Source organism: Ixodes scapularis, unplaced genomic scaffold (genome assembly GCF_016920785.2).
Source record: "Ixodes scapularis isolate PalLabHiFi unplaced genomic scaffold, ASM1692078v2 PGA_scaffold12__126_contigs__length_90152505, whole genome shotgun sequence".
Classification (NCBI taxonomy): Eukaryota; Metazoa; Arthropoda; class Arachnida; order Ixodida; family Ixodidae; genus Ixodes; species Ixodes scapularis.
This window is the reverse complement of record NW_024609838.1, coordinates 38,301,047-38,373,135: the sequence shown is the minus strand read 5'-3', so window position 1 is coordinate 38,373,135 and position 72,089 is coordinate 38,301,047. Positions and strand designations below refer to the sequence as shown.

The 72,089-nt window shown below is 44.7% G+C and overlaps 3 protein-coding genes across 3 annotated transcripts; all 3 read right to left on the bottom strand.

Annotated features, from left to right (window-relative positions):
- Positions 1-17,292: 17,292 nt before the first annotated feature.
- On the bottom strand, positions 17,293-27,055 carry LOC8032283 (beta-galactosidase-like). Its single transcript, XM_040210985.1, has 2 exons — positions 25,589-27,055; positions 17,293-17,709 (listed from the first exon to the last, which is right to left on the bottom strand). Exons 1-2 carry the CDS (start codon positions 27,053-27,055, stop codon positions 17,293-17,295), a joined length of 1,884 nt encoding a protein of 627 aa, XP_040066919.1.
- A 432-nt stretch (positions 27,056-27,487) lies between these two features.
- Positions 27,488-64,029, bottom strand: LOC8032282 (beta-galactosidase 8-like). The gene is made up of 2 exons (XM_040210982.1): positions 63,955-64,029; positions 27,488-28,886 (listed from the first exon to the last, which is right to left on the bottom strand). Exon 2 carries the CDS (start codon positions 28,836-28,838, stop codon positions 28,476-28,478), a length of 363 nt encoding a protein of 120 aa, XP_040066916.1. The 5' UTR covers positions 28,839-28,886; positions 63,955-64,029; the 3' UTR covers positions 27,488-28,475.
- On the bottom strand, positions 63,795-68,459 carry LOC8032281 (beta-galactosidase-like). The gene is made up of 2 exons (XM_040210983.2): positions 66,949-68,459; positions 63,795-64,247 (listed from the first exon to the last, which is right to left on the bottom strand). Exons 1-2 carry the CDS (start codon positions 68,407-68,409, stop codon positions 63,807-63,809), a joined length of 1,902 nt encoding a protein of 633 aa, XP_040066917.1. The 5' UTR covers positions 68,410-68,459; the 3' UTR covers positions 63,795-63,806.
- Between the last annotated feature and the right edge of the window lie 3,630 nt (positions 68,460-72,089).

The following is a 72,089-nucleotide window of genomic DNA, read 5'->3' as shown; positions in this document are numbered from 1 at the left end:
AGCTATGGGGAAGCACAATCTTTGTCACTGCAGCTCAATAAAACCAACAAAATATAGAGTTTTTTCTTTTTTTTTCTTTTTTTGCCGAGAGAATGGTTGTGCTCGTAGGAAAACGGGTTCGCTCATTTTTAATACTGAGACCTCCTCAACCTGCCATTTCTGTAAATGGTTCATTGTGATCTTACCGAGCATTCGAGTCGCTGTTCTCTGCTGACAGAACCACTCTAGATCCAGGCACAAGCTGGCGTCTGAGTATAAAGTGACTATGACGTCACCAGCACTTTGCTAGCTCTAAGCTTTGTTACGAAGGTTAGGTTTGTTACGAACCTCTCCTCCAGGCAACTAACCCCGTGCGAGATCAGTGTGTTGGCGAAGGGTCACGGTTTCAACATGACCACGACAAAACCCCCTTTGCCAAAAATGGTTGCAAATATCGAGGACGGCATCTTGCACCTAGATCCAAGTGCCCGAGACCGAGTCCGGCAGAAGGTGATCGGCATCCTATCGAAACTTCCACGTCGTCAACAGCCTAACCTGCCACGGGAAGAGATAGCAGCTCTCCGGGAGCTTCGAGGAGACACAAACATCGTGATTCTACCCGCGGACAAAGGAAACTCGACTGTGGTCCTTGACCGGGATGCCTACGAGAACAAGATTCAGGACCTTCTTGACAGCTCTGCCTATGAAAAGCTCAGGAAAGACCCGACATCACAAGTTCAGACAAAACTGAACAATATCCTTTCTGAAATTTTTAAGAAGTACCCTGACGCGCGGAGCCTTCATCTGCGGCTTCTGTGCAGGAATGGGTTTGCGCCCGGTTTCTACGGTCTTCCTAAGGTTCATAAGCCTAACGTCCCTCTCCGGCCGATCGTGGATTTCACAACCTCACCACTTCGGGGATTGTCGAACTACCTCCACAGCACTCTCTCTCCTCTCGTTGGAAACACAGCGACCTATGTGCGGAACACCGGGCACTTTGTGGAACAGGTTGCACAACTAAAGGTAAACGATGACGAAAGCCTGGTGTCGTTCGACGTCGTCTCGCTCTTCACCAGCGTGCCGGTTCCCCTGGCAGTCGCCACAACCAGAGCTGCCCTCGAGGGAGACAAGAAGCTGTGCGAACGGACCAGCCTTACGGTGGACGAACTGTGCCGCCTGCTAGAGTTCTGCCTGGGGAGCACCTACTTCAGCTTTAAAGGAGAATTCTTCAAGCAGACCAGCGGAACCGCAATGGGCGCATCCATCTCCGTCACCACGGCCAACCTGACAATGGAAGCCATTGAACATCGCGCGCTGGAGTCTTTCACTGCACGTCCTAAAGTGTTTTTACGGTATGTCGACGATTGCTTCTGCATTATGAAGAAATCAGAAGTGAACAACTTTTTGGCACACCTCAACTCCATCGAGCCGGCCATCCAGTTCACCGTTGAAACTGAAAAGAATGACGCCCTGCCGTTTCTTGACGTGCTGGTCAAAAGACAAAAAGATCAATTGGAATTCACGGTGTACAGGAAACCGACACACACTGGGCGCTATCTCCGATTTGACTCAAACCACCCTGCGAGCCACAAGGTGTCGGTCGTCCAGACACTCCTGTCCCGAGCGAAGACTGTTTGCTCGTCGGAGGACTACAGAAAAAAGGAAGAAGAAACCATCATCTCCGACCTGCTAAATAACGGCTACACACGCAGTTTTATTCAGCGAATCGCTCGTCGTCAACGTAAATCTGATCGACGCCTAAGACCAATCGGCGAAACACAAGAAATCGCACATCCCCGCTCAACCACGCGCATCTGCGTCCCTTACATAAAGGAAACCAGCGAAGCGCTCGCGCGTGTGCTGGAAAAAGAAGGCATCCAGATGTCCCACAAACCAGTGTCAACGCTTGGACACCTGATGCCCCGGCCAAAAGATCGTCCCCCAAAGGAAAGAGCGCAAGGAGTTATTTACCAGATTCCTTGTGCGGATTGCCCTGCCACATACATCGGCGAAACCAAAAACTTTAAAGAAAGACTTCGCCAGTACAAAACCGACGTGCGAAAATTCGATCATGAGCGCAGCGCGGTTGCGGAACACAGTGACTCGAATGACCACCGCATTGACTTCGACGACACACGCATCCTCGACATTGAGACCAATTCCCGGCAAAGGCTCTTCGTCGAGTCATGGCACATTCAAACCACACCGCAAAACATCAATCGGTCGCTTGGCGCTTTACCGTCGGCTTACGTCAGCGGGCTCAGCCACATTACGATCGCGAAAACATCACGTCCACCGCCGTAAAAGAAGACCACTTGCTCCTCGCGCACACAGTCGCCCCTGAAGAAGAAACCAAGCAGGTTTCGAAACGTTGGGCTCCTTTTTATTTTTGGTTGGCGTTCCTTCCTCCTCTTCTAATTGTTCTTACCCAACCAGGCAGATTTCTGCCAAATGTTTACTTTCTAGCTCTAAGCTTGACGTGCCATTCGAAACCAGCTTTAAAAATTGGACAAGAGGACACATAGGGGTGGACGTACTTGCAGCTCTGCATTTGTTAATTTGTTGGCATTTGGAAGCTACGTTTTACTCAAGGCTTGTTTCCTGTTCTGTGTTCGGTCGCTTGGCTCCGAATTTGCCATCGGTTTACCTCTGCCCTGAACTCTGACGATCCAGTTCTGTAGACTTTTTCGGTCAAACTATTTTTCTGAGGTTGCAAAATATTTTTTTGAAATACTGAGTACCAGTAGTGAGAAATGTAATTACGATAAAATAGCATATCCTCTAGACTAAATTTCTTTGCAAGATACCGAAAAACTACCAAGAGTATTTGAAATGCAGTATCTTCATTTGGGTTTTAACATAGGATCAAGTCTGGTGTCAATCCCTACCCCGCTAACGTAAATTCGCGGCGACAGTTTGCGGATGCTTGGGAAACCGTGCACGCCACCTGGCGGCGCCCCGCCGGCGGCTCAAGAATGTCCTGGCCCCGGCTGCCCCCCGCTGCACCTCGGTTGCTGAGTGTTACGCCACGCAGTCGCTCTCCATAACCAGCCAATCCTGTGCGGCCGCCGTTCTTCATGCACACGCTAAGTCACCGGGTCTGCTTGCAACTGGGTGAAGAGGAAAAAGTGCCGAGAGAACGCATTCACCGCACTCTGTTTTATATAACCGCGCCGCGCGAAATGTAGACGCATTTCTTCCAGAATCAGCGTGGCGGCACCAGTGATTTCGGCCAATTTTTTTTTTCTTTGTACCTTATTTGATGAGTGTATATAGACGGATGTATAGGTAACAAAAATTTTCTCCAATGCCCAGTTACGAGGTTTTCAAACTGCAACGCATGAGTAGGATAATTATTGGTAATACGAACCGATTGAGAAGAACACGAGACATTGTTTTCAAGCCTCAAAATGAAAAAATAAAATTTCTCCGTTTTTTTTGTTTTGTTTTTGTAAAAAAGTTTTCTGCAACCTTTTTAATGGTAATTTTGACACGTTTGCATGTAATCGCTACTCCTATCTAACATAAAATTGAACCCATGGGCAAATGTGCCTTTATGCCATCCGGTACACTCACCTTTTGATCCGCTCTCCCTTTGTGAAGTGTAGAATGAAAACATATTCATCGTTTTATTCATTTGCCCTTCCTGCCAAATGATTTCTGTTTCCTAGTAGCAGTCACTATTTTGACGTCTTGGCGGCATGAGGAGATATGAATCATATTTTATTTTGTCGGTGACACGTGTTTTTTTTTTTTTTTTTTTTTATTCCAATTTGGTTTTTTTACTCCATCTTTTTATTTTGACGTTATTTCTCGCATACTAAAACAAGTTGTAGTAAGCCAAAGAAATTAACAAATATAAACGCTTCATCATTTGAAGATGGAGACAAAAAACAAAACTAGACAAAATGTATCTCCCGAAGGTAAATGTCGTCTTGTACTTTGTGTCCCCTCTTCAGATTGAAATATGCACCAAAGTAAAATGTGTGGATCCTTGCGCGAGCACAGTGGAGCGCAAATAGCTGTCCTGTCCGCCTTTTAGAATTTCCCTTGTCTGTAGCACTGTTTGTGTTTTGTTTTCAGGAGTGCATAGCCCTACTCGAAAGGGCAACTCCCTAGTAAAAGACACTACGTCACTTGCTTCGCCAAAAATAGGATATATATTTTTAAATCTAATTTAATACATTAACAGAAATCAAAACCGAAATTACGGCTCCGTCCGGCAACATTGACCTCGGGCCGCCAAGAACGTAGCCATCACGTGGTACAATATGTCACGTGATCCTCTACGCAATGACGGGAGAGATTTTGGCGGCCGTGGGTCAGGCGTAAATGTCGCTTGCACCGCACTCTCCACCACGTTTTGGTGTCTACGACATTCCACAACGTCTGCCCAACTACGGCATAAGTCTGCGGGACCACGGCGGGGCGGCCGGGTTTAAGTCCCTCAATACTTTTTTTTACAAGTAACGACAACCAATACATATGACAAAGCACATTCCGCTGAAACAAAATGGCGGCATTCAGTTCAAACCTCTGCTGTGCAGCGCCATTCGCTTTTTAAAACCTCCACCGTCACGCAGGCGGCGCTTCAAAGAAGGTCGCTACTTGAAGGAATCATGTCGTATTACACCTGAGACTGCGGTGGAAGAAATCGGAAGAACTTTCAGTAGAAGGAACAGACACAGAGAACGTCTCAAACTCAGCTGGGTGTAGGCCCGTTTGTCATGTGCGCATTTGTCATAGGCCAACTTGTAATAGGCCCGTTCGTCACAGCGGAACATTCGTCATAGGGGAATTTGTCCCTAAAAACGTTTGTCACTGTGCGAACCGGATATTTGAATTTGCCCAACATATATTCACCTGGCTGTGCAAGCAATAAAGATTAGTACGGTATATTTAATGTTACTAAAGAGAGGGAACATCCAAACAAGTCATCGTTGTACTTAGAAAACAACAGATTTATTGAACGAAATAAAAAAAAATTAAAAAGTGATATTCCGAGCTGCCACCCTCAGGGTTTCTAGACGATTGCGACCATTGTAGCGGCTCACAATGATTTGAAGACGCCGTTTGCTGTCGTCGTGTTGCTTGGACACCGTCGAAGATGTCATGCCGCCCTCTGCTTGAGCCAGCTTCATCTCTGTCAAGGATAAAAAGAAAAAAGAACACACACACTCGTGGAGAAAGCTTTTTGAGTGGGCACCGTACTGAAATTTTGAGCCACAAATGCAAAAATGTACTACAGAAAGCGTCCAAGTTCTCAGAGGATTGGGTCAGTTCTTACGTGCAGTCCCCGGAGCCACGCTTCGATGCTGTTGTTCGTCCTTGTTGGCCTTTCTGCTAGTGTTGATTATATGACTGACCAAACCAGAGGAGGGGAGGTGGCCGACGACAAGCCGTTTCGACGGGGTCTCCCGATATACACGTCCTCGAAGTAGTCCGCCACGAGTAAGGCATCGGTGCGGAAAATCTCGAGAAGTTCCTTGAAGGCCTCGGGAATGTCGGCGATTGGCAAGAAGGCCAATGCTGGATGCGTTCCGATTCGAAAATCAACAAGAAATAAAGTAACCAATTGGCTTACATGAAGACAACAATAAGACGTATAGATAGAATGCCGGATACCAGAACAGCAAACTCGTCATCTGAATTGTCCAAACTGAAAAAAACATCCCTGTATCGTTGATGGCCGCTATCTTGAAGTCCGTGTAAGCCACCTCAAGGCAGTTGGCACCCCATGTGACTCAGAACGACGTCGAAAAACCTTAAAACGAGCGAACATATTTTGAACTGTTTAAACACATATCCAATAATAGGACCACCGAGCGTTTCGTTTTATACGTTTATCAGAGCTCTTGAATGCTCACCTTTTGTAGGTTGCTTCAGATTTGTTGGGCAGCAAGCAGTAAACCATTGGCTTTACCACGCCGTTGACTGTGGCATGCTCAGTGTACAGTTAGTAGAACTGTGCCGGGGTGACTTTCAAGGTCCCGTCCGCGAACCACGTAGTCGCGTGAGCCAGAGAGCTCAAGTTGCGCTCGGTAGCAAAGATCAGGATTCTTTCGCCGTCTCCCTCTCCGCTATCGTGGAGGAGAAAGGAGTCTTTTTTTGGCTGTGGTCTGCATGCAAATAAAAGAGTCATTATTTTCATAATATGTCGCGCACTGTGATATTTCGCTGCAATACACTTTACTTTGAACTCTGTGGGAATTCGATCGTATGTCGGCTCTGCAAGACGATACGCTGTACTCGAAATTCGGCCGCTGCCTTTGCTTGCGGATGGTGCGCCGGAGTGTTGGCGGTGCGGGAATTTGCATAGAAGTGTCGTCACTGACACAGGCAACCGCAGCCAGAAGCATTTGGTGTGGTGATAGACGGCCTACCACTGGAATAAAGGACATTAATGACCTTGTTTTAGCTAGCTCGCGTGGTAGGGATTGTAAATCGCTACCGTTACATATTGCCAACAAATGTGAAACTCTTGATCTATAATTCCTTGTTTTACTCCCACTTAGCCTACTGCTACCTCGTTTGGGGTACATCAACGTTAACTAATATTGAAAAACTGTTCATACTACAAAAGAAAATACTCAGAGGTATAGGTAATGTGCCTTTTGATTTTCACACTGCCGAATTATTTAGAACCTATAGGATAATTGATGTTCATAAATTGTATTCATATCGACTTTGTACCAGTTTTAAGAGTGAAAGATTAAAGGGCACATGTTTCCTAGAAAATCTTGCATTGTTAGAGGAAAATTCACCAGTGTATTCTACTCGTCATGCGGAGAAGTGGAAGATGGTCACCCAGCGAACGAACTATGGCTCTCAGATGCTCCAATTTACTCTTCCAAATTTGTTAAATCCTTTTTGCAGTAGTAATGTTTCTCTTGAAAACTTGACTTTCAAAGACTTGCGTGAATATTTTTGTACATAATGCATTCCTTTCATAAAGCGTTATATGTTTTGTTTTTCTGTTAACAATACCTGCAGCTGCTAGTTGACGTGATTTTCATCTTTGTTTCCTGATGCTTGCCGCTGACCACTGTAAGGGGACCGAGGACCAGTCAAGCTGCATATCGCAGCTTTTTTCCTCGGGCTCCCCCATCAAAATTGATGGAAATAAAGATATTATTATTATTATTATTATTATTGTTTTGAGAATACAAGAGCAGGAACAGATTTTGGTACATACCAGCTTTTTCCTTCATCTCATGACGAACCCAAGCACGTTTATATTGGTGTTGTAAATGCATGCGTATGGTCTCCTGAATAAGAGATTACACGAGTCTTGGCGTGATCGGTGACTATTTTAGTTTTACAAACTGCTCTTCGCCGGCAGGCCCAATACAACGTAGTTTCGCAAACCTTAATGAATGTCCTTCGTGAAGAAGCATATCGCCACCTCTCTTAGTAGTAACTACCTCCATTTAGAAATCGAGACTCGTAATATTTTTGTAATCGGAGGGCAACCGGCACAATAAGCCCTGAAACAGGGCACAAAAAAAAAAAGAATCGCGTTCGGTGTTTTTTTTTTATTGTAAACCTTATGTTCTCGAAGGTCTTTTGTAAGAAAGGTGACCCCGATAAAACAACATGCAGGCTAAAGGCTGCATGCTGCCTTAACTTGGGGTCATTGGGACATGCTTTTGTTTCCCGTAGTCAACCTCACTGGCCTTGTACGGATTTAATTAAGCGGCCCCCTTTCGTAACTTTCCTAAGAAAACAAGATAGAAAAAAAAAAACGTTTAACAATCTTGAAGTCGTTGTGTGACGAACTGCCAGCGTGACGAATCACCCTATGACCAATGTTCCGCTGTGAAGAACGGGCCTGTTACCAGTTGCCCTATGACGAATCGACATGTGACGAATGGGCCGTATCCCAACTCAGCTAACTGGTTTATTTCTCAAACAGCCTTTAAGTAGGGAGCCTTCATGTGCGCTTTGCTAGGGTGATGCCACCCTTTGTAATACCACTCGCCGACAAACCAGCAGCCATTTTGTTCGTCGGCGATAATCCGTGGAGCTTATAACCCTCCCAGAAACAAGCACCTTATCTCAGAAGTTTGGAGCAGCGTTGTGGAACCCACGGAGGGAGGATTAGCATTTTCCCCCTCGGATGGGATTACCGATGGACACAAAGGCCACTTTCCGGTACACGGGGAAACAATGAGAGGAACAAAATGGCGGTGGAAGAGGGTGTGGGAAAGGGAAACGGGCAGTTAGCATCACTCTACGCGAAGCGCACATGAAGGCACTCTACCTTCAAGTACCCACGGAACTTTTTCCCAACCACACTCTGCAGATAAACTCCTTTGTTGCAGACATTTCGAACCGGATGGAACACGCGCAAAAGATACAAAACAACCCACACACGAGACGAGGTCTTAACAATGGGACACTGCGGATCATCGCAGTGACCTTGAGAGAGATATATCCCGAATTATCCTGACAGTCGCGTCAAAGCGCACACACAAAAAAAAACAAAAAAAAACACAGGTGGCCTCTAAACCGTGGCGACGTACCCAGACATGTGTTCCATCCGGTTCGAAATGTCTGCAACAAAGGAGTTTATCTGTAGAGTGTGGTTGGGAAAAAGTTCCGTGGGTACTTAAAGGCTGTTTGAGAAATAAACCAGTTAGCTGAGTTTGAGACGTTCTCTGTGTCTGTTCCTTCTACTGAAAGTTCTTCCGATTTCTTCCACCGCAGTCTCAGGTGTAATACGACATGATTAGCTACCACCAGCTCGCCTGCACTCTCACCGTCTTTTCACTTGAAGGAAGTAAAGTCCCTAGATCAGAGCTTGCGATAAGTCGCGGCATAGCCTCCTCTATACTCACAAAACCTGGCAGTTCGACGACGGAGCCATAGAGTGCCAGGTAGCAAATTTAAAGAGCGAGGATCTGGTAGTGCAGAGCATCAAAGAGCCATTTCTCGGGGAACCAGGACGTCAGCGGCGAGCGTCCGAACCACACTTGTTCGCTCGGGAGAAGTGTGTTTCGGCGTCTCGCCGCAGCGGGGCAGCAGTCACGTTGCTATCCTCTCATCTGTTGTCTGCCGCTCCACCTTTTACATTTCGGTGGCCGCTTCTCACGGCGATCTGCCAGGCTTTGTCAGTATATCGGAGGCTATGGTGGAGACAAAGACAAGTATCGTAGCGTCTACCCACGAATCACTCCAGTCAGAGCTCAACCTCCTGACGTCCCCGCGCGCGTGGCAAGGAGGAAAGGAAGCGGAAAAGCGGAGGAGGCGTCCGCTAACGACGAACGCTTTCGGCAACTCCTGACAGCTCGTATTACAAACCCGGTCTATAAACCACGGGACTCCGATCGAGCCGTTGGAAACTATTCGTAATGCAGGCTCTCTAGAAAAGGTGATAAGCATTTCGTAAAGAACGAAAGGCAAAATCCGCTATTCTTACAAGCTCATCCTTTTTTTTTTTTTCTTTTTATTCGTTTTACTTTATTCGATGGATGGATTGGTAGATGCCATTGATGACGGAAATTTTCCTCAATGTCCAGCTTCGAGGTTTTCAACCACAACGCATGCGCAGGATAAATATTGGCACTACGAACCTACCGGGAAAAGAACATGAAACAATGTATTCAAGCGTTGAGTAGAAAAGGTAAATTTCTTTTCCTGTGTTTTTTTTTTTTTTTTGCAAAAGTATTTCTTTTAACCTTTCCAATAGCTGTAATTTTGACATGTTTGAAAGTACGTAAATGGCTACTGCGATCTAACATAACATGTAACCCGTGAGCAACGCTGCTTTGTGCCCTCCTGGTAACTCACCTTTTGCTCCTGGATGGAAAAATAGTTAAGAATTTCTCGATTTGCCCCTTTTGTCAAAATACTTCCATTTTGTAGTAGTAGTCACTATCTTTTTCGTGAAGGCGAGATGAATCGTAGTTTCTTTGGTCCACAACAGGCTTGCTTGTTGTTTTTTTTTTCGTTTTTTTTTTTTGCAAAAGTATTTCTTTTAACCTTTCCAATAGTTGTAATTTTGACATGTTTGAAAGTACGTAAATGGCTACTGCGATCTAACATAACATGTAACCCGTGGGCAACGTTGCTTTGTGCCCTCCCGGTAACTCACCTTTTGCTCCTGGATGGAAAAATAGTTAAGAATTTCTCGATTTGCCCTTTTTGTCAAAATACTTCCATTTTGTAGTAGTAGACACTATCTTTTTCGTGAAGGCGAGATGAATCGTAGTTTCTTTGGTCCACGACAGGCTTGCTTGTTTTTTTTTTCGTTTTTTTTTTTTTTGCAAATGACTCCTTTTCGCTGCATTGCTTTATTGTTTGTTTTTTTTTGTCGTTTGACTGTAACTTACTTTCTCGCATTTATAAAGAGGATGTATTAAGCCAATAAATATAAATGTATATTTTAAGATTCAAGCATGAAGAAGAAAAAACCAAGGCTATATATATCTCCAGAAGGTAAACGGATTTTGCTTTTACCTTTTCGTCTCGCCTCTTGTATCTGGATGCTCCCGCGAACATCGTGGAACACAAATAGCTGTCGTGTCCACCTTTTCGAGTCGCCCTTTTCTGTAGCACAATTTGTGTTTGTTTGTTTTTTGGAGAAGGTTTTTATTTTGCAAATTTCATATACATGTACAAATGCTGTGAATGGCATCTGGATCCATAGCCACAAGGCTAGTTTTGGATCCATACAAAAAAGTGCTTTTTTTTCAATCCAAGTCAGGGACGATTCGAAAAATACGTTAAAAAATGCAAGAGTGCTAAAATATGATATAAAAGCAAACTTGCGAAAAAAAACAAATGTATAAGACTTTGGACCTGTACAGGGAGTCAAGAAACTACATGAATACACATTATGTTCAACAGAACGAACAAACATTCAGCTAGGTGAACTATAAATGTCAGACATTATATAGGTTTTTATCGATTGTTCATTTTGTGTCAGACATTACATTGAGTATGGCTGACTATTCCATACTTTTGCACCGATAAAGGGAAGGCTTCGACGTCCATATGTGTTAGATATTTTAGGCAAGTTAAGGTTACTATTCTTAGCATGCCTTGTATTTCTATTAGAAAAAATCAGAATAGAAGAGTCGTACGGAGTGTTCATATATTTTACCCTTTTGGCCAGTATTGCAAGTTTGTAATCTCTAGCTTGAATAAAGCGCATGATGTTAAGTTCTTTAAAAATTGGCAAAGTCCTCGGTTCTGATGCTATTATGCGAATGGCCCTTTTCTGTAATACAATAATAGGTGTGCAGTACGATATATAAGTGTATCCCCATGCCTTCACACAGTAGGTTAAATGCGGGTGGAAAATGCTAAAGTAAATTAGGCGCAGTGTTGCTTTGTTATAGTGTTTTCGTGCTTGGATCAGTGTAAAGCATCCAAAAGATAGCTTCTTGCAGACTGCTTCTATATGTGATGTGCTCAATGCATTGATGAGTACAATGTTACATCTAAGTATTTATATTTGTCAACCTGGCAGAGAGTTTTGTAACTCACCTGCCGGTTACACACGTTAGATGATTGCTTTTGACGTGAAGAAAAAATAATGAATTCAGTCTTCTTAATGTTTAGAACTAATTTATTGGCGTTGAACCGCCTAAATGTTCTCGCAAGATCTTCATTCGCAAGAGTTTCGGCTTCCGCCACCGAGTTCCAGCCGATTAATAGTGCTGTGTCATCATCATACAGTATTGTTTTCGCATGTTTAATAGACCGATCTCACGAGGAGTTGCGCGACGCCACCGCTGCCGCGGTGCATCCTGGTACCTGTAGTTCTCCAGTTTTCCGACCGCGTCGGCGCGCATTGTACGCCCGGCGTTTGGAAAATTTCGGGTTAGCACGAGGCTTTTAGCCAGGTGTTGGCTCATGGTTTTCAATCGGTGGCTTCACATGTTGTATGCCACGGAGCTATAATAACAGCACCAGGCAAAAAGGCCTCGGATATTATGTCTTCCCGCAAGAAAGAAGCATGGCAAAAAAAGGTCGACAGAGCCGGACAGAGCGGCAGGAAAAATAGCGTTTTACGATTTGTTTTGCGATTTGCTTCATAATTTATATCCAATTATTCTACGTCAGCTAAAATATGTAAGATTACAGGGCAGGAGACATAGAGCGTGCCGAAGTATTCCGTAAGCTGGAATCTCTTTGACCATTTGCTCCGTAGCGGCCTATTCGTTGGTCTATCTAAATAGGACCTCCGCACTGCTTTGCGGAGGCTGTTTTTAATACACTTCTTACTGGGTGTATTGTGGTGGTTATAACTGTTATTGCGACGACATGTTTCAAGCACAACTGTGCTTCAAAAGATCAGGACAATCACTAAAAAAGAGCAGCGATTCTCGATATGCACCACTTGATAAAAAACAACTTTTTTTCGGAAGCAGCCTTCATTTTTTTTTTTTTTTTTTCATACCAACGCGAAAAGATTACATAATGCAATTTAGAAGTGCAACTCGTACTTACCGCCAAAAATGTAACAAACGAACCTCATCCATTTTGTGGTGGACTATTAGGCTGGTGTTACTGATCCATTCTGCACGAGCACCAGTCGAGACCGCAGAAAAAAGCTTCCCCCGTCGGGCGACTGTTAGCGTTCGGATCTTGCGCAAACAAAATAAAACTGAATAGAAACTGTGCACGAAAAATCATTTCCACCCCAAGCTTTCAGGTATCTGGCATGGTTGCTTCTTTTTGATAGATGCCAATTATTACGGCACGTCAGGCATGTCCTTTCTGTAGATCAGTTCTTTGTGTGCAGGCTTCTCCCGCTGCTCATCTGTACTCTGTCGCACAGGCTGTCAACCAGAATTAAACAACCTTTAGAAAACTATCGCTGACCGAGAAAGTCTATTTAGCTCCTCTTACTTGATGGCTGATTAAACGTTATGCACAAGACTGAGCACCACCAATTTCAGCTTTTCATTTCATTTGATGCTGTTCCGTGGTGCAACACCGAGCCGATGGTCCCTCGAATTTTCTTGTTCTTTGCTATTGCACTAGATGTTCACTTGTTTGCAAGGTAATTGAGACGTCCGAGGAGTCGGAATGCTCGAGTAGTGGCGCCGTTGTTTTTTTGTTTTGTTTTTTCTGCGGCCGCAGTGGGATTAACCCGTAAATGGCAGTGGGCTCAGGCGTTCACGAAGACGAAGAAGCAGACGACGACGAAGCAGACGACAAAGCGATTCTAAAGCGATAAGACGACTGAAACTGCTTTTCTGCACTTGCTGAGGAAAGCAAGGCATCACAAACAACACAATGTTATGAAGTAAAAACATGCAAGAGAATCAAGGTGATACCGGGGCGTGCCAAATGATAATCTATGATGATGTACGAACGCGCAGCCGTATGTAGCCGGGAAGCCGGGAAGGGATGACTACAAGTAGCATGGCGGCGGCACCACTTCCGAAATACGCGCGCCTGCGCAGTTCGCTTGGTGACATCGGTCTATTGAATTAGCATAGTCATTTACATATAAAGAAAAGAAAATAGGACCCAGATCAGAGCCCTGTGGCACTCCAGCCTTCACGTATTTCAGGGTTGACTTTTCGTTAAATATGCCTACAAATTGCTTTCGGTTTGCTAAATAACTACGGAAGAACGAAATTGCGGGACCTCGGAACCCATAACTCTCTAGTTTGTTTAGCAAAATATTGTGGTCTACGCACAAAGGCTTTTTTAATGTCGAGAAATACACCTATGGTAATCTGACCCTTATCGAGAGCTTGGTTTATTATATCGGTTACAGAATGAACTGCGGTGTTAGTAGAATAATTTTTGCGAAAGCCATGCCAGTATTTGGTATGCCAGTACTGTGATGCCAGTATTTGGTATTTTTCAATAAATTCTATTATTCTATTAGCTATCAATTTTTCAAACAAAATATCAATGATGGGTAATAATGTAATTGGAGTTGGGATCATCACCTTTATAGATAGGTACAAGTCTACCAACTTTCAATTCATCTGGGAAAACACCACCGAAAAATAACTGATTAAATATTCTTTTTTTGTAATGGTTCACTCAAGATATTGATATTGGCCTTCAGTATATTAACAGATATCTCATCATGCCCTACGGCTTTGTTCGAGGACATTTCTTTAGTGACAGGAATATTTTTTTTCTCTAGTTATTTCTTTGAAGACAAAGCTGTTATTCAAAGGAGTAGGCAAAAACATCACCATCATTATGAAAAAGACTAGGCCTAATATTGCTGCTTATGTTTATAAAAAATCATTGCAATTTTCTGCAAGACCTTCCTGGCTACAATTTAGAACGCAGAGATCAGGTACTGATATAAAACCACACACTGATATAAAACCAGCTTGCTATATACCCTTGCTTCAAGGCGATATTGCTTATTTTCCCACCAATACAGAAGCAGGATGAAGATCTCTCATTTTTTCTTCGTTTCACCTTGCACCTCTGGCAAAGAACAAGGTGCCGGAATGCCTAATATCATAAACAACACAATGAGTCACTTCCGAGGCACCGCTGAATGGCGCAGCCAGTCGGCCACTCGGCAGCCGGGCTGAGCGATCGGCCGGCTAGCGTCTGCTCGAAAACGGTCGGATTCTGATCGGGACAATCGCTCGGGGCCCAAAACACACTCGCACGATTCGTGTGACTCGTGAACGATTCGTGTGAACTTGACATGATCACATATCCTATTTCTCTATCCTATCTTTATTCTTTTCTTTATATATATATATATATATATATATATATATATATATATATATATATATATATATATATATAAGTATTTGAAAGCGTTAGAAACGCTGAGCGTTGCTCCTTCTTATGGTCATGCATCTTGATTTGTGATTCGTCATTCGGCATGACTATTTGGTTAATGCCACAATCTCGCTTGCTGTGTGGCGATAATACACCGAGCAAGTGTTCTAACATGCGTCTTTTTCGCATCTGAACGCAAAGAGAGACAAGCCAATCAAAGGGCAGCATAGAGAACGCGTAAAGAACGAGCGATGACGAGGCAGCCAAACTCGCGTAATTCTTTGCTGAGGCAACACACACCACCCATAGAGAAAAGACCTCCGCACGCATCATCACAGTCAGATCAGTCGAGGCGTGAGCTTGGTCACGAGTGCTGCGTCAGTGTTCGGCTGGGGCTCGTGTCCAATCAGCGCGTCGAAGGTCGGGCTCGGGCCCAGTAGCCGAGTCAGCGCGATCCGACTCTGATGATCTCTTATAGAGGGAGAGGACACCATGCGGAGGCCTTCTGTCTAGGTGGTGTTGGTTGAGGTCGGGGGAAAACAAAGGCACGTGGGCCCCTTTGGGAGTAAGCAAACGCACGAGGTGTGCAAGGAGCAGACGAAATTGCACGCCGTATAGGATGATCGGGACTCACCACGCCTGGAGTTTCTTGCTGCTGAATCTAGATGACGGGGCCCTAGTGTTGGATTTGCTACGCCATCTACAGGAGGCCAGAGTGCGGGCAAAGATTTGATACGAGCGTTGCGTAAACGGTCGGCTGGAGTTTGTGTCGTCAATGATTGGACACGCTCCCCAGTGGGAGCGGTAACGCAGCACTCGTGTCGGATCAGTGCCCTGCTTTGGCCTCTCACCAGTGACGTCAGAGTTCGACCAGGGCTCGGTCCTCACTGATTGGGCACGACTCCCATCCGAACGGTTGTGTAGCACTCGTGTCCAATGAGCGCTCCAGGCTGGTCTCTGGTAGATGACGTAGCAGGTCTAGCACTCGGGCCTTGTTATTTATAGTCGACAGCTGGAAAAGCGGGTTACGTGGTTTACGAAATCCACGTGTCTTGCTTCGTTATCTGATTTGTTGCGGAGCGATGCAAAGGTTCTAGGGTCTCGCCCCACCTTGCGTTTCTTAAAGGGACATTGACACCCCAAATTGTCGTTATTTGTTTCTAATTTTTGTTTTTTGCAACAATGCAAGTTGTAGTCATAGATACGCAAAATAAGATTACAACGCAAAAAAAAAAAGAAATCTCAATGCGCGCGCGCGTGTCTTTTTATTTTTGGCATCTTTCTCTCCCGCTCTTCACCTCGTCACTTTATTTTATTTGTGACGTCAAATAATATGAAATTTAGAAGCTTTGTAAGCCACATTTTTAAAATATGTGATAACGGAATTCATAAAAAAATGTTTTTTAACGCAATTGCGAACGCACGACTGTCTTCTTTTTTGAAATGCCGAAAATCAGAGTCCGGCGTGATATCACCTCCTGGCTTTTTATTCTCCCTCGGAAATCATGGCGACGCTCGACGCATATAGCAGAGGATGATCGGTGAGTCGGTAAATCGGACGAAATTTTCCTTTTTAGGTGCCTGAGGACCTCTTGGCTTTGAAAAGGAAATCGTCACACCGTCAAAACATCTGGGTTTGGTGTCTGTGTACCGTAGTTTCTGCTGTTACTGCTCCGGCCCAGCTTTTCACGCAGAACCGGCGCGACGTGGTCCCTCACGTCGCTCACTTAAGTCCACCGTGCGTTCTCTTCGACCTCGTACCGTTTCAAAGAGTTTGAGACCGCTGAAAGGGCCCTAAAAGAACTTTAAACTCGAAAGTCAAGCGTCCTCTTCTCGCAGCGATAGGCGGCAGTCACGGAGGAAACCGGTTTTTGTGCGACGCCGGCGATTTTTGTAAGACGTCAAGTCTCCGGACCACCGCGACCCTTTGGGTCGCGGTGGTCCGGAGACGTGAGAGGAACTCGAGTTGCAGGACGGCTCAATATTTGACGTCACTCCACTAGCGCGAATCACGAGGAAACTTCAGATCCAACATTCGGAAATTGTTTTTCTATCTTACAAATACTGAATTTCCAAGTTTCGGACTTTGAGGGTAATGTCTAGGAATCGTTTTCAATCGTTTCGGACAATAAAAAAGTTATATTTTGACGTGTCAGTGCCCTATTAAACTGTTAGTGACTATGAGCGTTTGTAAGTACGTCCTTTGGGCACTGCAGTCTTGCTGCTGTCGTGTGTCGTTTTGCCAACACAAGCAGCAATATGCCGGCCCCCAAAGGCCGTACCTGCAAACGTCTATAAGAGATGTTAAATAAACCACCTCAATCTCGCACTTTCTCCCACTCTTTCCTTGTTTTAAGTTCTAATCAATCTTCTTTTTTTATTCATTCATATGATTATCTATATTTTTTTGTGATTATTATTTAGAATGTAGGAGTCGATCTTGCTACTGGCGCCGTAGTTTTTATTTGCGGCACTGAGTTTCGAAGGACAATATTTGCATTGACATTATAAAAGAGTAAGCACCGTGTTGAAACTGAGAACAAACAAAGAAAATTTTTTTTAAACCGAAACGAATATAGCAGATTACAAAGGCCCGTCCAACTTCGGCTCGCTCACGAGGTTCACGCTGAGGAAGACGCCGGTGGTGCCTTCCATCTCGAGTAACATGATAGTGTTCTCGCGTGGATGAGGATGCAGGTACGACGCGGGCACGAACAAAGTCACCTGAGGTCCCCTGCCGGGCCAGTAACGGCCCAGGTTGATGCCGTTCACGAAAGCCACTCCCTTCACGAAGCCGGTGGGGTCCAAAAAGGTGTCTTTAGGTGTCTCTCCCTCGAAGAGATGGAAGTATGCGACGAAGAAGCGTGGGACCCCGGTGCGAAGGCTGAGCCCCGCCAGACTTGCGATCGTCTTGACGTTGTCCACGCTTTCTATTGGCACGCCCACCATGGTCCAGTTGATCAGGACCGTCCTGTCCAATGTGACGCTGGAGAGTATTCCCTGGACGGGACGTGTGAGCTTTTCTTAAATGACAATACATAATTTTTTTTTTAATATTTTCTAAATTTTTTACAAGTCTGTGTTTAGGGCTATTGGCGGCGAGATATTTTGGTGGCGCCCTTCTTTGTTTCTCTCTCGTGACGTCATTACTTTCCGAAGAACAAGTTCGATGGTGTTTGTCATGAGCATGGTGGAAGCTTGAAACTATAGCGCTCTGAAACCATCACTGCCAACAACGTCAACAACATCAAAATTGAAGTTTTTACAATACCCTTATTTCGGTTGGTGGCAAATTCTTTGCTGACGTCATAATCAGCATTCGGCCAATTGTTCAAGGCCGATCACGGCCGTGTCACAAATTTTACCCAAATGGATCCGAGTTATTCTTGCGGGTTGTGTGACGGGACAACAAAGATTGAAAGACGCTCGACGCGGGTAGGTTTTAGAACGCCAATGTACGAAACCCTTACCCGGGAGTAAGATCGAGTAAATTTTTGAACACGGTCCACATTGACGCTTTCGATCGCTCACGTCGCCAATAGTGAGTGATGAGATGAAAACAGCGGGGAGGAGGTGAGATGGTCCAGAACCGTTTATACTGAGAGAGTTTGGCCTTCTTAAAGAGATTTTGACAGCCTGGCAACCAGAGCAGCGTAGTCTGACAACCGGGGGATAACTACTTCCGTGCGCCACTTTGTGGCTCTGGCTCATAGGAACTCTATGCGATTTCTCAGGAGTAAACCATACAAAGTAACGCCAATTTGTGTTATCGCGAGGTGCACTGGTTCTAGCGGGCAACAAGCTCCGCCTATCAGCCAAACTAAGTATAAACATCTCTGAGGTTATCCCTCCTGCAGCGCGATCTCGAGGCGCGACAACTCAACCACGTTTTGTGCTTTGCGTCCGCTATTTTAGCGTACGCTATCTTTCGGTGATTGCGTGCGTACGCAAGGACTCTTCGCGCTCTTCCAAAGAGGATTCGTGATGAGAAGTTTGCGAAGTCCAAGACGAGAATAGTTAAAAAATGGTGGCTCCCAGAACCGCGGCTGCATGCCGCTTTGAGTGTCGTGAGCGTGGCGTCGGCGCTTTTCAACACGGGACGACATTGCGCTCGGCTTAAGGCCGGTTCAGACACTTGCGTTTGAGTGCGTTTGACTGCGTTGCGTCGAGAACCGAAAGCGAGACACCGGCACATCTGTGCTTCGTATGAGGCGTGGAAACCAATTCAAGGAATCATCTTGGCGCGCGATATAAGCAGCAGGAATGTCCTGGTTTCTCGCTGCCGCAACGCAGTCAAGCGCAGTCAAACGCAACTGTCTGAACCAGGCTTTAAGGCCCTGTCACATTGAGGAAACACGGCGGAAACATGAACAAAACATGTTTCTCAACAGTCGGGAAACATGTCGGCTGTCGGCTCTGTTGTCCGACAACCCTGTCACATTGAGGAAACAGCAACACAACATGGACGACAGCGACAATGTTGTCTCGGTGTGACAGCTTTTGGCAACGGAAACCTCGACAACTTGTGTCGGTCGACACGTGTTGCCCATTTCGGTGGCTGAGCAAATTTTTTTCCAGCAACATGGCAACATCTATATTTTTCTGTACAAATAGTCGCACGAGAATACTTCAATAATTGACTACTAGGCCCTGTCACACTGCGGAAACAGTCGGAGAACTTTGTCCTTCAACACGAGGAAAACATGTTTTCGGGGACCCTGTCACATTGTGGAAACAGCAACAGTCCGGAAACATGTTGCTGTCGTCCTAAAACCATGTTTCCCAACTTGTTCTCCGACACTCGGGGAACATCCTGTCACACCGGGAAAGCGTGTCGGAAGAACACAAATTGCCTCCTCTCCTGCGCGCTGCCTCTCTCTCTCTCTCGCCCTCGTCTGCCAAAGCTACAAGCGCGAGTTCCGGGCTTTCCGCAGCCCTGCCAAGCACGCGCGCTCGTGCAGTGCAAGCACTGTTCTGGGCCACATGCTCGCGCTTGTAGCTTTGGCAGACGAGGGCGAGAGAGAGAGAGAGAGGCAGCGCGCAGGAGAGGAGGCAATTTGTGTTCTTCCGACACGCTTTCCCGGTGTGACAGGATGTTCCCCGAGTGTCGGAGAACAAGTTGGGAAACATGGTTTTAGGACGACAGCAACATGTTTCCGGACTGTCGCTGTTTCCGCGATGTGACAGGGTCCCCGAAAACATGTTTCTCTCGTGTTGAAGGACAAAGTTCTCCGACTGTTTCCGCAGTGTGACAGGGCCTTTAGAAGACCCAGTAAGATGGACAACGATCGCCGGCAATTTCATGCTTGCGAGGCTCGAACATCTCTCGGCGAAGGTAAAGTCTGTTAAGGTCAGTACACGATACCTCTCTTCTCGAGGCGACGCAAGCGAACGCGACCGGTCGACCGCTCCCGTGACATTCTCATTCTTTTTTTTTAAACAAATCTCAGATGTTACTCTGGATCAGAAACTCGTTTTCTTTGTTCTCAAGTTACAGCATCTCTTTCGTGAAATAAAAATGTTACTGTCTCTTGGGGGCGTTAAAAGCGCGAAATGAGTGGGCTTTTGTGCCGCGGCGAGAAAACGCTATTTTAAAACACTTTTGCATAGCGTGTGCTAACACAAGCGCTAAATTTGACGCCAGCGTGCGCTTAAATTGCGCACGTTATTCTAAAACTCTCTAGTGGCGACGTTATAGAAAACAACTGGGTCACTTCTTTCACCGCGATTTATATGTAGTCCTTGATTTGTCTGAAAATTTATGAAACTCGGCAACAGATCTTGCTGAAATAGCTAGCCGAATATTTGTCCAAAATATTTTTTTTATTTATTTTTCGAAGTTGCACAATTCACACTTTTGCACCTCATCGTGTTTTTCAAACCGAAAGTTTTTACTGGCAATAACGAAAAGGTGAAGCCAGCGGCCGGCAGGTAAGCTCTGTTTGGACTGTGTGGAGTATTTGTTTTCACCTGATTACAGGCAGTTTCATGGTGTCAAGTAAATGCCTCGGAAGGTTGCTCCAGCGCCTGTGAAGTTGCACCAAACAAATTCTCGGCTTGTTCCATTTTTTTAGACTGCCCGCTCGATCTGCAAGCATGCCTGTTATAGCCGATTCACACGACGGACCGAATCGCGATTTTCGTCCGCGTATCACGCGACCGGCACGTCACCGATTCTTGCGATCCGCGGCTCGTCCGCGGACGCGCGGACTGATAAAGTCGAGTGCCTTTTTCACTCCCGGACGTTTGGCGGGAGCTTGACTTCGAAAGCGTTTAGTCTGGCAACGGTACATTGTTTTCTTTAGGGTGCCTCAATGTCCTTCTGTTTAGGGTGATGCCACCCTTTGTAGTACCCGATGCCGACAGCACGCGCTCACGGGTAAAATACAAAGAAATCGACGAAAACAAAATGTCGCCGTAGCACAGTCAGCGCCATGAGCGCGTGCAGGGACACGTTCTTTCACGCGCTTCTGAACAAAAAATAAAAATAAAAGTGTGAGACAAAATGGCCAGATGTCTCCACCCTAAGCAAAGCGCACATGAAGGCACCTTAGTTTTCTTGGTTTTTCGCTTCAGGGCGTTCAAAAGAAAAATGGCGCGTCGTTGTGTTTTGTGCGTTGGTTGGTTCATTTTGACGCGCGATTCTTGGTTCCACGAGTGAAAGAAACTCCAGAAACTTGTCTGGCTGACGCGACGCAGGTTTCGGCACTCCTCCGGGTCCGTGTCAAGAAGCTCCCGTCAAAACTCGTCTAGCACGCCGCGGTAATTCTTGTACGTCCGATCAGGATTTCACCGAGCAAGACCTCTCTTGTGATTCTGGTGTGCTTAAGTGTTAAGCACGAGCGCGGAGTGCGTGAAGGCCTCTCCAAACGACCCTCCGCGAGCCCAGAACTTCGTCGTGTCTACGCCGAAGCTTTCTCGAGCAGGACCATGCCTGTGTCACTGTCATGCTTTGGGTTAGTAAAGTTAGTGGCGCTTGGTGCGAAGCCTGCCCCGGTGTTTTGTCTCAATATGTGCGCAACAGCGGCGTACGATTCTTAATCGCGGTAGCGACCGTCGATTTCTCTCTTGGACAACGGTGCCACGGTGCGCTGTTGGAGTTTCGCGGCACTGTGGGGTGGCGAGCAGGATCGGTCCGTCCTCGCTGACGTCTGCTCGACGTCTCCCTCGTGTGGATGCGCTTGGGAGACGGATGAACCGCGGACATGTCATCACGTGATCAATCCGTCCGCGGATCAGTCCGTCGTGTGAATCGGCTATTACCGACGTCACAGCACTGAAACGTGCGAGTATATTTCAATGCTGGTTTTGGTATCATTTTTTTGTGTCGATTTCACAACTATTAAACTCAGCGATGAATATCTAAAAAAGCATTGTTTGCCTCAGTGTTGTCTTCTTTTTTCGCAAGAAATGTGTTATATTTATTATTTTGATGCATATTTAAGGCATGTTGGGACTAACGCATGGTTAACCGAAAACAGGCACCAAACGCGTTACGCCAATAAGGAATCGTATAGAAAGACTTCATTCCCCCGGCAGGATTTGAGCTCACAACCTTGAGATTTTGAGCCGAGTTATTTGCCGATTCAGCTAGCGAGTGGCTTCGTTGTTGATGTTGTTGTTGTGTTTTTTTCTTTTTGTTTTAACATAACAAAAGTTTATCTATATGCAACAGACAGATTCGCGGTAGTCACCGATATACTCTGCTTTATACTTAGTGTGCAACCCTGTCAAGGCTGTTGGTGCCAGCGTAAGGTTTGGAACTCACCGATCATTTGCACTAGTTCTAGCGCAAACGAAACCGTAGATGAATCCGCTCGCTCGCGCCAGTAGCTTTGAAAACGTTGTATACAAAGCGTAAACCGGAGTGTAGTTTTCGCTATCGTACGCCTAATGGAATACAAATTCACAGTGAATGGAACAATAAGCGCGGGTCAGCGCACACGTTCTACATGTTTGCTCTCGACGCGAAGTGGCACCCTTTCAAGCGGCGTTGGGAGACCGCGTGCTCAGGCGCTGTCGCGCGCCTCCAGGCCTAAGCGCTCGTGCGCATAGGGTTCCTGCCATAGCCTCCTATTGGCGACGAGCGCGACCGAAAGCGTCGCTGTGGTCGGCCTTCCACGATTGGCCGAACGCTGACTTATGACGTCGGAAAGGGTATATCATCGACGGAAATAAGTGGAATGAAAGAACTTTAATTTTGACGGTGTTGGAAGTGTTCCTTTGAGAGCGCAATGATTTCAAGCTTCCACCATGCTATTTACAAACACCATCGAACTTGTTGTTTCCAAGGTAATGACGTCACAAGGGGGAAACGTAGGAGGGCGCCACCATAACTTCTCGCCGCTAATAGGAGGTATTCACTGGACGCCATATTTGAGGGGGAAGCTTAGATCGCATGCTCAGAACGAGCTCACATTAATAGCCTGCTAAGACCGGCAACCTTGATGGTGCTAAATGCACGCACCAAAAGGACTGCGGAAGCTCGCCGTCAGCACGCGCTCAGCAGCAGCGCACACGGATATGGCCGCCAGTGAATACTCCCTATATACTGACAAAGCCTGCCAGATCGCCACGAGAAGCGGCCACCGAAATGGAAAAGGTGGAGCGGCAGACAACGGATGAGAGGAGAGCCACGTGACTGGCGTGCCGCTGCGGCGAGACGCCGAAACACACTTCTCCCGAGTGAACAAGTGTGTTTTGGGTTCTCATCGCTGCAAAAGCTATGCGCTGACATCTAGGTTCCCCGAGAAATGACTCTTTGATGCTCTGTGCTACCAGATCCTCGCGCTCCAAATCTGCGACCGGGCCCTCTATGACTCCGTTGTCGAACTGCCAGGCTTCATGAGTATAGAGGAGACTATGTTTCTGTATATAAGCACCCGTAGATAGCGAAGTCGTGTGTTCATCCGTCTTAGAATTCGAAGTTATATGGTAAAGTCGCTCTTCACGCACGCGGGAGTTGTGCTCCAACGTCTGAGGCTGGTGGTTTGTGCTCCTTTAATCCGTTATCATTATGGCGACCGCAACGCACTTGATTATAAACTTTTAGGAAATATTTCGTTCATGTTTTAGAAAATTCGTCTGATAACGCGGCACACAAAGCAGGCTTCAAGTGTATTTTTTTCCGACGAATTCTGTTTCAAAAACAAGCACCCCATCCAAAGTCTTCAGTCTTGGGTAGCATCGTGATACTTGTATCGCGATACTGTAACTCGTTACTTTTAGAGCACAGCTCCTAGGCGGCCGTTTGCGGGTTTCCCGGCGTCGGCGTCGGCGTAACCGCGCTGAATATAGCGGGAAAATGGACATCACTTGACCTCAACACCAATTCGATTCCCCGCAAAATGTAGCGGCGAAATTCAGCTTTTGTGTTAGATTTAGCGGGGAGATTCTGTTTCTCCGTTAAATTTAGCGGACAAATTCAGTTTCTCCCCTTGATTTAGTGTGAAAATTGGCGTGAGGTGACTTCAACAGAAATTCAATTCGCCGCTAAATTTAGCGGGGATATGAATTGCTGTTGAGGTTACCTCACGTCAATTTTTCCGCTAAATCAAGCGAAGAAGCTGGCTGGAAGGAAGCGCCGAAAGACAGGGACAAAAAGAAGTAGGTAACGACGACACGTGGCGCTGTCGTCGTTACCGCGAAGAAGCTGAATTTGTTCATAGGTGACGTGACACTAAGTTATTTGACGTCATTTTCCTCCCTAAATTTAGCGGGGAAATGGTGGGCGGAGGGGAGGGCACAGAGGAGAAAGAGGGGAGGAGGAGGGGAGAGTAGCAGGAGGAGGAGGAGGAAGAGGGGCATACCCTCCCCTCCGTACCCTCCCCTCTTTTTCCTCAAAAGCAGCACGCTAATTTCGCAGTACAGGAATTCGTAAACGTCTTTCCCTTTTTTTGAAAACGTTTAACCGTAACTCGATACATGTTGTTTAAGTAATTGCAAGAATTACTTAAGTACTTTTTTTTTAAAGTAACTAAAATACGTCTGCAAAGATACCGCTACTTTTCGCGAATAAATTACTCTATTTTGTGAACACTACATCGAATTCGACTATCTGCGAAGGTTGGGTCGCACATTAGACGCGACGAAATAAAACAAGAACTGAACACTTCTTACGTCCCAACAAAGTGCCGGCGTAGAGGGCAGACGTTTTAGAGCGCAGTTCTTATGTGCCCGTTTCCGTTTTTCGTGGCGTCGGCGTCGGAGTCAGCGCAGACGCGCTAAATCTAGCGGGAAAACTGACGTCACTTGACCCCAACACCAATTCAATTTTCCTCTAAATTTAGCGGGAAATTCAGTTTATCCGCTTGATTTAGCGGGCACATTCAATTTATTCACTAGATTTAGCGGGAAAATTAATGCCACGCGACCTCAACACCAATTCAATTCCCCACTACTGATCACAACACCAATTTAATTCTCAGCTAAATTTAGCTAGGAAATTCAGTTTCTTCTCTAGATTCAGCGGGAAAAATGGCGTCACGCGAACTCAACAACAATTCGATTCCCCGCTAATAATTAAAAAAATACTTATAAATTTTAATACATTAGCCAAATTATCATGATGGTTATTTCTTTATCTAATGTCTGCGAAGCCCGACAAATACATGCTGAAGACGCCTCCCGTGTAACTCCCACCCATCTATAATGAAAAGTCTGTTCGAGGTAAACACTAACACCCTGTATGAGTTGTGGTAGAATGATTGACTACTTTAGTACTTTATCCGCAAGTGGTCGCATGTAGATACACATGCTAGTACCAATTGTTCTAGTACTCTCGTTTGAAGGCGAATACTATACGTGCAAAATGTTATAATGGCATAAACAAATCGGGTGGGCCAGTAACCTGGAGTGGAACTATATCAGCGTTACTTACCTTCGGATCGTGGTTCTTCTTGCCGAAGTTCGTTCTGCCCATGTTCTCCACAATGACGCTCAGTACATCTCCTTGGTTGGCTTCTATTGGGACCGATAACACCGCGTGCCCTTCACCCAAGAGAGAATATTCTCTCCCCGTAGAGACATATCCCCGGTCCTTCATTCCCCTGATTTCCAGTATAGCTGGAGACTTGGACATGCCTTGGATTCTCGTCATGTACACCACGTAACCGTGCGCTTGTCCAAATTCCTCAAAGGTCATCGGGTGACGGGAAGTAGCGTTCTTTAGGGTGCCTTCTGCTGCAAAGTGCTTCAACACATCCACAAGTGATATGCTCCAGTACAGAAACAATCTACCGATATTCAACTTAGGCGTGGCAACCGGTACATCCCCTGGCGGTAGAGGGAGGTACTTTGCGGTCGCATTTCGCAGCATGAAGTACAATGGCGTTGGATCTCCCGCCTCCGACAAGGGAGCGGCGTAGTCGTAGCTAGTGGTCACCCAAGGTGGGGAGCTTCCGCTAGTAAAACCGAAATTGGTGCCACCGTGAAACATATAGAAATTCACCGAAGCTCCAGCGTTCATCAATGACTTGAATGTTCTGACATTTCTCTTGTCATTAACAGATACGTGACGGCCACCCCAATAATCCATCCAACCGGTGTAGTACTCGGCGATGACAAGAGGTCCTCTTCTCCTAGGATAAACTCTGCTCAAGACCTCTTGGGCCTTCCAGACCGGGACATGAGCGTTCATGTTCACCGTGGGTAGGATACCACTAACCCTGTCGCACCTAAAGTGCGACTCGTCACCTTGGTTAGAAAGGAACAGGGGCACGCTGTGTCCTAGGTGCCTCCGAAGAAGGGACGCGAGGTCTCTCATATACTTCTTGTCACAGGCAAAGTAGGCACCGTACTCGTTTTCCACCTGAACCAAGATGATCGGTCCTCCATATTCGTAAAGGTACGGCTTCATCAGGGGAAGCAGACGGTCGAACCATCTCGTCACCTCTGCCATGAACGATGGGTCTGAAGTTCTGTACACCATGCTCGCATTCTTTCTGAGTAGCCAGTAGGGCAGACCACCGTTGTCCCTCTCTGCGCAGATGTAAGGGCCAGGACGGAAGAGAACGAGAAGATCCAGGTCTTGCACAAATTCAAGGAAGAGTTCAAGGTCGTATTCGTTGTGGAAGAGATACCGACCGGGCTCGGGTTCGTGGCCGCTCCATTCTACGTACACGTCCACGGCGTTGAGTCCGGCCATCTTCATCTTGATCAGTCTGTCTCTCCAGGAAGCTTGCGGTACTCGGAAGTAGTGAAGGGCACCCGAAACAAAGCGAAAGGGTTTTCCGTCTTTTAGAAAGCGGTTGTTCTTGTAGTCTATTCGAAATGACGGTTCGCCCGACGTTGACGAGACCAAAACCAACGCTGTGATTGTTGTTACTAGTGTCCCCGCCACAACCATAATGGGAGAGGTTTTAGCGAGCTGTAGGCACAGAATCTAGAGGGCGAACCGTTCTATCACGTTTTACATCAGTTGGACCTAGATGACACATAAAAATCATTAAGAAAAAAACTGAAATCCTTATTGTTGGCGTCTTTGCGTTCTTGTTTTGCATTCTTTTATCACACACTTGCGTGGAATAGTTAATGAACCCTTTCTCCTTTCTACCATTTTCATAGCCATTTGTGAACAAGGCGTAACACATCAAACATGTCAGATGCGTGAAGAACTCGCTCTTTTTTGTAGGGTGGGGGAGGGAGAAAGAGAAATGAAAGGATCTTATATTTAGTTCGACGAGCGTGTTGTGCCGCAAAGAAAAGAATACTGAAAATTACAGACATGTGGTAACCAAGCGAACCAATGCATTTATTGCAAACTTTTCTACATTCATACAAAAGTGACACCTTTACGGACCAGGTCCCGGCTCGTATCAGCTGAGCTGTATGGCACGCTTTTTGGACACCTAACACGTATGCTATTTTTCGTTCATTTGCACTAAATAAACGCACTGACTTCTTTAAATGTTTGTTTTTAAAGACATCACTTCGACTGTTCTGTTGCGTGTTTATCTGTTTGTATTTATTTATTTTGTTCTATATAGCGTATAGTGTACACTGCGCATCGTATCGACACAACTTAAACTAACTTAAGAACGAAACTTTTCAGCCATTCGATTAACAAAGTGCCCATGTGCAACGTGACAATGAAGTGTGGGAGCTTGGCTGTCATTTTCCTAACAAGAGTTTATAAAAATAATGTTAGTGACCGTCTCACGTACCACATTCGGGTACATTATGCTAATGCTTTGAAAGCTCCGCCTCCAGCACGGCCTCGCTGGCGTGTATCATGCTTAGGCTCACCAGAGGCTGAAGTGTTAGGAGGACTGAAAAGCTCGTGCTGTAGGCGAGCTTCCACTACATTATTAAACTCTAATTGACTGAACGTGTTCAAAGTTACTCATACATTTTTTTTACAACTTGGGATAACCAAATTAATGCGGTCTCCTGAATTTGCGGAAACACTAGATCCTAGGTGAACCGCGGGTCAAAGTTAGCCTCAACACAACACCGACGGTTTTTCCCATTTCACTCGGACATGGTTTAACCAACATCAGATTTGTACCTCCCTGTCGGGTGGCCAGAATGAGCACATTCCACTATACTAGTACTTTTGATAATACCCTTTCAACTGTTAAAGGAATAAAAGAGACACATGGCAATCTTTCGTTTTCAACTTGCTATGTTACCCTCTGTAACAGAAACAGAGAGTTTATGGTATACGTGAGTTATTGTGTTGGTAGGATAATGTAATGTTTCTTCTTAATGATGGGCAAGAGTTCGAGCACAGAGGAACATCTGTATCCCGGGCGCTTTGATCAGGATCAGAAATCAGCATCCAGTTTCGGTGTGTCCACCAGCCGCACACGGCTATCACGTGGAACCATTTCCAGCTCCAATAACACAAGTCTGTTGTCCTCCGGATAAGCCAATAGGAAAGGCGCAGGCACGTAGAGCGTTATCTGTGGCCCGACCGTGGCCCAGTACCGGCCCAGGTTGATTCCGTTCACGAACGCGATGCCCTTGCCCCAGCCCCGCGGATCCAGGAAGGTATCGGCGGGTTCGCCCTGGGGAAGTTGGAAGGTGCCATGGAAGAAGCCGGGAACGTCCCCTTGTCCCACTGCGTCTAGAAGAAGCTGCAAGATGTAGGAGACGTCCCTGTTTTTGGTGACGGGTACGGCCTCCATGGTCCATCCTCCCAGAGGCACTCCGTTGAGTTTCACTTCTGTGAGTCCCTGTAAGTGACGTTCCGGTCAAACATTATTCTACGTATACACCAGCTCAACTATCTGACGTCACGCCTCTGCGGGGGCGCTGATTCCGCCACTGCGCATGCCCAGACGATTCATTTCTCCCACGTTGGGATCCTGCGCACCTGGAGTGCGCCCACCTATTAGGGTCAAACGCGGGCTTGTAGATAAACAGTGTCTTTGTGTATAATTCAGGGGTCTCAAACACGCGGCCCGCGAGTCGCTGGGACGCAGCCCGCGGGCAACGGGCTGTGAGCCCTCGTTCCCATGCCTTGAGCGCAAGAAATGGCATGCGCTATAATGATCTCAGGTTGCTGATTTATTTCCGCTCGAAACATAGCTCTGCTCTTCTAACGTATTTACACAGTTATGCCCGTGTCCCACTAGAGCGACAGACAGAAACAAACGACAACGACAAGCCTCAAACCAGAGTCTTTTGTGATTTGAGAGGCTTTGTTGAATAACAGAGGCTATGCTCATAGACGAGCACCATGCACGCGAGGGTATCTTTGGCAGGCTTGCAATCGCTCGTGCTTACTTCACGAGCACTGAACGACTACATGCCTTCTTAGGTACCATCGCGAGCATGCTGCATGGGTTTGAGGCTTGTCGCTGTCTTTTGTTTCTGTCTGTCGGTCTAGTGGGACACGGGCATAACCTTTCTGTTTTCATTGGCCTTGTGTCTTCTTTTATACTTTGCTTCCTTAAGTTTTCTCAAGTTAGTCACCTGTGCCATAATTTCGCTTTTAGGCTTCAAGCGCGAGCACTTCGCTCAAAGACACACTTTGGCTGCACAAACTCTCGCTCAGCAGAGGAATGGTGAAAGATAAAAGCTAAGAGCTTGAGATTTTCGCCTTCAGAAAAAATCGCCATTCAACTACAAGTATTTTTTTAGACTGCTGCTATCCAGAATCCCCAGGAAACAAAGCGCTTTCATATGAAGAAATGTCCTCCTCTTTTTAATAAATCTATAGCTTGAATAATTTCCGAATGCATTGGTGAACAAAAAACGGCAGTGGGATTGCTCTCGCAAGAGTGGTGCTATTTTAAATCTCGTTGTCACATCAAGCAAGAATCCAAATTATTCCTATAAACAAATCAAAGCTGAAGATGTCAATAACTACACTGCGAGTTTAAAGAAAAAAAATGGAGCATGAGGTTCCTCCTCAAAAATCCTCCCCACTCCCCCCCCCCCCCCCCCCCCCCCCCCCCCCCCCACCTTAGGTTGGCCCTCGATTTTTCGGGAATCGGCTATCTGGCCCTGCACTCAAATGAGGTCGAGACCCCTGGTGTAAATCTTTCCGGTTTTAACCGAAAAACACCGATGTCGGTGTTAAGAGTACAAAAAAAAAAAACGAAAAACACCGTTAAACATCCGTTTGTGTCAAAAATGAAAAACTTGGCTCAAACCAAAGAGCACCGATATATTCGATTGTTTGCTCCTGTGGGGGCTTTTGTCGAAACCCTCCTTTGTGAGACTAGAATTATTAATTTTTGATAAAATTTTGTGACCGACACTCACTTTTTTTATCGTCCGATCAAAGCAGGTCACCGAAATACGGTAATATCTTCAACAAGAATAAACACCGAAAAGAGTCAGCCGAATTCATTTATAGATAAACCGGGGAAAATGTCCAGCATACTTATACAGCATGTAATCTAACGCACTTTAAACGGGACACAAAAATCGATTTGTTTTTTGCGCACAGGTTTATTATAGAAGTGGTGTACCACGTGATGAAAGCATGGGGTAAAAATATCAACGGATGAGTTTTACCTTGATCAAAATATAAAAAAAAAAATAAAAAGAAAATCCTGTTCCGGACTCTTTACCGCGGCATTCGCAGACGACATCATGACCGGACTCGCCTGGTTAAATCTTGCGCCGACAGATCTCGAAATCGTGGAACGCTCCAGCAGAGACGCGTGCCGGCAAGATGAGAAGTTTCCAAAAACGTCTCCTAAGTTCGGCGCCGGCACGCTCGGCGCTTCCGACATTATGGGGGCTATTGGGGTAGGTGTACCGAGCCCTCTGCATTCTTGGAGAGTTCCACGCACCGCCGCGTTATTACGAGAAAAGTCCAAGGTACCAGTGCATTCTCGCTCAAAGCGGCATGGCGTGTCTAACAGCGAAGCCAAAATTGCACCCATCAGACCTGCTGTGCAAGGGCCTTCGTGTAATGCAAGGGCTGTTCGAAACAACCGCCACGCGCTAGTAGCGTCCGCAGTCATAGCCTCCTATATACTGACAAAGCCTGGTAGATCGCCGCGAGAAGCGGCCGCCAAAATGGAAAAGGTGGAGCGGCAGCCAACGGATGAGAGGAGATCCAAGTGACTGGCTCCCCGCTGCGGCGAGGCGCCGAAACACACTTCTACCAAGCGAACGAGTGTGTTTCGGCTCCTCGCCACTGCAAAAGCTGTGGCCAGGCGCCAGGTTCCCGGAAAAATGGCTCTTTGAGGCTCTGTGCTACCATATCCTCGCGCTCCAAATCTGCAACCGGCCACTCTATGGCTCCGTCATTGAACTGCCAGGCGTTGTGAGTATAAAGGAGGCTATCCCGCAGCGCATTTTTCACGAGGCGTTCTGGAACGTGATTCGGAATAAACGTCACTTGTGCGTACTTGTGTTCTGCGTCTTTTCCTCAGGCTGTTGCATTGCTCCCCCGTGCCCGTAGATAGCTCATTTCTAGTCACGAAATAATGAAGTCTCGTTGGTACTTCTCAGCAACGATCGGCGATGCGAGTGTCATTATTTTTGTGCCCAATGATCCTCAACTTTTTCAGAAATCGAAAGTCGTGCTGTGACGGGGGGACAAATAACTTCAGCGCCAGTCAGTGATTTGGAAATTCTACTTGGAAAAACAATTCATCGTGAGTAATTTCTCCCGTGTCCTCAACGGAGAGCTCATCCAACTCGCAAGATATTGTTCCTGCCTAACCAAGGATGCTGTCCCCTCCATCCTGTCGTTCGCCCCTGCATACTTTTTACTTATATTTTACATTTAAGACTTACTTGAAACATCAAACTTTAGTAGATTAACGCGAATAATTAATTACGTCTTTGTGTGAAAAGCCAATTTCTGCGCTGAGCGTCGCCATGAAAGAGTAGCTTGTATTCAATGTTATGCTCGGTACACCTAGCCCTATAACCACCATACCAACATCTGTCGGCGGCAGATTTAACTAAGCGAGCCCGGTCATGATGTCCTCTGTAAATTCCGCGGCAGATACTCCGAAAAAAAGTTTCCTTCTTCTCTTTGGAACAAGGTACGCTTATCCCTTGATATTTTCACCCACTGCTTTCACCATGTGGCTGCATCTCTGTAGTAAGTCGCAGCACGATACACTAAGAAACCGATTGTTGTGGCCCGTCTAAATTGCCTTAGAAGCGCGAGTTTACATGCTGTTGTCAACGAGAGCTTAAGAACAGAGGGTGTGGACTGTCCCGAGCGACCAATGGGACTGTGGCATTAGCCGATAACAACGCCGAAGAACGAATCAAAAACCAAATACGCTAAAGACACTTAAGACAGCCGCGCCTGAGCCTCCTTTTCTTTGCGTTTTACTTCTGAGGCGCGTCCGCTTTGTTTTTAAGCGCCCCGCCAGCTTTCGTGACAAGCATCTGAGTTGCTGCGCTTTGGGCCAATGGGAATTTAACTGCCGTTTCGCTGCTACAGACGGTTACAGACAACGCCGGCTTCGCTCCATGGGACAGTTAATGCTTTCGCATTAAGATCGCAATGGTAGCAAGCCCGCCCTACCTTTCTTATGCTGTCGGTGACTTTACTCCAAAGCGCGGCATTGACGTCATGGCGCTGCGATGGCGCTGCATATCCGTGCGGCGCGTGCGCTCCAAGTTCACTTCACTTTAATTTGGTTTATGCGCATGCGCAGTGCCCAAATGTGGTGTGGGAAAACGCGGGCTTGTTTGTAAACAGCGCGTCGGTCTAGAGTCGGGGAAAAAGTTAAAAATAGGCCAAATTAATACATCCATGTACAAGACATGGCACCAAATAGACCAGCTGCCCAACCAGGAAAGCCTGTAGCCATAGCGAATTTTGGGCCGTCAGAGCTACGTACGACTCGACTGCGGCCTGCTTGCGCATCGCGGAGGAACAATTAAGCCTTAGTGGTATCGAGTGTGCGGGAAGAGCTTTTTGGCATTATTAGCGACACACTTTTCTAAAAAAATATATCAAGCAACATTGGCGGTCGCCATTGCTTCGGCACGAAGCGCGTGATTGGATCCGAGTGCACGCCGAACACTGACGTCACACTCGTGTCCAATACATGCGCAGAGTAGGAGATCAAGCAATGGCGGACAGGCGATGATGCGGACGTTTTGGAAAGTTTTTTTTTGTGAGCGAACATGCTATCAGAAACAAATATGTTCAAGGGATATATGTGTCTCTCAGAGGACGCTGCGTATTCTGGGCGACGAAAACCTTGACACAAGGAGCCATACGCTAAAGGAATGGCGATTTGGTCTGTTTATGCAAAAGACTAAGTAAAAAGTATGCCTAAAGTTTATTTTAAATCTTGCCGAATTTTCCTTAAAAATAAACCTCATGCACGCATAGCTTAGCAGCCCAAAAGGCACGGTGGAACCAACAGAGTTAATACTCGCGCGCTACGAGCCAGCAAAGTAGTTTAATGCTAGAACTATATTAAAAACTATGCTTGGGATCTTGAATGTATATTGCAGTAAACTTACAATATACTTCAACTGTACTTTTTTTGTTTTTAAAAATGTTAATATTTAAGGTGGTCTTAGTGTGTGTTTTTCTCCTAATGAAACTAAACCGCTAACCGGAAAATTTGAAGGCGTACCGCACCATAGTGATTAATCGAAATTCCGTCACTAACATTCGTCAATATTCGTACAATAGGAAAAGGTAAGGCAATGCGAATCACTAGACAACACGGGAAGATTTGAATATATATATTGGCATAGCGTTCTCATCTGCCGTTTTCTCTATAGCTTCTTTTGAATTTAGAAATAATAAATAGTTGGCCAGGAAGAGTAAAACGCGAGTATTCCAAATTCTGTTTACTTTGGGTAGCCAAAAAAGACCGCAAGAGCTCAACCTTTAAAATTAAGCAGATTCCAATTACTTCAGGAACCTCTAAACTTTGTCAAAGCAAATCTCCTTTCTTCGCAAATACGCCTAAAACTTACCTTGCGGTCGTGGTTTTCGGGCCCGAAATCTTCTCGTCCCATATTCTCAACAAGGATGGTGACAGTGTCTCCTTTTGCAAGACTAACGTTCACAATGCTTTCATTTTTGTGCACATACAAAATTTCCGTCTTGTTTTTCAGGAATACATGAGCTCTGTCTCTAAGCCCCACCACTTCCAGCTTCGCGAGCATCACATCCTCCAGATCATAACGGACGGAATAGAAGACGAAGCCATAGTCCTGTCCCAACTCCTCGAAGGTCATCGGAAGTTTGGATTGAGCTCTCCTCAGCCAATTCCGTTCTCGAAATCGGTTCATCACCTCCGACAAGGAGATTGACTCGCTCAACTCTACTTCCCCTAAGTACATCTTTTTTGAAGGTCCGGGAGGCTCTCCATCTGGAAGGGGTAGGTACTTGGCCGTCGAATCCCTTATCATGTAGTACAGAGGTCTGGGATCCCCGGCCTCTGACATGGGTGCATCATAGTCGTAGCTTGTAACCAGCGGCGCGCCGCTGCTTGTTGCGGCTCCGAAGCCAAAGCTGGTTCCGCCGTGGAACATGTAGAAGACAACCGAGGCGTTGTGGTTCATCATGTCTTCGAAGGTACCGACGACGCGAGGTGGGTCCGCGGGATTGTGCCTGAATCCCCAGAAATCCATCCATCCGGTGTAGTACTCGGTCACCACGATCGGGCCCCCCTTAATCGGCATCGCGTCGGAAATTATTTTGAAAGCGCTTTTAACTTGGGCTTTCGGATCGCAGCAACCGGCAACAAGCGCGTCTCTAACGGTGTCACAATCATAATGCTCCTTGCTAGGACTATCAGAACGAAAGTACACGACGCCTTGTCCTAAGTAAAGCTTAAGTAGGCTTAACATAAACTCCATGTAGTTTTTATCGCAATCCGGATAATGACCGTACTCGTTTTCCACTTGTACCATTATAATAGGTCCGCCCTTTTCGTAAAGATACCGGTTCATTTTTCTCAAGATGTACTTGAACCAGCGCTTGACTTCGGTCAAGTATTTCGTGTCCAACGAGCGATACCTCATGTCAGGACTGTACCTCAACAGCCAGTAAGGAAAACCACCATTGTCTCTTTCTCCGCAAATGTACGGACCGGGGCGGAGGATGACCAAAAGGTCGAGGTCTCGAGCGAGCTCCAGAAAGGCTTCTAGGTCGTAGTTGTCAAGGAAGTTGAAGACATCACGTTCCGGTTGGTGCCCGCTCCACTCGATGTACGTATCGATGACGTTTAGTCCGGCCATCTTCATTCGGTACAAGCGATCTCTCCAATACGGTCTTGGAATCCTGAAGTAATGAACGGACCCGCCGACGAACCGGAACGGCATGCCGTCTTTCAAGAAGCGACTGTTTTCGTAGTCTATCACGAACGAGCGTCTCGCGCCTATGATACTGCAGATTCCTCCGAACAAGAACACAGTAGTAACTAACAACGTGTCTTTCATTTTCGGGTTGTGTGGCGCGACCACGTAGGTCTTTTTCCCCTCGCTTGAACGTACGTCAGTTCGACTTTAGAATATATCCCGGAATCGTTTCTATACAGCTGTTAGCTTGTTAGAAAAGGGTGTATTTCTTTGCTGCTGTGAATGGTTGAGCGTGCCGGGTAACAGCTGCCAATCACTAACATTTGCTGTCTCAAAATATGAATGAGAAAAACAAAATTAAAAAAAAAGTATATCATCATTATCAGGTAGGTGGCATTAAGAAAAAGTAAACACTTTAGATATTATGCGTTTTTAGCGGTATATAGAATGTTATTGTGGACACTTTTGTGGGGTAAGATGAGGGAGCCAAAATATACAACGTTATAGTAAATAACCGCCCTACAAAATAGGAGCGCCGCAAAAGGCGTGACTCGTATTATGTATGTCTCGAACCAGCGGAGGTCCGAGTTCGAATTGGTTTCCACTTTTTCCGAACTTCTAACACGAAGTTCTGAAACTGCTATGGATGACAAGACTCTTTCGTTAAGAAGTGAAATCGAATTTGTTTTCAAGAACCAACCGAAGGCGCCACTTTCTTTCTTTCACCTAAATGTGCAATCGATACGGAATAAATTTGATGACTTAAACATATTTTTGGATGGTTTTAATTTTCTTTTTGATGTTATCATGCTCAGTGAAACATGGTATAAAAATACCGAAGAAGTAGATAGGCTTGAGAATTACGAAATATTTAGTGCAAACAGAACCAATAAAGTAGGAGACGGTGTATGTATACATGTAAAAAGAGGTCTTGAGTGCACACTTATAAGTGATTTTACAGCTATTACAAGCGATTATGAAATACTAACTTTACAACATGCACAAACTGTTTTTTCTGGTGTCTATCGCCCGCCAAGTGGTAATATCTCCTCCTTTCTTGAGTTTCTCGACGTCTATTTTAAGTTTCTTGGTGAAAACAAATTGACTGTCTGTTTTGGAGGTGATTTTAACATAGACATGCTTGCGTCGTCCTCACATAAAACTTAACTGCTGAATTTATACCAGTCATATGAACTCTTCAACGTTATATCCCAGCCTACTCGCATTACACCCTGAAATACGGCGTTGTTGGATTTATTTTTAACAAACATTCCAGAAACGGACGTAATTGCTGGAGTGGTTGGGGAAACTATTAGTGACCACCTTCCAACATATATGCTCGCAAATGTAGACTACAGCTGAAAAAAAATATGTGATCAGATTTATTTTAGGAATATAAGCGCTAAAAACCTTGATCTTTTTGAACAACAGATAAGTTCCGAAGTCTGGAGTGCGGTGCTGTCTAGCGTGTCTGCTGACGAAGCATTCAATTGTTTTCTTGCAAGGTTTAAAATGATATATGACCGCTGCTTTCCTTACGAGTTGCATAGGGTTCCTCGAAAGTCTCGTAAACCCTGGGTTACACCCGAAATAAAAAAAAAATTATAATTAAGAAAAGTAATTTCTACCACGGATTCGTGCACACTAAAGATATTAACATCTTGGTGGCATTTAAGAAACTTAGAAATCAATTAACAAAAACTTCAAGGCAGGCTAAACGCGTCTATTTCAATAATTTATTTAAATATGACAAGAGATTCGAGGTAGTATGGAAAAAAGTAAATGAGTTAATAAAATAAGGGTGGCACGCGGATAAAGTAACGGAAATAAAAATCGAAGGCATCGTTGTAAAAGGCGTTGCTTTGGCCAAAACGTTTAGTGATCATTTTGCTACACTTTTCCAGAGTGTAAGCTGTGCGGATGCCGTTAGGTATGTCCTGAAGGTTTCACATAGTATGTTTCTATTTTCAACTGACGAACATAAAGTTTTTTTTTGTTTTCCAAAGCTTAAAAAATAGTAAGGGCTCCGCAATATATGATTTTCAAATTAAACCTATCAAGCTTTTTTTTGCGGTGGATTGGTCCTTGTTTAACATATATTTTTAATCTAGCAATCGAGAACGAAACTTTTCCGCAAAAAATGCAGGTAGTAAAAATATCTGTGCTATATAAAGCTGGGGATAAAAACAACATCGAAAATTATAGACCGATTTCTGTCTTGCAGATATTTTCAAAAGCTCTAGAAAAAATAATACATCACAGGCTGTATAGTTTCTGCGAAAAGTTTTCTATTTTAACGCCCTGTAAATACGGATTTAGGAGGGGTTTCTCTACCGAACTTGCCTTGTTAAAACAAAAGGAATTAATTTTAAACAATATTGAAAAAAGGTTATTAACACTCGGAGTATTCATAGCTTTTTCAAAGGGGTTCGACCGCATTAATCATGACACTTTACTTCAAAAGCTGCATATCTATGGGATTAGTGGCGTTGCTCTAGATATGATTAGAAGTTATCTTAGTTATCGGTAAGAGTGTGTTGAAATAAATAAAAAACAATCGGATCTTAGGAAACAAACTGCCGGCGTACCGCAAGGGAGCATTTTGGGACCACTTCTTTTTAATCTATACATAAATTACATCGTAAATACTGATCAAAATGTGAGTCTCATTATTTACGCTGATGATACCAGTATATTCTTTTCAGGTGATGATACTGATCAGATTATAAGTGTCGCAAATATTTTTTTGGAAAAGTTAAATGCCAGGACAAATTCAAATTCATTAAAAATAAATGGCAGTAAGACAAACGCCGTATTATTTAGATCAAGAAATACAAACTGTTTCTATTCGTCCATTCTTTCTCTTGGAACACACTGTATAGATATAGTTTAAAGCGTAAACGTTCTCGGAATTATATTTAATCAATACATGTCATGGGACGAAACTGTACAACAGACATGTCAAAAATTATCACGAGTTGTAGGTATTGTGTACAAATATCACCACATCATCCCGATTTCCGTTATGCTTCTTATATATAATTCCCTCTTCTACTCAAAATATAATTATTGTTTCTTGGTATGGCGGAATACGACCACTACAAGCATAAAACTGCTGCATATATACTCTACAAAAAAAGCGGTTCGTATTATATGTAATACTGAGTATAATAGTCATACTAGACCATTATTCAATAAATTGAATATTGTACAGATTCCTAATCAGTATTAATATAAACATTCTCTTGCATTCAAAAGATCTTTTTGCCAAAAAGAAAATATATCCATATCCATTTCCAACCTTAGGATAAGAGAGGTTACCTATGGAACTAGGTCTGCAGAGGCATGGTTAGTGCCGCACTCCAGAACGAACTACGGAAATCAGACATTGAAATATATAGTACCTCGTTTTTTGAATCGCCTGAGTGAGTTGAATGTAGAAGTTTAGAATGAAACCATAAAACATGTACGTTCCATGTTTGTGAGAGAGTGCCCCTGGAATTTGTAAACTCGTCTAAACCGATTACTTTTCCCCCTTCCCCCCTCCCCCATCTAATGTTGTTTATTTTTATGCTATAAGTGTGATGGTGAAAAAAACATTTGTTTGTACATGTTGTCCTCTTTCGCTGCAGTGGGGAGCCAGAGGCTCGTCAACCAACAACTGAGTTGCATTTTTCTCTGTCTCCCCTCTCCAAACGGAGAGAGATAAAGAGTTTGAGTTTGAGTTTAAAGTTCAACAAAAGTTCGTCAAAAGTTCGACTTTCGTGCGCATGCGCGAACATTTTAAAACAAGCTGACACCACTTGGTGGAGGAAAAGTGCAGAAATCGTTGCCGTTTACGAACTACCCTAGTGAAAAAAATTATATGAATTTATTTCTGATATGTTTATGGGACACCTTTTTCATATCAGAACTTATTTTTTCATATCAGTTTCTATGCCGCATATCAGTTACAGTAGGCTAGGTGGCGCTAGGTACCGCCCAATTCATGTGCTACAAAAATATTTTTATTTACTCACGCCACCCAGAGCCGTGTACACGAACTTAACTCTCCTACGTCACGCCGCGATGGTGGCGCGCCGGACGCACTCCCGGTCTGGGGCGGTGGGCAGAAGTCGCCGTGCGAGACATGCATTCCTGTGTTCCTTTGGAAGATACGAGACAAAAAACCTGCCTCCTCGTCAAAATTCTGCGACGGGGGCTTTACCAAGATAGTCTGGAGAGGTTTGAAGATCAGTTTTCATGTGTTTCTGCCCCCTCCGTTCGGCCGAGAAGGTGGATAGTAGCCGTGAAAAGGGAAAACCAGACGCTGTCGAACTACGATTGCGTGTGCGAGCAACACTTTGTGGTCGCCAGATGTATTTGCTTTGTTCCAACATGAACGAAAGAAAACCGCTAAGTTGTCCGGTCCACCCACGGGTTCAGTGCGTCTTCAAATTCACACGGCCGCCTGATTATTCAAACTTTCGTCTGCTCTTTCAAACTTGTCTGCTTTTTGTCGTCTGCTTGTTCAAACAAAAGCGGCCCGTAGACCAAACTTTGACCCGGTGATTGCAATAAGAAGTAATTGCAGGCCTGAAGAGACTTAAGTAGGCTCGGTGTAAACAGTAGATACAAATGTTGATCATTGGTACCGGAGGCCATCACCGACTTGTTACGCTTGGTCTGTTCCCGCTTCCGATTTTCAGTATCGACGTCGATCATCGCCGCTACCTTCTACACTTTTGCAGCACGAGCGACGTCGCGGCCGAGAATAGCTAGAAGAATATCATCATGGTTGTGGCGTCCATTCTGCGGCGTTCATGCGAATGAATCGCCGCACGTCAAATTATTTACGGAAAGTTTAGCGGCGTAACGAGGTTTGATAATTTCGCTCAGGCTATTAAAGTGGTAAGACATTCCGATGACGACGTAGAATCGACAATTCCAACGCGAAAAATAGTATGCAGACTCACACAGACGCCGACAACGTGACATTCGAATGGTTCGTTGACGCGGGACGCGGTGCTTCTTGCCCGTACTCCATGCGTTCGAACTGTCGTCTGCTCTTTCAAACTTGGCTGCTTTTTGTCGTCAACTCGTTCAAACGACAGCGGCCCGTAAACAAAACGTTGACCCGGTAATTGCGATAAGAACTAAGTGCAGGCCTCAAAACAGTTTTGAAGGTTGGTTGGGGTAAGTAGGTTAAGTGTAAACAGATACAAGAAGATGTTGATCATTGTTACCAGTGGCCATCACCGACTTGTAATGCCCGATTCTACTTGCGGTTTTCAGTATCGACGTCCACCATTTCAGCTACGGTCCACGCTTTTGCAGTCCGAGCGACGTCGCGACTGAAAATAGCGAGCAGAATCTCATCGTGGGAGTTCGGCTTTAGCGCCCATTCTGCAGCGTCCACGTGAAATGAATCGCCGCACGTCACATTATTCACTCAAAGTTTTGCCTCGTTAGTTTTGCTGAAGCCGCTCAAGTAGTCAGACATTGTTAGCAGGACGTAGAATCAACAATGCCAACGCGAAAAAAAGCACGGGGACTTTCACCGACGCCGACAACAACGCAATTCAATGGTTTGTTTATGGGCGACGGCGGGCTTCTTGCCCACCATCCACCGCGCATGCGTTGCGCCGGTGGCGTCCGCTAGGGGCGCTCCGGTTTGTTCGTAAACATGAGTTGGTGTATATGTAGAGAGTTTGGTCAATGGGAGGCGCGGGCAGAGCCAGGGCGTGCGGCAGACTCGGAAAGAGGGCTTGGCATGCTCTCTTGACCAACCAGAAGCCGAAAAGAATCGCCTAGCGGTGGGAGCGAGAAACAGTTCTGAGCCGATCGATCATCGAAGGTCTATGCTCGTATATGGTTTTAATAAGTGCGTAAGAGTGAAGTGTAGTAACTCTTTGTGGTTGAAAATAGGGCGCACGTGTTGTTTCATCATGGTCATGCAGAAAGATGCAAGAAACGAATGCGCCGCTCAACTCTGTTTTGCGCGGACAGAGTGTGACCGCTCTGACGGCTGATTCCCGGCGCTCGGCGTTTGGCGTAAGGATTATGTCGATCTTTCCGCTAGTCGCACTCTTCTACCATCATTTTAGATGAGTGTGATTGAAACATCACGTGTACCATATTTTCAGCCATCAAGAGTTCCTCCAATGCAGTTATCAGGTTTGTTTCTCGCGACCACCGCCAGGGTATTATTTCCGGCTTCTGGTTGGTCACATTCGAATTTCTGAAGACGCCCTGGAACACGCCCAGCCCGCTTTCGGCCAATGGCGCCTCCCTCATTTGTCTCCTATACTTCCCAACGAATGGCCAAACTCTCTACATATACGGCTCTGACGCCACCATGTAGATACATTACGCATACCACGTATTAGAACATTAACAGTACACATACTCGAATTTACTTTTAAAATCTATAAACAGTGGTGATCGTTTTATAAAATATAAAATAAACAATGTACTTCAAAAGCTACTTGCTTCCAAATAATTAAAAGTTTTAGGTACAAGTGGGGCAGCACTGGTCCATGAGTCGAACTTCGTCAAACTTTTCTAGAAGTTCAAAGGTTCTCGGAACAAGTGGATCCTTAAAGGTCTGACGTCGAACCTCAGGGCCGACAAACGTTCGCGACACTTCAACTCATTATTCCTGCATAGCTATTGGGATTGCGGTATTAGCCAATAAGAACGCCGAGAAACAAATAACAAAGCAACAAGCGCAAGCATAAAAGCCCGGTCATGTGTTTCTGGGGTTCTTAGGTCACTATCAAAAATTTTGATTGTTCCGCTTTATGAGGTGTTTGATAATTCATATTGACGGCTCTATAATGTAAGCACTGAGAGAGTGCAGGCGAGCTGGTAATTAATCGACATCTCGCAAACCCTGAGATGGGGAACGATAAAAAAAAACGGACGAACACAACAAAGTCTCAAACGCAGCTGAATTTTACAGATATGAGCATACCAATAAATAGTCTTTCACACAAAAGGAAAAGAGAAAGGGCAAAAATAACTCAAAAGCAAAAAACAAGACGGCCAACGCGCACACCCCAGACAGCCTGAGCCACTCCCCGGCTCCAACAACCTTCGGAAAGGGAGCCGACCACCCGAACAACAACAACGATTTGGAGGTCACCACACAAGGTGACCTTCAAATCGCTAAAGCCTAATCCCCATTTCCTACTCGAAGCAAACGCCTCCCCTGCCCCCCCCCCCCCCCCCCTTCACAAGGTTTACAAAGCTCCCCTCATACAAGCAAAAACTCTTTCATCCGATCAGTGATCACCAAGGACGGCTGGCTCACACAATTACCCCGCTCGCGAATGCACAAAGTCTCCTTAATTAGCCTTCTAAACAATTCTTTTTCGTTATACAGAACAGAAGTTTCATCCCAAAGAGGGGAACAAAAATTTCAAGAACTAACATGATTAACCAATTCAGAATTCTGCGCCAAATTCTTTACACACCTTTTATGCTCCGCAAGTCGGTCATTCAAACAACGCCCCGTCTGACCTACATAACACAATCCGCAGTCAAAGGGGATCTTGTAGACCACCTCTGCGACACAGGAGACTGAGGGATATCTGTGTTTTTTTCCGCAACATCCCTCACGTCTGAAGGCAAACGGAGTAAGCTTGTCTAAACGGAAGTCCGTCCTAAGAACCACATTAACGTTAAATTTCGCACCCAAGGCTTTTAGGCTATGAGAAAAACCATGAAAATAAGGAATCACAGCAAAGGTTCTACCTTGAACCCTCTCAGCGGTCACCGACGCGCGTACAAGCAGTCTACGTGCACTAGAAACGATAAAATCTAAACTATAACCCGCCGATAGTAAACGTTTGATTTGAACGTCGAAAGCGTTAACAACACAATGAAAGCAAGATTTCTTCAGTGCACTGCCAAATAATGATCTCACCACCACCTCTTTAACAAGTTTAGAATGAGCACTCCGTCTAGAAAAAACCTTCTTTACGGTTTCCCTACCATAAAACCAGCAAAGCCCCCTTATATTAAATAGTTGCAAGTCCAAAAAATGTAACCTCCCATCTTTCGCTGGTTCAGAGGTGAATTTTAATTCCGGTGCAGCTGTCAAAATAAAATCATGGATCTGAGTAGCAGAAAGCTGATTCGGAGCACAAACTAAGATATCGTCAACAAACCTCCGAACGTTCGTCCGTTTTTTATCGTTCCCCATCTCAGGGTTTACAAGATGTTGCTTAATGTATCTGCCTTGACTTTTTAGAAACGTTCCCACATGAATTAAATATTTACAGTTACGTTGTTTTTATGGTTTTATTTTGAGGCAAATGATATACTCGATCGGAACAAGGTTTAAAGTTGCAAGCCAAGTGAAGAAGTGACGAAAACAGCTTCAGAGCAATGAAAGTTCCTGCAAGTTTTGAAATATGGACATCTCTGAGGTCATATTCAAGCCGATTCTTTCCCTTCTTCAAGTTACATAGGTGGAATGACTTAGGTAGTAAACGTCACTATCCGAGGACCCTTATCGTATCAAAGCCTCCTTGATGCTCGTGCCTGGTCCCACGCCAGCAGTTAGGAGCGTATGGCATACGGCCTCACATCCGCACGCATCATCTTTGAGACATTCCGTGCAGGAGAAAACAATGTCGCTCCCTAGTAAAAAAAACTGGAAAACTTGGACAAGGTGTCATATGTGTAACCGTGGTCATACACTAGGTGGTTGAAGTGTTCTTTCTCAAACTGAGCCATAATTTTAGGTTCTCCCTTCATGTAGAGGCGTGGTTCAATATTTGGAAAGCTTCAAGCCCCTCATCTACGGCGTCCAGGTAGGTGCTGTCAGATTACCTGTACTTCATTTTGGGGTTCAGTCTTAGACGTAGGAGAAACCCCTGTTGTCTCGTTTGGTCCTGGTCACACACTACAGACAGGCCAACATCTTCGGCTGTTTCCAGGCATGTCTTGAAATCGTCGCCGTCCTCAAGAAACGTACTTATGCGGCTCAAATTAGTGACCAATATTTTTTTTTTTTTTTTTTAATTTTGGCTAGTTTGAATTTTTACTGCGCCTTAGTCAGTGGAAAATTGTGTAAAAATTCAGACGCATTGTTCAAAGCCTAACCATCTTGGTGTGACCGCTCGTGCTTATCGTAGACCCCAAATGATCGCTTTATTCTTTCCGGACTTCCTATATTGTAGGCGGACAGTCGTCCAGCGAGTACCAATAATCCCGCCTAGTTTATCAACAGGTTAAGAAGGATCTAGGATGCCTACATGTTTCCGCTCCGCTTTAGGGTGGCGCCAACTTCCTGTTACCCTTTCCCAGATCCTCTCCCACCGTCATTTTTTCCCACGTCTTAGTTCGCCAAACGTACACAACGTTCAGCTTCTGTAGTCTCGACACGCCGGCAACACTGTGAGGCCACTTCCGTCTCCGTTCATAAGAGGAGGCTCAGCGAACGGCGATATTCGTGGCTTTCGCTCTCTTTATTTGGGTATTTCATATTTTCAAGTTGCGAGCAGGAAGTGTGCGTTGATTTTATCGAAACGCGAGTTCCCGCGACAAAATGGAACGCCACAGACCGGCATTGAACGCCGAAACCTCGCCGTCGGAACGAGAGCGGTGAGCGCTCCCTAGCCCTAACGAGGATTAGCGGCGTGGTCCGAGCGCACGACCGGCAGTGTGACAAAACGGTCGACGAAAACAGCGGAGGTTGCCATGGTAACGCGGTAGGCAACACTCGTTTGTCGGCAACAGGTACCACAAACGTTGTCGCCACCCTAAACAGCGGAGCGGCGGAAACATGTAGGCACCCTAGAAGGATCCGTCGGCCCTACTCTCCTTTGTGAGCTTCGTTGCTGGCGTCTAGAAAAGATTCCGGATCGGTGGCGAAGGGCACCCGCCGATGAAAACGTAAAGCGTCCGATTGAGTTGCCTGCCGAGAAATCCTTTCTAAGAAAGGAAAGTCAAGGGATCCGCAAGAGGTATTAAACTTGCTGCCAACGATACGTTGACCGAATTGTATATTTGGCTTGCGCCTTTGAGCTCCTTATATAGCCAACTTTTCCTTAATCGGCACCTCAAGCGATTTAGAGAAGAAAAAAATTTCCAATGCTGCAAAATCTTAGATTACAGCTTAGAGAGAACTTAAATGGTGTTCTCTTTAAGAGTGTCTTCTTAGCTATTGACAATGTGGAGCCATCGTATTGAAAATGAATCGTAATCCCTTGCACATTTCGACTTTACCTGCATTACTCTCTATGTGCCTCATTGTTTCCTGATAATATTCGTCCCGTTTATTAGGCGCTTCGATATCATAGGCAGAGAAAAAGCGAAGAGATCTTTATTAAAAACGAGGCGCCAAGCTTGTGTGGCATCAGAAAGGCGCACAATTTCGGACCGATTGGCCTTAGCGCACAACATAAGCTTCAGAACAATTCGTCAGGCGGCTCTAATAGTAGACACACGTCATGGCGTTTCAGTTTATTTTGGCCACGAGAATATATTCTTTGGTTCTAATAAAGGCACACAAACGGCTTTCATTTGATCTCACCTTATATACGTTTTGCACGTGACGTCATCGCACTATGCCAGTGGTAATTCCTAGCTCTTTTAAACGCAATAGCATTGCTGCTCGGTCATCGTCCAGCCTTCATTGAGTTCTGAAATCCCAAATATCTTAAGCCACGCGGCAATTTTACTTATGCATTATCTTTCACGGGCAGTGCTTTGAATTGTCAAAACGTTGATGGCGCCGCATCCTTTCGTAGTTGTCTATTCTCAGGTTTCAGCAAATGTTCATTATTAATAAAAAAAATAGAACTTCAGGGAGCCTTGGAAATGTTCGGATAAGAAAGAGGATTATAATCATCTGTATTTATTGAAAAAAAGTTGAGACAAGCTGCAACATCCGTTTGAAGATCACGTGATTCTAAATCGTGTTACATTAAATGTTTATTTAAAGTTAATCTTTTTTTAGCATTTGGTAGTTTATATGACGAAGTGAAATACCTTCGCTTGTTTGAATTAGATGTCGTTCTGCCATTATTGGCATGTTCAAAAACTTCCCAGCCTTAACACCGTCCGGCGCAGACCCAATTTTGAAGACAGCAACGAGATTGACTTTCGCGTACGGTAGTTGCGAAATTCCAGAAACATAAGGTGTAACTTCAGGTTCTATGGAAGGCCAATAGCATCCCATGTTAAAACCACTAAGATCGCGACTCATTTGCCGAATCCTCTGTGGTCCAGAAAGGTTTACAGATGTTTTTGCCATTTGGGAAAGATGAAGCTGCCGAACAAGACACCGGAAATTTCCAACTTGCGCCCGCCTGTCCGCATCGGCAGCGACTTCGAGAATGAAGAGAGTGGATCCGGTGTTGACGGCTATACCATCTTTATGGTCTATTTGGTTCAAGGATGATCCACTAAGAGCGACGTCGGAGAGAATTCACTAAAATTAAGGAATCAATGATTGTCTCGTCTGGATGTGCAATGTTGTTTAGTTGGTGGGTCAGGTGACTAGCCAAACTTTGTCGTTTGGCAACGCACCTTCTGCTGAATCTTGTGATTTCTTAAAAAAATATAATCATTATCTTCTTATTCCCTTTTTGCAAACTGGCACTTGATCTTTTCTTTAGTTATTCTTGAGTCAATAGTGCCAGTGGCCGCCACATATCCTCTGGGTGGCCTTGACAATTATTTTCCTTAACAAAGGTTGTTTATGCATATAAAGTTATACTAGTGTTTCTTAAGCACCATTGACAACAACTTCAACCTCCGCCGTTAATTAGCTGCCACCGAGCAGGGATATTTTACTCATAGAAATGGTTCGCTATGAGGTCAGTTGTTCCAGAAGTTTTGACAAGATACTCACCTTGAAATTGCAGATTCTTGATCAATACGAGATCACAAAAACAAAACGAATTGAACTTCACCCGTTTGACAGCCGAAAACTATAATCTCATTTGGCTGGTTTTAATTTAACTTTAAACGAGTGCAAGCAAATTAGGTTTTCTCAATGACTTACAATATTCCTGGAAGGCTCGAAAGCATACAACGCTTCTTCTGTGGGCACACTAAACTAGACTTTGTTGTGGTCCACACTAAATAACGTACTAAAAGTCTTGCGTTGACTGCATTTTTATATTACCCTACTTTATTCGACTGAATCGGTCATACCTTCCCCGGCGTACCCATACACAGGTCACTGATGAGCTGAACGAGCGGTTCAAGCTACATGCTTGCTGAACCAGTCAGCCAACGATTTTTGCGCAACAAGGTCCCCCACTTTGCGCACGATCACACCTAGAAAACGCGGTCAGGCAATAAGAGTTCACTCTAAAAAAAAAAGAGGTGTAAAAGGGTGAATTGTTACACCCGTTGTCCCATATAATACACCCCAAAACTTCAATTCGACGTACAGCGCCCAATAGTCGAACAGACGGCCTCAATTTTTACGAAGGCGTGATAGCCGTGTGGTACAACTTATTAAAATAGCTAATGTACGTTTTACTGACTACAAAAAAAATAATCGGGGTCTTCTTGGTCCTACTGCAAAAACTCAGTGTTTTCTTTATGTGGTTTTTGATGCGTAGTTTAGCTATTTGAAAAGTTATATCGCACCATTACCAAGCCCCTTGTAAAATTTGAAACCGTCTGTTCGACTATAGGGCACTGAACGTCGAAATGAGGTTTTCGGGTGTATTATATGGGACAATAGGGTGTAAGGTGGTACCCTTTTTTTAGAGTGTAAGGTGTTTGATTGATCCGTTCAGCAAGTAACTTCCACCACTGTGTCAGGGCTCTTGTGAGCGGTGCTTAGCTGCATTTAACCTCAGCTTATTCCTCGTAGCAACCTGCAAAGATCATGTTGTTGCTTCTAGTAACGTGCCAGGAACGCTACTCCGACAGGTGTGTACAGCGCCATTTTCCGCTTATGGACCGAAATGTTTCCCGAAGTGGCAAGTAATGACGTAACAAAAGCCAAATCGTTATGCTTGTCGGATGTTACGTTCTTGGTGATTGGTGGTAGATGTTTTGGCAAAAAGCACAAGAAATTGTGAATCTCGCTGTCGTCGCGGCATACCAGCTCCTGGCTGCCAAGCCTTCCGTGGACTGCCATGCTGGAAAGCAACGTGCCGAAGAAAAGGCAACGGCAACATTCACAACCGCTGTTGCGACATTGTCAAGATCGCGACCGGCGACAGCTTGACACTTGTATATCGCCATCAGGCGGCAATCAAGGTACCGCTTTTTTTGGACACGATAAACGCTCAATTCGTAGGAGGGTTTTAGGTACAATAGTTCTACTGAAGCCTCAAACAAAAATCTATTTGCCGCAAATTGTAGTGTTCCCAAGTCGTGTTTAAAAATAGGCACCGGTGTGTGTGTGTGTGTGTGTGTGTTTGTGTGTGTGTGTGTGTGTGTTTGTGCGCGCGCTCGTGTGTGTGTGTGTGTGTTTTCTTTTTGTAAAAGTGGAATGTTCTTGGAGTTGACGTTTCTGATCTCGAAGTACACGTCCGTAGGGCTTCGCTGAGGAGTGCTTCATAATCGTACCTGATCGCCTGTTTCTGCATGTTCTTCCCGTTGCTGAATCTAAAGTGTGTAGTCCCGTGAAACATGTAAGAGTTGACGCACACGTTGAAATAAAGAATTTTCACGAAGGTCGCCATCATTTTTCTAGAATCAATCTTTGCACGAGGAGCACCTTGACGGCCGACCCAGACGAGATCATATTATATCACAATTAGATGTCCCTTTCCCTGTGCACTTTTGACGACATAAAATACCCGTGTAACGTTTGTGCCGTCACCAAAGTCTGCGGTCGCGTCTGTGTCATTCACTGCTTCGCATCTATGCGCAGAACTGGGCCCGTCTGTACGAAACAGAATCAGGTCTCGCTCTAGGTAATGCTGGAATACTTCAACTGGACTGCGCACGCCGTTGATCACACTCTGAGCAGACTGCGTACCCCTTTTCAACTTGAACAGTGATAATAGAACCACTGTTCCTGTACAAATACAGTTCCACCATGCGCAGAAGGACTTTAAGATATTTACCTACAGCGTCCAGGTATGTCTGGTCAGATGTCCTGTACCTCATCTGAGGGCTTAGCCGCAGAAGCCCATACGGAATATCACTGTTGTCTCTCCATATGCACCAAAAAAGGGCTTGGACAAGGTATCACAAACCATCCCACCTCCTGGGCAGCTTTAAGGAATGTCTTGAGATTTTAGTTGTCTTCAAAAACGTACTTCTCGGATTCCGGCTTATGGCCACTACATTTAATGTAAGCCGTCAGAGCGTTGATACCTGCAAGTCTGATTTTAGTCATCCGGTCCTTCCATTGTGCCTTGAGCAATTGAAAGTATTGTAGAGATCTCGAAATGTGTCGCAACGACTAAATGTCCTTCGGGAAGCGGCCATGCTCATAGTTTACGACTAGGGACTTTGTGGCGCCTTCTGCGTTTTTCGTCGTAACGACAAAGACTAGCGCGAGAAAAAAACAAAGCTCAGGCATCTTCGCCGCTTACAATATAGTAGCATTTCTGTGATTCGTAGCCCAGCTCACTGCCGCTTATAAGCGTCTTCTTTTAGGTAAACTCCCTCGCCAACGGCGAGAAGGATAGCCCTAAAGCGTGTGTGCGCCTATGTTAGCAGTGTGAGAGGCGTTTTTCCTTTCTCATTGGATGTTTTCTCATTACACTCAACCCTTCGCAAGGCTTTCGCCTGCTCGTGGAATAACTTCTTATTAGCCGAGAACGAAAAGCTTAAAAATTTTGCTATAGGCCAAGCTTTCTGCCTGCACACTTTTAACCTCAGAGCAACACTAGCTGATCGAGCAAAATTGTCCGTGGGAGGCTTGTTGGGCCTTCATTGAATGACAGCAAGTGTAAGGTTAATTGAGTAAGATTGGCGTTCAGCCGACCGAAGTGCCCCCTAACCTTGACAAAGAGTTGATGTTGCGTAACATTGTTTCCTACTTACACCTTTTCAAGTAAAATACACAGTATCTGTGGCAGCAAAAAAATAAAAAGAGAAAGCAAAGAAATACGGTGGAATCAGGGAGCCTTAAAAATCGTATCACGTGCTTTGTTTAGGTTGCCGTGTTTTCGGATAAATTCGAAAACATCCGGGGAAAAACACTCACAAAGGCAACATGAAAAGGGAAAAAGGGAGTGTTTTATAACTCAGTTTTATAGGAGCACAAGGTCGGTGGTCCCAAGCAGAGGCCGCCTGTTTCCTTTGAAATTTCGGTCAACTGGAAAAAGGGGACTTATTTTAGCCCGCCAAGGCGGGTTCAGGACAACGGGTCATGGTACCTCTGGCTCACGACCATAGCCGTATGTTGCCCATAAAGGTTATAGCAGACTTGTACCGTACGCACTACAAGTAATCAAATTACTTGTAATCAATTACTTTTGGGAGTAATTTTGTAATCAGTTGATTACTTTTATTAGGTAGTAATCACAAGATTAATCTGATTGCTTTTTGAAGTAATAAAATTACTTTTAACCGTTACAACAGCGCAGTCGACATTTGTCCACGGGACCCCCCCCCCCCCCCCCCCCCCCCCCCCCCGGGCACATGCCTTTTTTTTTATGAAATGACAAAAATAAAATGTGCTTCTTTTTTTTTTCGAACGGAAAAAACAAAGATTTCTGCGGAGCTGTAGGGAACGAGGTCAATCTCTTTCTATGCACAGTTTCTGTGCAATGTCCGTTTTTTTTCTTTTTTTTCAAGCTGGGACTGGGAGTGGGAAGCCCCAGGGTCGCCACAGTGCGTGACAAAGGCCATTTAGGGCGATGTTTGAGGAAGCAGAATGTAGCTTTGTGAGTCCTTCGTTCAAACTAGCCCCCTCACGCACACACAGACGAAAATAAAAAATAAAAAAATCCTGCTTAGGGTACCCACTCGCAGCCCGTAGGAGATCCAGAACCGAAGAATGCCCAAACCGGATGCAAAATATAACAAAGGCAGTTGAAATATTTCCCCATTTCCCCGACGTGGTCTTTGTGACAAGCAATGTTTCGAGTTGAGAAGTGGTCGGGGCGATCTCTTCCGCTAATGGATACTACACATGATCCGTTTCAAATCCTGGAGCTGCTGCTCTTTTGTATAACATGTGAGTTCATCCACATGTGAATAATAAAATGAGCGACGCAAACTTTGAGCGACAACCCTTGCTCAAGCTTAACAAGATCTAGAACCCCCCCCGCTCCCCCCCCCCCCCCCCCCCCCCACACACACACACACTAGCGAACGCCCAAAAACGCCTTCAAACGAATTCTATGCTTGTGTGCGCATTGTGAAGGTGCAACGACCACGAAGAGGGAGCCAGTTTTTCTTCTTCAATACTTGTGCAAATGTGAAATATAGGTTGGAAGTAGTGTATTGTTATGAGCGCTAAAGATGTGTCTTCATGCAATAAAGAAATTGGAAAAGAAACGATTACTTCTTTAAGTAATGTCCCATTACTTTTGCCGTCGAGTAATCAAGTAATCTAATCGAATACTTTTTAGCCAAGAGTAATAGTAATTGTAATCGATTACCTTTTTTTAGTAACGTGTACAAGACTGGGTTATAGTCATGCATATCTTTAAGAATCTGACAATGTTTAATATGCAATACAGTGAACAACAAGGCAAAATTGTTGACATTATTTTGACGTTTAGGTAGTGAAAGTAATTATTACTGTGCACTAAAATATGTTTCAATATTTTATATATATTTGAATGTTTTCTTTTTTTTACCGAGTATGCAGCGTAATTATAACCAACCATAGAAATGCAAAACTTATAAGTGGTAGCCAAGTTTATATTTTCCATCAAGGATACATTTGCTCTGATAGAAGTACCATTTGTAACAACAGGTAGTGCACCCTTTTTCTACATTGCTAGAACATGTCTGCCAATAAATGTATAATAACAAAATAACAGGACGACTTCCGCGGTTCAATAAAATATACATGTAATTTAAATAATGGAAAAAAGGTTTCACAGCTTAAAAACTATAAATTATTTCAAAGTGACAAACTGGTGAAGCTTTCGTGAAATACTGACTGCAGGAGCTAGGAAAGTCATAGATACCGTCCACATCCACACCACTCATAAGATTATCTATGCCATGAAGCCTCTAAATATGTGCATTTTACTGGGATAAAGAACAAACTTTTGTCTGAACAAGTTTTATATTTTGACGATTTTGACGCCACTACGGTGTGAGAATAACACTGTTTGTAGACACCAATATAATTCTTCAATATTATTATCTGACCCTATGCATTATTGCTTATTGACAAGCTTTGAGAAATTACTCAGGAAGTGTTTTTGTCATACCTATGCAATGCATTGGCAAACTGGGCTATTACATCAGAGAAAATAGCTAAACAAGCTATAGTTCTCAACGTCTTTAATCGGGAGGAAAAGGCTATATCCGAGTCAATCTCACAACCCCGCCTTCTATACTATAAATGTGTCAGAGCCTCGTAGTCACGGCACACTTCAATTGAAATTGGTAACCTGAATTTATTCGTAACACAATACTTTAGGGCATTAATGAACATTCTGCATGCTCCCGCAACCTGACCTGACTTTCCAAATGCTTCATTACAGCAACTCTTTTGGACAGGGATTGGCAAGTAACAAGACGATGAACCCTAGCTAGTTTTATAGTTATTGTAAGTTGGTAGCGATTATGAAACAGAAAAGCAACCGCAATGAACTGATTTTTGAGTTTTATTGAGGGGTGAGGTACACGGGAAGAAACTGGAGACAGAGGAGAAGACGAGAGCGCGTGGTGACGTCAGGACATCGAGTTCTGGTTGCAACGTCTAGTGGATAGACACAAAGCTAGCGTCTCTACTCTCTATTTGAAAGCGATTCCAGAACGCTGGGACGCCGGTGTTTGGCGTTTGAACGCGTTCGAAAGGTAAGTAGAAAAAATGGCAGCTAGATTTTCATCTACCTGATAATCATTCCAACCAGCGCTCAGCGTTCTGATGTATCCGCGTGCTCTTTTCTTCTCTTCTTCAGCTTCTACCCGTGTTGAGCAAACTGTGAAGAGCAGTGTTAATTACTGATTGTATTTTGCCCGTTCTATTTTTGCTCGTTTTTGTTTGAAGATTCTCTGATCTCCCTGGGGAGCAAGGTCACTAATTTCTAACTTGTGTTTTTCTATGTCTGACTTGCGTTTCTCCTCAGCTACTTTTGTCTTAGTTTGTAGCCAGCATATGTTTGCCTCAGCTACACGGTTGTAGATAGCTATGCAATCTGCAGCAGCAGAGCCCCTCTGCACGGGCCTCTTGGGTTTCTGTCGTGGTTATGACCGTAGTTATGAGCATCGACACTTGGCGGCATCAACGCGTTACTTTCTCATTAGTCAGAGTGCCCGAGGCATGTAACATATCGCAACGAGATTGGGGAGCCGGCGGAGTCGTGCGCGCTATGACAACCCGTAGTGCGTCGTCTGCCCCGCGAATTGGCAACGTCGGTTTCGGGCGCGACCTCGCTTCTCTTTGAAAAGGACGACATCGTCGCGAGGCGGCTAAGGTATCTCTGTTATCTCGCACGAGGCGAGGTGCTGATAGATTTCCTACCTCAGGTTGTCGAAGTTGACGGCAGCATCATGTGTGACATTGGTAGGCGAGGCAAATGCTGCATACCCTATTTACTATCGACTGTTCACAACGACCAGAATCGGCGAGGGCGCCAGATTCACGGATAAGTAAATATCGCTTTGAAGGCGCCATACCAGTAGGCATCCCCTATTTACTAAAGCGAGCAGGGAAGCAGGCCGTGTCTGGCGAGGCAGAACGGCGGTGGCACCACTCGGCTTTTTCGCGCAGCGTACCGCATCGTTTGTGGTGTGACCGCAGCATTGACATGCCACCGCGAAGAAGCGCGTACACGACGACGATTTAGCGACATTCCATTGCACGGGGGTGAACCTTAAACGAACAAAGGGAAGGTATCGGCGTAGAGGACGCTTGCGCTGGTTTCGACGGGACACAATTTTCCAAGCGAAGGCACATTAAAGCACAGAGAACACGATTGTGCAATTCTCACATCAGCGCACAAACACGCTTAGAAACAAACAAAAAACACTAAAATCGCCACGGTTTTGCAACACGACTTGCGTCAATGGCGAACACTAAACGAATAAAGAGAAGCTGTCGGCACTGCTTTCGTCGGTATCGTCGAAAGAGGCTTACGCGATCGTCCAAGCGGGGGCACTTAGCACGTCGACGGCGACTAAGTTGGGAGGTGAGACAATCACTGAATTCTCACATTGAAGCACAGAAACTAACGCGCAAAAAAGGGGATACCGGCACAGCTCTGCGATGTAAATCCGGATCGCTTCGAGAGGACACCGTCCTTCGGCGAGAACAACGTAGAAAGCAGCGCGCGCCATCTTGAAAAATATGGTTTATCAACCCCTGAAGCCGGTGACGTCAAAGAATTAGTGGAAGCGATTGGCTGGCAAGGTGAATCAAAAGTGTTCAACTGTGCTTTGGCCTTCACCCAACCTTCGGTATTACCGAAGAACTTGTGTAGTTGGGCTACTTGGTGAACGTTATGAAGCCTGGTGTAAGCCGCGGAAAACAACGTACACAAGGAAGAAGACACACAGAGGCGACGCCTCTGTGTGTGTCGTCTTCATTCTGTCTGTTGTATTTTGTGCCTTGCACCATTTTTCATACTAAAATATTGCGTTCTGGCCTAGGTAATTTCTTCTAGTGAGCGTGGCGCTGTCGTCGGAGGCTAATGCCGTCACGACATTCCATCGAAGCTTCATACCCATAAACGATTTTATTTCTGGTTATCGTTTAATCCAGTATAAAATATATTTTCTTGCGTTTTCCAACAAAATAATGATGTTTCCGAGGTTCTACTGTTATATGCATCATATTGAAGCAAAACAATGAGCTCCAGAATTTGGTTTTCGTGCACCTTTAAGTGATGGGGTCAACTGAAGGATTATAGTACTCCATAAAATAATACCGCTGGGGCAAAGCAAGTAAAATAATATAACCGTATTTATGTGCAAAAGCGAGCAGGCCACAGTGCTGGCACCATATTTCTGCTTGAGTGAGCAAATACGCACAGTTGTAAGCCTGTCAGTGTTATCTTCACGTGCATATATGTTTGCTTGTTGGTGTTTTATGGCGCAAGAGCAACACGAGGGCCAAATAGCGCCCAGATTCAAATGCATATATGCTGCACGTGGTGGCACGCTTGGGGCACCAGCCGCAATGCTAAGTGTGTAGAATACTTTATAGACAGAAGTGCCATTTGAAAAGTATCATTTGAATTATAAAAACAGTGGTCATTGCCCAATTTGAAATAATTAATGCTAGTAAAATCTAGTGCTGACAAGAACTTACTGATCATACTGAAGAAATCCGAGCTTATTATGTAATTGTGCCATAGGCAAAAAGCATTATGAAAGCATCCATTTTCATGACATTGGGTTTCACTGCTAGGTGCTCTAATATTTGCTGCAATTGGAGATGTAGAGCAGTTTTAAAATATTTCGGCTTGAATTAATAGGTTATAATGATCTAATTTGAATGGTTTATTTGCACAGTGGTATGAACTACATTTGAGGATGTTAAGCTTTTCCTAAAAATAATGATGATTAAAAACCAAGCAAATAGCTATGAAGACCTCATTCATTCACGTGGAAAAGTCCTGCTCTGATAATTTACAGTAGTTTAAAACTCAGTAAATCTAGGCAAATGTAACATATATAATCATAATATAACGAAAACCAAAGGTTCACTGTATCTTGAAAACAGAAAGGAAAAGAATGTAAAGCAGAAAAAAATCCTACAGGGGGCAAATAAAATAAAAAGAAGATATACGACTGAGACGATGACAGGCATGTTTTTAGTACTGCTTTCTTCCTAATTTTTGAGTTCCGAACAACATACATAAATAATTTAATTTAAACCATACGATTACCTTGACACAAATAAAGCCAGGGAAAAATATTTGCTTTGGCCTAAAGGATGTACCCTTTAACTATAGAACCCACCAGGAGATCGCCACTATTTCATGTTTCAACGTTTTTTAAAAATATCATGGAATATAGTAAATAAGCAGCAGACAGAAAGAATATGACACAGAATACCAGTGACAAAAGAAACACAAGACAAAACCACCGCATGCTTTTGTTCCTGCTACTTCTGCACAGATTTCGCCGTATGTCTTCTGTATCCTACTAATCTGTAGACTCTAAGTCATTATCATAATGCAAGTAAATCAAAGATGCACGCGAGCTTGACAAGACTAATGATAATAATCGCTGGAGAAGGGGAACAGGTGCGACGGAAGGTAAAAACACCAAGCTGGAGATACAGCTAGGTGACTGGTGAACAACTGAAAAAATTCGCCTGGTCCTTTCATCGAACCAGTGACCTCCCCATTAATATTGGAGCGCTCTACCAACTGATCTAACCATGAGTTATATGTCTGTAGAGCAAACTGGTTTTAGCAGCTGCCACCAGTCTGACACCAACAAGGGTGAGGAGACTGCATCTTAAGGTTATAATATGCAATTTATTCAAAAGCGCAAGCGAGGTGGACAACAATAATGATAACGATCCCTGGAGAAGGGGAACATGGCGGACAAAGCACATCTCCAAACACAGCTATATGACCGGTTTGCGACTGTTAAAATCCTCCTGGTCCTGGTATCAAACCAGGGACCTCTTCATTTCCAGTGGAACGCTCTACCAAATGAGCTGACCCGGAGTTGGGTGTCATTGTTTAAAATCAAATATTATTTGACATAATGCGAGCCTAGGATATCATTCTGCGGGATTCTCCTAGCTTGTTTTCTATACTCTAAAGTCTTGTCCTTCAGCTTGCTAAATCGATTTTAATTATCAGAACGAAATAAATTCAAGGAGGGTAGGCGTACGATTTTAGTTCTTTTAAGATGACTTCAGTGACTTTAGGCAAGAAAATGCGGCCTCGTTCTCGTGTGCTCTCGAGGATATGTTTACCTGTGAAGCTCTTTGTGTCTTCGTGTACTGGACGGAAGATAATAGAAACAAGACTATTAGATCTGTTCCTTCAGAATGGCATACAAGCCAGAAATTACCAAGGTTGAATATTTACCTCCCGAGGGCACAGCGTCTGCATCGAAGCGGCTGTGCAGAGGCTCCAGCAGCATTCCGGGAAAGGCCCTCATCCTTTTGGTCGTTTTGATTAGAGGCGTTGCGCAGAGTCCTCTAACAGTGGCCCTCATAGCCAGCCTGTTAGCAGCCAAGTCTTTTCGAGCCCTCTTCTATTTGTTTTCGTGGCATTTTTTTTTTCAGTTTATATGGACCTCTTGTCCGGAACCCATAACAGCATTTAACTTTATAATAATCCGGTTCAATACGAATACTTCAAAGGATAAAACATCGAGCACGGGGACGGAAACAGGACTGTTTGCAACCCCGTCCTCAGTGTCTTTATTTTTTTTTTCAAGTATTTGTATATATTCACCAACAAGTTCGTTTTAAATTATTACGGTTCTAAATCCGGTTTCTGGTTGTCGTACTTACATTATCAGTTGTTTTGCTCTGAACTATGTCTTTGAATTCTTCCACTAGGTCTAATAGTGCATCCCTCTCGCTTTCAGTGAAATATAAACTCCGATTAAGCCTCATTTCTTTGATCTCGAGTTGGAGAGCACAAGTGAAAACAATTCTCGGCAGCAAATTCGTCTCTTAGCATCCCTAATAAAACACGCGTCGCCAAATGTACTGATTTCTCGTATTAATATCAAGCTTCCAAATCAGTTGTTAGTCGTGTTTACAATAGTCGGTGTCAGAGTTGTTCAAGCTAAAAATGCTTCATCTGTCACCCATCAAAGAAAAACAGCGAACAGCCGCAGGCGCCGACCACCGCGGCCATGATGTTATTTACACCGCGTGATTCCTCTCTGCCAGTCGTATTCGCCCCTCTTAGCGTTCACTCGCTTCGATATGTCTGTTCCTAGATTCGCTACGCAAATCCAACGTTTAGCCAGGGTCGCAGCTTCAAACCCGAATTAATGTTGGTGCAACCGAAATTTAAACCCGTGATTAGCTGAGCTCGGTTTTAGACGCTAAGCAGGCTTAGGAAAAGGCCGCTGTGGGTTGCGGTAAGCGACGTTGGTGAAACCGGCCCTAAGTAGTGTTGACATGGCTGCGTGAAGCGTGCTAAAATCAGTGGCAGGTTAAGGATGCAGTAGAAACACCGCATCCAGCCTGTGTTCGTTGCTTTTTGTCGTACTTTGAGGGCGCACAGTCACAAGACACCAAAGTGTTCCTGAAGCAAGGATGCTCACCCCGGAGGCGGAGCTTCTAGTCCATTCTTAGCCTGAGGGGCGTATCAGCCATTTTACACCGAGGCTAACCTTCTCGGGCTGATTTATGTTTGCACCCTACGCAAGGTTGTACGAGGAACCACTAGATAATCTACGCTTAGTGGCGAACCCTGTCCCGTGATCTTCTGGTGGAAATCATCATTTTACGGGTTAATGCGGAGCGGAACGGGCGCGATTCGGGATCGTTACGATACGAAAATGTAATTTTCTTATACTTCGTTTACCTTAACCGCAGATGCAGACGACAGCTACGAGCTGATGGGACCAATCAGACAGCGTCAAGCGCTCCATTCTGGTGTTCGTCATGTTTCTGTAAGTGTTCTATCATCGCTAAACCAATCTTCATCAAAAGAGCCGCAAACCGATATCTTAGGCGATATCGCTTTGCTTTGTCATGGACTTTTTGGGCATTCATGAATTACCAGTAGAACCTTTTTTTTTTCTTTTTGCGATTTAGAATAACCCTTTATGTAATGCGCAACAATTATTTTAAAAACCACCAAGATGGTTAGATGGTAATTCCTCTGAAGCGCCGCTTCAGAGGGTGGATGGTGTAGGTATGCTCTTGTAAATAGTGTTGCCGAAGAAACTCGCAAAATTTATAGTTTCGTACGCTTTTTTAGTTTAGTTGGACATGCATGAACCGATGAAGAATGTGCTTCCTCGTACTGCATACACTCTGAAGGAATGTACCCTTCTGGTATGTGTAATAAGTCAGGCTACAGACTTAACCCAGCCGTCAAAAAAGTTACAATTATAATCTGCAAGTATTATAGGCACTTTCAACATAATTTGGCTTTAGCAGACATGTACGTAGTTCAACTACACTACTCAAGTTACTGTAATTTAACTACAGTCTTCTAAGTAGTTTAGTACGTTTCAATTACATTTTTGTTTTGGTAATAAGTAGGTCCCTTAAATTATAGTTCCCGAGTAACCTCTAGTCAATTTACAAATTAATCTTGAATTTTGGTTGTATATTTGCTTATCAACAAATGCTCCTGCACAAAAAGAGATAAAATGTTGGAAGATCAGTTCTTATTTGCGAAGAAAAAGAAGCGTGTGGCGTAGGCAAGGGGTGGGGGAAGGGAAAGGGGAGAGGGGCTTCGAGGGTCCAAAACCCCCTAAATATTTCACGAGCCTCCACTGCAAGAGCCCGGCTACGAGGCGTGGGGAGCGGAAAAACACGTCACAAGAGAGGCCAAGTAGTTGCGGGACTGGCACGGAAAATTGGCGTTACTTTGTGTTTTGAAGCTCAAGGAGACTTAATTGACGCGTTTAGAGAAAGGGCTTGTCCCCGCTTCTTCGCAACGTAGCAACTCTCCACTACTACAGGAAGTGTACACACTGCATCCTCACTCAAATGAGGAAACAAAATGCCGCATCCACTCTGAAGCTAATCTGATCCTCCCGCAGTTTGTGCTGTACTTGAAAAATCGCGTGCTAAAGGTCAACGCAAAGGTGACCCCCACATTGTGTTTGTTAAACTTCCTCCCAAAACTCAGAAAGTGCAGGTCTTCCAGGGTTCGAAGATCCTTCGAGGAACGTTAATAATGCCCGCGACGTTTTTACATAAAAAATGAACAAGCAGTGTTCGTAAGTATTTTAAGTACATGGTACTTAAATTACTACTTCAAGTATGTTTAGAAAACGAGTGCTTTACTTGAAGTACATTCTCTGGGCATGAACAGTCGTGCAAACACAAAATAGATCCACATGGGCGGGCGTGTCTTACTTTATTTTTCTTCTTTTTTTCTGAGGAGCGTTTGAGTGGAGCTACATAGTATCTGGATCACTATACTTGTACTTCAGTAAAGCATTTTTTTCTGATACTTTCCGAGGAAAGCACAGCTACCTACTTCAACATTCATTCTTCAAATATGAAAAAAATGGTGTATCGTCATGAAAGAACGCGCTATCTTCTTTCGAGACGTCATCTGGTCGTTTCTCTGAGAAAAGTAATGGCGGCTAAAAGACAATACAAGTAAGTGTCTTATAAGCTTATTCCGCTATATAGTTCGTCTGTGAGAATAAAACAACAACTCTGTGGCGACTTGACTTAATTCAATATTTGCGTCATTTAAGAAGAAAACTGGTGCACCTCCCTGGAGCAATGCACACCAGTTAAAGAAAAAAAAGAACTGTATAGGGGATGAAAGCACATCATGAAAGATGGTGTAAAAACGTCCGTGTACATTACCTTTAAAGTGCATTGTGTTTAAGTACTTTACTTAAAGTGCATTCCACCTGGTGTATTTACTACTTTACTTGAGGCGCATACCCTCTCGTTTACTTCGTCTTTACTTCAAGTACGTTTCAGATATACTTTACACAACACCGTAAACAAGCGAGCGTTGTCTTCAAAATCAAGCTCAGGCAGTGCTAAACCTCAGAGTAGAAAGAATACATCCGCAGTAAATCACTTATCAAAAAACAAGAAGGTGCAAAATAATGAGGCACGCAGAAGCGAAACCCGCTATGACAACATTTTTGTAAAAACACAAGCCGCTTTATATTTGTCTAGCAGAATTTCGCTAACTAATCAAAACTTCTGTACCTTCTCGTTACCATAAAAGTGTAAAAGTAATTTCAAAGCTAATTCGTTAATTCTTTACCGCATTTAGTTATTTACTCAATTACTTTCGATTTGAGTAATTTCTACTTTGCTGATATAACTTGTGAGGCCAATACTCAGTAATTTAAGTTAATTGCATTTTGAGAGTAACTTGTACATCTCTGGTTTTAAGAGAGTATGTCATAAAGCAGCCGCAGCACTGCAAAGGCAACGCCATTATCTAAAAAAAATACAAACATTCATTGAAATAGAGGAATCACCCCTCTCCGAAATTTCGAATCGTAAAGCTTCTGAAGCAGGCTAACGATTATTTTTATTTTGTTTCGATTAATTCAGAATTAAGGAAATACTTATATATTTATATAGATGTAATTCTTCACGGGAGGAAAAATGGCTACCTACTTCATCGATTTCTCTGCTAAATCCTAGAAGGCGTCGCGGCGATCCGAGACTGCACCGCGCAGTGTGGGGTATTGTGGGGCGTACGCTGATGTAGTATGTGTGAGGAGACTCGCAACATCAGCACACCGTGTGATGTTCCGAGACATGTGAGACAATCTAGCGTTCTGCACATCCCAAGTGACTTAATGCTCCGAGCTTCGCTCCACTACGGTTTTCTGGAACGCATCTCCGACTGGTGTGTTTACCGAGTCCAAAAATGTGGTGCCTTAATTTTGCCCGATGATGTCATAGAAGTGTCATACTCTCACCGGTCGCGATCCTGGCGGTGTGACAGCAGCGATGGTGGATGTCGCAGACGCCTGTTCCGCTGTAGGTCGCTCTCCAGTGTGGCAGCCAACGGAAGCTTCGGCAACCAGGAGTTGGGACGCTGGGACGACAGTGACACTGGCGTTTGCATGTGCTCTTTGCCGGAACTTCTACGACCACCCACCAGGATCGCGGCATCCGACAGCATGACACCTCGGCGTTTGTGACATCATTTGTTGCCGCTTCGGGACGAAATTTCGGTGCACGCGCGTTATAGGACGCTAAATAAATACACCAGTCCAAGACGCGGTCCAGGAACCATGCCCAACCGGAGGTTTCATGTGTCAAGGTTATATGTATAGATCGGTATATGTCGCTTGTATGTCGAGAGCTACTGTCCCTAGAAATGTAAAGGGCCGAGCATCCCTTTGCTATGTGGATGAAAGCAATGCATAGCTCTTAAACTAGGTATTGTGTAACGTATTTTTGTGCCAGTACAGTGAGTATCGAGTGACGTTATTTATAACCGAGTTAAAGCAGGTTCACACATGCTGCAGCGAAGCGCCAAATCAGCCCTGTAAGTAGCGCCGAATTTTTGCGCAGATTTAGTACGTCCTTTTCTGTTTTCACGTCTGATGTTTCTTCTTTGCAACTTGCAATACTTCGACGCATCTCGCCGCAGTGAGATCAATTTTAGGAGATCCTATGCTGGCGATCGAAAGCAGACGGAACGATCTGGTTCCGTCTGCCGTCCCAGTTAAACCACGCCTTCAAAAAAAGGCAGCATTTACGGCGGTGGGCTTCCTCGGTGCTTCCACAGTGTTCCTTTTTAATACAATCACAAATGTTAATTTGACACGAGAAGAAGTTACCGGTATCATAACTATTATGTCCATCCGTGCACGATTTCCGGTATGAATCTTAAGATGATGCCACAGGAATCACTCTACTCAGTTATGGTGGCATAAAACTCCAACGTCAGCAATGTATTCGTATTGTTCCATTAAAGTTATAGACGTTTGCAAGTACGCCTTCTGGGCGCCATCATCTTGCCGCTGGTGTGAATAGGTCGTCTGATATATTCAAGCATTGCTGAGACCGCGGGTACGCCTCGTCAATGCTTGAGTATCGGACGACATACCCACACAAGCATCAAGATGGCGGCGCCCATAGGCCACACTTCCGAAAGTCTAGAGTCGACGCTGGAAACAGCCCACGGTTATTATTTGATAATAAGCCATCTGGCTAAATGCCTTGATAAGCCCTTTGGAGAAATATTGTGGTACAAAACATTATGATGTGTTTATGTCCCAATAAAGAAATTACCTCTAGCTCGCCTCTGTAACATTTGTTTAATGTCATTCGGTCATTTTTAGTAATGTTTAGATGCCTAGTCCGTGATATCTTCTATGGACACACGGAGCAATAGTTACATCAAGGCATTTAGCTCTTAGATGTGTTTCATTAGTGCACCAGCTTGCATGTCTTCTCTTTTTTTTTTTTTCAAACGCACTTCTCTGCTTTTAATAACAAAATATCTTTGTACCTCTATCGAGTTGCTCTCATCCGGACGAAACATTAGCATATAACAAAGTATGACCACTGGGTTTATTAATTAAGTTTCACTTGATTTTTTATAAACATTGAACAGTTTGTGTGAATGGTTGAGCGTGTTGGTGTCTAAATTACGATAACAAAAGAGGGACATGTCTTCCATGTCCCTCTTTTTTAGTGTAATTGAACATGCTTTCTTTTCTTGGTGGGGGGAGGCATATATTTATCTGATTGAAGTAGGTGTTGGTCCGTCAAGATTTGGCACCTTCACGAACTTGACAGTCTTCACGCCTTCTGGCACGGCTTCCATTTCGAAGAGGGCAACAAGATTGACATTCGGGTTGGGAAGTAGAAGAGTTCCAGGAACGTACAGCGTCACCTGGGGTCCTATGGACGGCCAGTAGCGTCCCAGATTGAAGCCATTGAGGATCGCGACTCCCTTGCCGAATCCCTTTGGGTCCAGGAATGTGTCAAGAGGCTCTTGTCCCCTGGGAAGCGAGAAGTAGCCGAAGACGACGCCGGGAACTTCGAACTTGGGTTCGCCATTCAGTGTCGTAAGGAATTTCGACAATAACGAGAGCTGTTCTGGTGTTGAAAGTGGTACCCCTTCAATGGCCCAGTTGGTCAGGAGATGCCCACCAAGAGTGACGTTCGACAAAATGCCCTGAAATAAAAGAAGTCTGGGATTGTGGGGATAAAAGAACGTTACATATAACATGAATACAGCACAAAACATCTTTTCAACTGGCAACTTGAATGTTTACTGAACATTTGTAAGGCGCTTTTCTTTTTATCCCTGTAACTTACCAGCGCGGTCCAATTTGTCGAGTTCACTATCATCTTAATTGTGTAAGATTTTTATGTTTTTCATTTTGTTGCCTTTTTTATAATCTAATATTTGTAGACGGCAAGCTATTTCCAAATGATTTCTACTATTAAAAATATATTTCTAATATTACCTTCAAATGTACTTGAGTCGCTTCTGAGTCACGCCTGATCGTTACAGCAGTTAAACCTGAATCGTATCTCAGTTACTACAATGACCAAGGTGGCTCTGTCTACTTTTTTCAATACTAAGAATTTGCATGGGCACAAACGATATAACTAGGACTCCGCAAGCGAGTTGGAATACCTTTGACGTCACCTTCAACTACGGCTGTTTATTTTCTCCCTCCGAGCACTGGTCAATTGGGTCAGAGATACCATCCGTACCGAAGCCAATTGTTCCAGATGCTTACTTAATTTAGTCACCTGTAAATGACTCGGTCATGAATAATATATCAGGACAAAAATGTGACGAGTTTAACTTATCCGTTTGTCCACTTATAATTCGTCTGATTGCGCATACATTCCGTGAATTTTAAACGAGGGTATCGGCCAACACGACTTTCTCCGTTTATCTGGTTGTTTAGCCGCCGCAGAGACCCGACATGCATACTCCTGGGCCTCAAGATGAAGGCTCCCTGTCCCGCCTTTCCCGGGAAGGGACAAATGAATGCGAAGCTTTTTTAGTATTCATACCAAACTAGACTTTATCGAGCATCAGGTTAAACAGCGCGATGAAAGCCCTGCATTTTGTAGGCTTTAAGAATAGCAATATCATTCCATTCAATCGGGCTCTAGCACGTCAAGCGTATACCTATAGTTAATTCACTGATCAGCGATCGCTGATCAGTGATCGGTTTAGTTTATCAGTTTTTCTGAGGAAGCAGAGAATGGAGTCACACGGTAAGAGGCGTGCCATTGATTGGTCCGGTGAGAACATAGCTTCCACCGCCCAGCCAGCTTATCGGTGAGCGGTGATTACCTGCCCTAGATCTGAGCCTATCTGCACAGATATAACGCGATTTTTAGGACGCGCCTTATTTAAATAATTAGGTCTAATTAGCAAATATTTTAATTATTCGTATTAGGGCCAAGCTGTGAATAGAGAAGTTGAATATTGCATTGAGAAATACCCACTTAGGTTGTTTGCTGCATGATGCGCTTTGCGCACTCATTGCCATAGAAAGAGAACCGGCGAAATATAAAACAAAGATCGCGCGACAACGCGCTTCCGCCTCGCACTTGCAGCGCTCACAAACGTTCTCTGAAGAAACGAAGCACCTGCACGCTTTTTCAGACAGGGCTTTGCGGCTACAGGTGCTCGCACCCATCTTTGGGTCTTTCAACAACACGAAGCCCTCTCTCGGACAGCGCGACAGTGATAAGCTCGGCATTGTTTCTTGAAAGAACGTCCAAGAGCGCTGCAAGCGCGATGTACGGGCGCGTTTTCATGTGGTCCTGGCTCCTTTCTTATATTTTATGTGCTTATGGCTTTGTTTTCTAATTCATTCTACAATTTTCTAAACAACACCTAGGCCCTTAAACTTATAATTTAAGATGTAGCCAGTTTGTGATAATTATTTAAATAGCTTGCCGCATTAAGCGAAATTGGTGCAATTTGCTAAGACGCGTGATAACTACATGGAGTTGATTTCAATCTGGCAGAGCGCAAAATTTTTTTTTTTGTTTAATTTGGTGTAAGTTATTCGGGACGCTCTGTATAATATGGTTGTGCATGCCCCTACTTGCCCAATTCCGGATATGACCACATATGGCATTTTGTTACGGGCATTCCCCGTACCAATCTCGAAATAACACGCTCGACAAAGCAAAAACTAAAAAAAAAAAAAAAAAAAAAACTTATGAGAAAACACGTTCTTGGAGTGTGTGAGATTTTTTGTGTTTTTTTTTCTTTCCTAGGAAATTCCCTTTACAACCTCTCAACTCTCCAGTGCAATATAGAAGTCGCCTGATTGACTTGCGTAGTAGGTACAGTCCTATTGCTCAAAGCATTAGTAAGAGGTTGACAGGACATTGTCTTACGTAAAAGATTTCTTCCAGTAAATAGCTCTTCAAAAAGTGAAAGTGGGATGACTGACATCAACCTATATCAACTACATGAACAAGCACGCATTGTATATAAATAAATGTGCTTAAACAACCTCCCACAGGTGATGCAGACAATGAAAGTGCAAGGGCTTCTACTGGAAGGATCGTTAAATAAGCTTGAGTGCTCGACGCAATTATGTTTATTCATTATTTTCTCTCACCTGCGCAGGCCTGCAACCTAGAAATGCATCGGGCATTATCCCAAAGTTATAAAATCCGATTCCTCTTCCATGCTCAAACTCCGAATTACAATGCGTATAACCAAATTTTATTTTCGTTTCACGGGAGATCTTGTTAGATAAAGATGTCTTTCATAGGATCCGACGTTGTGTCTTATTAAAACAAAATTGGATGCAAGTCCCTTTCTAAATACAATACGATTCACGCCAGATATTAAAAAAAAAAACTATCACAAGGGAAAAGCAGCTTACCTTGAAATCCTTGTTGCCAGGTCCAAAATTGATACGTCCTGTGTTTTCAACGATGATTGTAAGGTTCTCTCCTTTCTGAACAACAACAGGTACGCTGGTCGCGAGCTGTTCCTTGCTGAGCACGGCCGTGGTTGCCCTTGTGTACACATAACCTCTGTCGCTGATTCCAGGAACTGCCAGAACGGATGGACTAGCGGGTTGAAAATCAATCGTCGTTGTGTACACAACATACCCGAAATCCTGACCAAGCTTTTCAAAGCTCATTGGGTAAACGGAGGTAGCATTAACAAGTGAAGCATTCTGCCTAAAAAACTCCAACATTTCTTTTAAGGAACAGCTAACCTTAAGTTCTACAGTGCCCTCATTGAGCTTAGGAGCAGGCACAGGTGGTTTTCCTGGAGGAAGCGGAAGGTACTTGGAGGTGATGTTCCTTATCATGTAGTACAGGTCTGTGGGGTCTCCGGCTTCGCTGAGGGGTGCTCCAAAATCGTAACTGGTTGGCTGTGGTGGAGGATTCCTACCGTTGCTGAATCCAAAATTAGTACCACCGTGAAACATGTAGAAATTCACGGACGCATTAAAACGAAGAATTTCTTCGAATGTCTTGAGAACTTCGCTGGCATCAGTCTTAGTGTGTGGTAAGCCCCAATGGTCCATCCATCCTGGGTAGTACTCCGTCACTATCAGAGGACCCTTTCCCTGTGCTTTCCTCACAGAGTCAAAGGCAGCTGTGACGTTCGTACCAGCTTCAAAGTCAGCGGTTACGAGCGTGTCGTTTACAGCATCACATCGGTACGCGTCGTCTTTGGGAGAGTCCGTGCGAAACAAAATGACGTCACTTCCCAGGTAAAACTGAAATATCTTGACAAGGTGTCGCATGTAATTATGATCACACACCGGGTATTGACCGTATTCATTCTCAACTTGAATCGTGATAATAGGTCCTCCATTCCTATAGAGAAAAGGTTCTACCATTGACAGAAGAACTTCAAGCCAGTTGTCCACAGCTTCCAAATATGTCCTGTCAGATGACCTGTACTTCATGTTAGGGTTTAACCTTAGAAGCCAGTAGGGGAGACCACCGTTGTCCCTTTCACCACAGATATAAGGCCCTGGCCGAAATACAACAAGCAGGCCAACGTCTTTGGCTGTTTGCAGGAAAGTCTTGAGATCGTAATTGTCTTCAAAAACGTACTTTCCCGGCTCGGGTTCGTGACCACTCCATTCAACGTACGTCTGCAGCGCGTTAAGGCCTGCCATTCGCATTTTAGTCATCCGGTCCCTCCAGTATGCCTTGGGCACTCGGAAATAGTGTAAAGATCCCGACACATACCTAAATGGCTCGCCGTCTTTTAAGAAGCGCTCGTGCTCGTAGTCAACCACGAAAGATCGTTCAGTTCCTTCCGTACTCCCTGTCGTGCAGGTGAACAGTAGTGCAACAAGTGTCCATAATCCCGTCATGCTTCCCAAGGCGCCTGTCAAGTCTGGTCTGTCTGTTGCGGGCTTCGGTTCCTCAAGTAAACCTTACGCGGAGCACTTGAGCAGATAACGTATCGTTCGTAAAGGGAAGCCGCCGATAAAGTACTCGAAGTCTCCACCTTTAGAATATCGTCTGAAAAGTGCGTCCTGAGAACGGCGTGCTTTCCTAATAATAAAGATGGCCCCGATAAATATTCTTCAAACGCTATGGTTCCCCAGCCGTTTTCATGGCATGCGCCCGTGAGCACCTGATATGAGCATCGTTTTGTTTGTTTTGCTTTTTTCGAATTTCACATAAAAACTGGTTGCAAAGCCGAAAAGGGTATTTTTATTAATGTAATAAAGCGAACAGCAACGAGGAATTTAAAACGAGGGGGACAGCAAAAGCAAACTGTTGTGTGTATGTTTATACAGCCGGAAGTTAGTCTGCCTTAGTGGGTGTCTGGTGTCTCAGCTGTAGATGAGCAATTTAGCCAGTGCGGTTAAATTGCTCATCTACAGCTGAGACACCAGACGCCCACTGACAACTGACGTTTAATACTCTCTAAACATAAGGAGGAGAAGTATGTTCGGGGTGCTATCAAAATGCGAAAAAGAAGAAAAAAGTCTTAAAAAACATACGTTTAGGCAAAGTAAATTCCATTTATACAATTCAAGGGTAAATTCCTGAGGCTAATTAGTGTTTTGTAATACATTACCAATATTGAATAAAAAAATAATCAATATAATCTTTTTGAAAACGAAAAAGGCACGAAAACACAAAAACAGAGATGCTGATAAAAATAGACTAAATTTCGCAAGAGTATGAACTAAAAGAACATAGCAGGTCGGAGTTCTTCATGGCATGAGACTGAAGTATTCGAGTTCTTTGTGGTTCATGGCAATTGATGGCGCGCTGACGCAGGCATCCTCACTGGACGAAATGATTTGTGCCTCGCACAGCTCATGAGTCCTCCTAGTCCTGAAACGTTTTAAGATTCCGGTGTTGCTACATATTGCGGATCATTTACAATCCCTCATATGTATGGCTAGGTGGCCCGCTGGCGACGACGTCAGAGATAGGTCGTGTTCTCTTAGGCGGTCATTGACACATCGTCCTGATTGTTCCACATACACTTTCCAGCAGGTGAACGGTATATCTTACACTACTCCACACTGTCACTCGACATTTTTCTTTTGATGTTTTACTTTGATGTTTTTATGTTTTTATGTTTTACACTCTGCTTGCTGTATCTTTTGTTTCTTAATCCTTGGCCACAACCGCTTCAGTTTGTCCGGTGCAGAAAGACAATCTTGACTTGATACCTAGATGCGATCTTCTTTAGCTTCTGAGATATTCGGTGGAGGTATGGTGTCACTGCTGGCCGGCGGTTCTTGTCCCTTGTGCTGTCTCGTTGTGCTCTGGAAGTGATCATGGACTCGGTGACGTCAAACAAAATGGAACTCGGGTATCCAGATGCTTTGAGACGCTGCACATGAGCATGAAAACTCCCTCCCGCTGAAACATTTTTGAAAACATTGGAGCCCTTCCACATTACGTGAGGATGGAGGACCAGCAAAGCTATTATTTTTACGATGTCTGGGACGATGCCTAGAGGACGACGGCTAGTACGACCTCGAGGACAACTTCTAGGACGTCCTCGAGGACGACGCCCAGAGGATGACGCTTAGGTCGACCTCCTTGACGACCTCAAGGACGACCTCAAGGACGACTTCTAGTACAACCTTGAGGACGACTCGAGGACGACCTCGAGGACGACTTCTAGGTCGACCTAGATAACGACGCGTAAAGGACCACTTCTGGGACGACCTGAATGACGATGTGTAGGACGATCTCGATATGGACTTCTAGAACAACCTCGACGACGACGCCTAGGATGACCTCAAGGACGACTTCTAAGACAATTTCGAGGACGATGCCTAGAGATGATCATGACATCACTATGTTATAACGCGAAGGAAGGCTGACTCACGCTGTTTGGCCCCTCTTTTTTATTTTTATCTATTCATAATTGCCATAACCAATGGTGAGCTTTTTGCCAACATCCGCAGACTCCTTTTTTTCAAGATCCTAGCGCATAACAGCTTCCCTGTAAAAACGAGTTAGAGGTGAATTCTGGCGTATTTTGAACCCGTGAATCTTAATATCGGGTTCGTGTTCCCCGAAGATGCAACTAAACTTTTTTTTTTCTTTATTGACCCGAAGATGCAACTAAACGCGAGAAAACTCAAAAGACATCGGACTAGTCATGAGGTCATACAAGAATATTTTGGCCGCCAAGCGCGTGTCGCTCGTGTGGGCAGCGTATACGATTCCAAGCTTGCCAGGTATAATCTCCCGCACCATAGCCTATGCCCGTCGTGACATCTCTTTCTGACCTCTTTGAAAATAGCAAGAGTGCGCGTGCATACCTTTAAAAAACGCTGTAGATGCGCGAGAGTGAGGACTCCGAAAACTCCTAATATAACGTCACGCCCCCGCAAGGAGAGGCTTCAGCGGCACTTTGAAAATTCATTTCTGCTGCCTCCTTGAGGTACTTCTTCGATGGTACGTGCATTGGCTATTGCCCGATCAACGATCTTAGGATGTGCCGAATCATATCGTATCAGCGCTTTTTTTTAATATTGGGGAGTATATGTCGTCGTGAAAGGAGCACCAGGTAGCCATTCACGTAACTGTAAATATGAGGTACTTATTCCGATGGTAAGTGCATTGGCTATAGCTCGATCAACAATCTTAGGGTGTGCAAGTCATACTGTAGCAGCGCCTTTTTGGATCTTGGGGAGTATACACGTTTGCAAGTACGGCTTCAGGGCGCTGCCATCTTGTTTGGCTGGGGTGCGCTTGGACGAGCCATAACCCGATTACGAAGCCTCGCTAAGGTGTCGTAATCGGATTATGGCCGCGCCTAAGAGCGCACCCCACTGAGAGAGATGGCGGCGCCCTGAGACCGGACTTGCAAACGTGTATAGGTCGGCGTGAATAAGGCACCTGGTAGTCATCCACGTACCTAAATATAAGATGTACTTCTCCGATGGTAGACGCATCGGCTATTGCCCGAACAACGACCTTAGGATGTGCCGAATCAGGTTGTAGCAGCGCTTTTTTTTGGATCTTGTGGTCTATAGGTCGTCATGAAAGGAGCGCCAGGTAGTCATCCACGTACCTAAAAATAAGTGGTACTTCTCCGATGGTACACGCATTGGTTATGGCCCGATCAACGATCTTCGGATGTGCCGATTCATATTGTAGCAGCGCTTTTTTTTTATCTTGGGGAGTATAGGTCGTCGTGCATGGAGCACGAGGTAGTCATCTACCTACTTGAAAATATGAGGTACTTCTCCGATGGTAAGTGCATTGGCTATTGCCCGATAACGATCTTAGGATGTGCCGAGTCATACTGTAGCAGCGCTTTTTTGGATCTTGGGGAGTATAGGTCGTCATGAAAGGAGCACCAGGTAGTCATCCACGTACCTAAAAATGAGAGGTACTTCTCCGATGGTAGACGCACTGGCTATGGCCGCCAGATCAACGATCTTAGGATGTGCCGAGTCATATTGTAGCAGCGCTTTTTTTATCTTCGAGAGTATAGGTCGTCGTGCAAGGAGCACCAGGTAGTCATCTACGTACTTGAAGATATGAGGTACTTCTCCGATGGTAA

Coding starts and splice junctions, on each gene's coding strand:
- LOC8032283 (XM_040210985.1), bottom strand. CDS start 27,055: ATGGTTGTGGCGGGGACACTAGTAACAACAATCACAGCGTTGGTTTTG. Junction 17,710..25,588: donor AGAAGAACCACGATCCGAAG/GTAAGTAACGCT, acceptor CGTCCCGTCCAG/GGAATACTCTCCAGCGTCAC.
- LOC8032282 (XM_040210982.1), bottom strand. CDS start 28,838: ATGGAGGCCGTACCCGTCACCAAAAACAGGGACGTCTCCTACATCTTG.
- LOC8032281 (XM_040210983.2), bottom strand. CDS start 68,409: ATGACGGGATTATGGACACTTGTTGCACTACTGTTCACCTGCACGACA. Junction 64,248..66,948: donor CTGGCAACAAGGATTTCAAG/GTAAGCTGCTTT, acceptor CTTTTATTTCAG/GGCATTTTGTCGAACGTCAC.